Genomic DNA, 72,089 nt, shown 5'->3' on the forward strand with positions numbered 1-72,089 from the left:
GGCGCAGGACGCTCCAAGCTCTGTTCAGCTGAATGCAAATGCTGAACCTCGGGGACCGTCAACAAAGAGGTTGATTCTGGAGGAGCAGCAAAAAATGGGTGAGGCTCTGGCAGGATTTACAGCCGTGATATGCAAGCTTGCAGAGAGAATAGAGGAGTCTGTCTCAAGCAAGACTGGCATGATAATTTAGGCCTTAGCTATGTTGTGCTCGTCCATTGAAAAGGTGGCCACCTGCATGGAGCATCAAACGCGGCAGTCAAACAAGCGCATGCTGGCCCTCACCAATGGCTTGCACATTCTGGATGCCACCTTAACTAGGATGAATCAAAACCTAGCCTTGGCTGTTCATCGCCCCACTGATGTACAGCAAAGTACTCTCCAACTCATTGCTGACAGAGAAATATGGTTGGGCCACAAGAGGGATGACGGCGCAAGGCGGATATGGAAGTGGGGACTCTGCTCAAACCATTTCCACTTCTCCCCGTTGCCCACCCCCCCTGCCCAGTCAGTGTCCCACATGCTGTCCCGATATTTGAGTCTGCCCCTAGACTGTGGTTGGGAAAATGTTGGAGTCCATTATTAAAGAAGCAGTAGCAAAATTCGGTCAGGCAGAGTCAGCATGGATATATGAAGAACATAAGAACATAAGAACATAAGAATTAGGAACAGGAGTAGGCCATCTAGCCCCTCGAGCCTGCTCCGCCATTCAATAAGATCATGGCTGATCTGGCCGTGGACTCAGCTCCACTTACCCGTCCGCTCCCCATAACCCTTAATTCCCTTATTGGTTAAAAATCTAACTATCTGTGACTTGAATACATTCAATGAGCTAGCCTCAACTGCTTCCTTGGGCACAGAATTCCACAGATTCACAACCCTTTGAGAAAAGAAATTCCTTCTCAACTCGGTTTGAAATTGGCTCCCCCGTATTTTGAGGCTGTGCCACCTAGTTCTAGTCTCCCCGACCAGTGGAAACAACCTCTCTGCCTCTATCTTGTCTATCCCTTTCATTATTTTAAATGTTTCTATAAGATCACCCCTCATCCTTCTGAACTCCAACGAGTAAAGACCCAGTCTACTCAATCTATCATCATAAGGTAACCCCCTCATCTCCGGAATCAGCCTAGTGAATCGTCTCTGTACCCCCTCCAAAGCTAGTATATCCTTCCTTAAGTAAGGTGACCAAAACTGCACGCAGTACTCCAGGTGCGGCCTCACCAATACCCTGTACAGTTGCAGAAGGACCTCCCTGCTTTTGTACTCCATCCCTCTCGCAATGAAGGCCAACATTCCATTCGCCTTCCTGATTACCTGTTGCACCTGCAAATTAACTTTTTGGGATTCATGCACAAGGACCCCCAGGTCCCTCTGCACCACAGCATGTTGTAATGTCTCCCCATTCAAATAATATTCCCTTTTGCTGTTTTTTTTCCAGTCGTGTTTGACAAATTTGCTGGAGTTCTTTGAGTATGTAACGAACAAGGTGGATAAAGGGGAACCAGTGGATGTGGTGTATTTGGACCTACAGAAGGCATTTGACAAGATGCCACATAAAAAGTTACTGCACAAGATAAAAGTTCACGGGGTTGGGGGTAATATATTAGCATGGATAGAGGATTGGCTAACTAACAGAAAACAGAGAGTCGGAATAAATGGTTCATTCTCTGGTTGGCAACCAGTAACTAGTGGGGTGCCGCAGGGATCAGTGCTGGGATTTACAATCTATATTAATGTCTTGGAAGAAGGGACTGAGTGTAATGTAGCCAAGTTTGCTGACGATACAAAGATGGGAGGAAAAGCAATGTGTGAAGACACAATAAAATCTGCAAAAGGACATAGGCAGGCTAAGTGAGTGGGCAAAAATTTGACAGATGGAGTATAATGTTGGAAAGTGTGAGGTCATGCACATTGGCAGAAAAAAATCAACGAACAAGTTATTTAAATGGAGAAAGATTGCAAAGTGCTGCAGTACAACGGGACCTGGAGGTACTTGTGCATGAAACACAAAAGGATAGTATGCAATTACAGCAAGTGATCAGGAAGGCCAATGGTATCTTGGCTTTCATTGCAAAGGGGATGGAGTATAAAAGCAGGGAAGTCTTGCTACAGCTAGACAAGGTATTGGTGAGGTCACACCTGGAATACTGCGTGCAGTTTTGTTTTCCATATTTACGAAAGGATATACTTGCTTTGGAGGCAGTTCACTAGGTTGATTCCGGGGATGAGGGGGTTGACTTATGAGGAAAGGTTGAGTAGGTTGGGCCTCTACTCACTGGAGTTCTGAAGAATGAGAGGTGATCTTATCGAAACATATAAGATTATGAGGGGGCTTAACAGGGTGGATGCAGAAAGGATGTTTCCACTGATGGGGGAGACTAGGACTAGAGTGCATGATCTTAGAATAAGGGGCCGCCCATTTAAAACAGAGATGAGGAGGAATTTCTTCTCTCAGAGGGTTGTAAATCTGTGGAATTTGCTGCCTCAGAGAGCTGTGGAAACTGGGACATTGAATAAATTTAAGACAGAAATAGACAGTTTCTTGAGCGATAAGGGGATAAGAGGTTATGGGGAGTGGGCGGGGAAATGGAGCTGAGTCCATGATCAGATCAGCCATGATCTTATTGAATGGCGGAGCAGGCTCGAGGGGCCGTATGGCCTACTCCTGTTCCTATTTCTTATGTTCTTATGTTTTAGACAGGTGCAGCTGGAGCAGCCTTTGGCGGGTCCCTCATGTGCTCCAAAACCCAAAGGACGTCAGCCAAGAGCATTTGAGCAGTCAGAGCAGGAAAGTGAGCAGCCTGCCTCTAGTTCTGCTGAAGCCACAGAAAAGTGTCATCATGGGACTTTGTCACATGATTCTTCGTTATTTACATAAGTAGTTGCATTACCACAGTATTCCACTGGGTGAAGAAGCATTCCACTCGGGGGAGCTCTGTTGCACTTCTTCCTCCTTAATGAAGAATTAATCATTAAAAAAAATGATGATACAACTTGCATGGTTGTACACCACAAAACATATGGACTAATTTTGCAATATTTACAAATCAAACTTAACCACTGGTTTTCTGTTTTGAAGAGGGTACCTTTGCTCTCGAACAGAACTTTCCAAATATGGTGTTTAACTGAGACTCATTCTAGGCTGTGCCTGAGGAGAGTTTTTCTCCAAGGGCACCCTTCATCTACATTTTGACTCGCTACAACTTCAGACTGTTTGTCTGCCTGACTCAAACTCAGACTCAGATAGTCTCTTGGACTTGTTTCCAGTATATCTGATGTAGGATTTGTTACTGGTACTCTACTTGCAACAAGACTATCGGACTCATCAGAAATAATCAAATCATTCCAACTTTCAACTCCTTCCACATCTGTAGGTAAAATATGATCAATGTGAACAAATCTAACCTTTCCATGATCAAACATCTTGACCAAATATGTGCGAGGGCCACATATCTTCACTACTCTTCCTGGGACCATGTTAACCATTTATGGTGATGGTTCTTCACTCTCACCTTCTGATTCAACTTCATACTTCTCTCTCTTACTTTACCTCTATCATGATTCTCTTTCTGTTTTAATTATTTTTCTTCTACTGACTGTGCCAGGTTTGGCTTTAACAACAAGTACCTGGTTCGAAACAACTCTGCTGGTGTTCTATCAGTACTTGTATGAAGTGCATTACGATAAGTAATCAGAAAATTTGTTAGTTTGTGGTCCAACGACAACTGCAGTTTCCTTGGATTTGGATCCAGCATTTGCTTGATGAGGGCACGTTTTACAATTTGTACTGTGTGCTCTGCTGTACCATTTAAAGCAGGGTGGTATGGTGGAACTTTGGTATGTTTCACACCATTTCTGCTCGTGAACTGTGCAAATTCTTCTGAACAAATTTGTGGCCCAATGTCAGACATAATTTCTTCTGGCAGGCCATATGAAGAAACCAATCATCTCAAATTGTTAAGTGTTTTATTTGTTGATATTTTTGTAGAATTTACCAATATTTCGCAAAGATTCCTTGTACCTTTTCCCCTGCGGAGGAGAAGAATCCCTTTCTGGACTTTTAAAATGGAAGGAAAAACTTCGGGACACAAATGAGTTTAAAGGGGCAGACGAGGCCTGCAGGGGATAAAAGGGGATGCATTCATGGAGACCGCCCCCCCCCCCCCGGTGTTTGGACTCATAGGAAAGGGAATTTAATTTGGAACTTGATGAACATTTTGGTATCCGAGGAAAAACTCTGAGGAAGATACCTAAGAGCTTTACAAGTTTAAGATCTCTAAAGGAATATTTTGGAACAGACTGCCAGGACAGAGGATGGGGCTTCATTCAGGAATTGGGTATTGGAGCTAATTCGATCTGTCTGGGAGAATGAGTCGATTGATAACTAACAAGAACTGTGAGACATAAAAATTTGCTCCCTAGTGACAATAAACGCATCAAGAGCTATCAGGCTAATCACCGGAGACCATTAGTGGTATGCATGTGCAAATAGACCTATAGAAATCACGGGCCCAGCCCAATGGCCCAAGGGTTTAAACACTGTTCCAACAATGCCAACCGGTGATTTTCCACATTAACACATCATATTCAAATTACTGCTGAATGAGCCTGCCAAATTCTGACAAAGAAGAGAGCTCAAAACTAATGAGCAGCTCCCTTGAAACAAAGTGCTGGGCCAGATGTTGTGGGAGATAAAGAAACCTTTTTGGGGTATATCTATTCCCAGTTTTACAAGGAAAAGACACAAACAGCCGGAGGTGGGGAGTGAAGAAATGGAGTAGTGGAGAAAGCTACAAGAAATCATCAAGGACCGACCGAGCACGAGGCCCACGAAACGGAAGTTGTCAGCAACCAAATTGACAACCCGGGCCACCACAACCAGCGAAACAACCAACCAAAACCAACTCAGCAAAAACTGAAGAATCGCCATTTATTTCCACTCTACAATCTACTTCTGAATGACCAACAGGTGAGAAATGACCAAAAGGGACTAATTAAAACTATTCCTAACCAAAGAAAGTGGGTACTTACCCCATACATCCAAAACGCAACTTACTGCATCAACGGACTCACCCCAACTGAAGACTACACAGTCCGAAGTCCTCTCCTCCGTCCGGAGTACGGCTCGCTTGGAAGGCCAAGTGCAACGAACCCTGAAACCGCGATTCACTGGCAACTGTTAAAAGGGATTGGTGAGCATAGCCCCTGAACCCCCAGAGCTATAACTTAGTTGGTTAAGGGAATTGGGAGGGGGAGGCTGGGATAACTTGTGAAAATGTATCTGCATTCTCTTCTTTACACCATTTAGAGTTTAAGCTGTATTCTTTTCCCCACAGGCTGTGTGTTGACAATTTATTCAATGTGTTGTACCCCTCAGTGTGTATTGGTATTACTATTTTGTGTGTGTTATTAAAGGTGTGCCTTTTACTTCCTTTTAAACACAATAAAGCCATACCTGCTTCCTACCTTGAAATCAATTGTCTGTCCAAGTCTGTCACAGTCCCTTCATAATTCCAGAGTCTAGAACCAAGGGTGTGGGAGCGATTCGAAACCGCTCATATAAGGTCAGAAGGTAAAGCTGACGCCTCCCCCCCGCCCCCCCGAAGGACACCCCTTACATTTTCTGCATCGGAAACATCTCTACCCACTTTAAATGACTATGAATCACAATCAACAATTGCTGTCCTAGCTCAGCAAAATCTACATGTAACCTTTGCCACACCCAAGCAGACCATTTTCATGGCTGTAATGGTACTGATGGTAGTTTCTTGTTTACCGATTGAAATGTTGTACGCTGACTAACGATGTACTCTATATCTTTATCTAAACCTGCCACCATAAATAACTGCCAAACTCTTGGTCAAGCACATTCCCAGGTGCTGGTCATGAAGATCTCCTAATAATTTGGACCTGAACTTATTTGGGATAACTATTCTTGCACCCCACATGATACAATCTTTATCGACTGATAATTAATTCCAAGAATATCTTTCTCTGATATCTGGTTTGGCCAGTTATTTGCTATGTCAGCATACACCTGCAAGCGTTTTGCCCTTGGTGGATTCGAATCAACCCCCTTACAACAGTTCTAGACACTGGAATTATAGTAGTGAACAGAATACACAGTTATAGCCAGATCTTTCAGGCTCAACCGTCAGAACGCTTTTATTCAAGTTAAAGCACATACCTGCACCCAGTAAAACACACCTTGGTGGTGTAAAACATACAAACACAGTACAACACATAACCCTGGCCCATCTGAATAGGCCCCTATCGTGAAGTACCCACGACAAAAACACCCCTGCTTGGTTCAATAGGGCACCACTGAATCTGTCCAACAGAACATAGAAACATAGAAAATAGGTGCAGGAGTAGGCCATTCGGCCCTTCAAGCCTGCACCGCCATTCAATAAGATCATGGCTGATCATTCCCTCAGTACTCCTTTCCTGCTTTCTCTCCATACCCCTTGATCCCCTTAGCCGTAAAGGCCATATCTAACTCCCTCTTGAATATATCCAATGAACTGGCATCAACAACTCTCTGTGGCAGGGAATTCCATAGGTTAACAACTCTCTGAGTGAAGAAGTTTCTCCTCATTTCAGTCCTAAATAGCCTACCCATTATCCTTAGACTATGACCCCTGGTTCTGGACTTCCCCAACATCGGGAACATTCTTCCGGCATCTAACCTGTTCAGTCCCATCAGAATCTTATACGTTTCTATGAGAAATCCCCTCTCATCCTTCTAAACTCCAGTGAATAAAGGCCCAGTTGATCCATTCTCTCCTCATATGACAGTCCAGCCATCCCTGGAATTAGTCTGGTGAACCTTCGCTGCACTCCCTCAATAGCAAGATTAGGAGACCAAAACGGAACACAATATTCTAGCTGAGACCTCACTAAGGCCCTGTACAAATGCAGTAAAACCTCCCTGCTTCTATACTCAAATCCCCTAGCTATGAAGTCCAACATACCATTTGCCTTCCTCACCGCCTGTAGTACCTGCATGCCAACCTTTAATGACTGATGAACCACGACACCTAGGTCTCGTTGCACCTCCCCTTTTCCTAATCTGCCGCCATTAAGATAATATTCTGCTTTCGTGTTTTTGCCCCCAAAATGGATAACTTCACATTTATCCACATTATACTGCATCTGTCATGCATTTGCCCACTCACCTAACCTGTCCAAATAACTCTGCAGCCTCTTAGCGTCCCCCTCACAACTCATACCGTCACCCAGTTTAGTATCATCTGCAAACTTGGAGATATTACACTCAATTCCTTCATCCAAATCGTTAATGTATATTGTAAAGAGCTGGGGTCCCAGCACTGAGCCCTGCGGCACTCTGCCTGCCATTCTGAAAAGGACCCATTTATCCCCACTCTCTGCTTCCTGTCTGCAAACCAGTTCTCCAACCACATCAGTACATAACCCCCAATACCATGCGCTTTGACTTTGCACACCAATCTCTTGTGCGGGATCTTGTCAAAAGCCTTTTGAAAGTCCAAATACACCACATCCACTGGTTCTCCCTTATCCACTGTGCTAGTTACATCCTCAAAAAATTCCAGAAGATTCGTCAAGCCTGATTTCCCTTTCATAAATCCATGCTGACTTGGATCGATCCTGTCACTGCTTTCCAAATGCAATGCTATTTCATCTTTAATGATTGATTCCAACATTTTCCCCACTACTGATGTCAGGCTAATCGGTCTATAATTACCCATTTTCTCTCTCCCTCCTTTTTTAAAAAGTGGTGTTATATTAGCTACCCTCCAGTCCATAGGAACTGATCCAGAGTCGATAGACTGTTGGAAAATGATCATCAATGCAGCCACTATTTCTAGGTTCACTTCCTTAAGTACTCTGGGATGCAGACGATCAGGCCCCGGGGATTCATCAGACTTCGATCCCATCAATTTCCCTAACACAATTTCCCGCCTAATAAGGATATCCTTCAGTTCCTCCTTCTCACTAGACCCACTGTCCCCTAGTACATTCGGAAGGTTATTCGTGTTTTCCTTCGTGAAGACAGAACCGAAGTACTTGTTCAATTGGTCTTCCATTTCTTTGTTCACCATTATAAATTCACCTGAATCCAACTGCAAGGGATCGACATTTGTCTTCACTAATCTTTTTCTCTTCGCATATTTATAGAAGCTTTTGCAGTCAGTTTGTATGTTCCCTGCAAGCTTCCTCTCGTACTCTATTTTTCCCCTCTTAATTAAACCCTTAGTCCTCCTCTGTTGAATTCTAAATTTCTCCCAGTCCTCAGGTTTGTTACTTTTTCTAGGCAATTTATATGCCTCTTCCTTGGTTTTAACACTATCCTTAATTTCCCTTGTTAGCCACGGTTGAGCCACTTTCCCAGTTTTATTGCTTATCCACCATCAACCCTTTAAGTATCCTTTCCAGTCTATTCTAGCCAATTGACGCCTCATACCGTCGAAGTTACCTTTCCTTAAGTTCAGGACCCTAGTTTCCGAATTAATTGTGTCACTCTCCATCTTAATAAAGAATTCTACCATATTATGGTCACTCTTCCCCAAGGGGCCTCACACAAGAAGATTGCTAATTAGTCCCTTCTCATTACACATCACCCAGCCTAGGATGGCCAGCTCTCTAGTTGGTTCCTTGACTCACGACCAATACTTCATGGCCAACGAGCTGGAAGGAGAAGCAAACGCTGCCAAACGAAGGGTGATTCTCCTCACCGTTTGCCTCATGAAAAATCTGCTCGCTCCAGCGAAACCCACAGAGAAGTCATACGATGATTTGTGCACACTGGTCCGGGAGCAACTAAACCCAAAGGAAAGTGTTCTGATGACGAGGTACTGGTTCTACATGTAAAGGGGTCTGAAGGCCAGGAAGTGGCAAGCTACGTCGCCGAGCTAAGGCGCCTTGCAGGGCATTGCAAATTTGAAGGACACTTGTAGCACATGCTCAGGGACTTCTTTGTACTTGGCATTGGCCATGAAGTAATACTTCGCAAACTTTTGACTGCAGAGTCACCAACCTTGAGTAAAGCCATAGCGATAACCTAGGCGTTCATCGCCACCAGTGACAATGCCAAACAAATCTCTCAGCACACGAGTGCTGTTGCAAGTACTGTGAACAAAATAATGTTGTTTTCAAATTGCAACATACAAGGCAGGACTCACATACCTGCAGCTGCATGTCCGCAGATGTCTCAGAGTCCACCATCAAGGGTGGTGAATGCAAGGCCATTAACATCTTGTTGGCGCTGCGGAGGTGTTTATCGCTTCCATTCATGTCGCTTCAAAGGATATATTGCAAGAGATGTGGAACAAAGGGACTCCTTCAATGTATGTGTAGGCGAGCTGCAAATCCTGCTAATCCTGCAAACCACCATGTTGCAGAGGAGGACAGATCCAAGGTGGATCATGATGAACCAGAGCCTCAGACCGAGGAGGCAGAGGTATATGGGGTGCACACATTTACCACAAAGTGTCCCCCAATAATGCTGAAGGTTGAATTAAATGGACTCCCAGTGTCCATGGAGCTAGACATGGACGCAAGTCAGTCCATAATGAGTAAAAAGACTTTTGATAAGTTGTGGTGCAACAAGGTTTCAAGACCAGTCCTGACTCCTGTTCGTACCAAATTTATAATGTACACAAAGGAACTGATTTCCGTAATTGGCAGTACTACCATAAAAGTCTCCTACGATGGAGCGGTGCATGATTTATCACACTTGGTGGGACTGGGCGATGGCCCCACACTGTTTGACAGGAGCTGACTTAGAAAGATATGCTGGAACTGAGATGACATCCAAGCACTTTCGTCCGTCGACGACACCTCATGTGCCCAGGTCCTAAGCAAGATCCCCTCACTGTTCGAACCAGGCATCGGGAAGTTCCAAGGAGCAAAAGTGCAGATCCATTTGATTCCGGGGGCGCAATCCATCCATCACAAAGTGAGAGCGGTACCTTACATGATGAGAGAGAGAGTGGAGATCGAGCTGGACTGGCTGCAATGAGAGGAAATCATTTCGTCGATCGAATTCAATGAGTGGGCCAGTTCAATTGTTCCAGTCCTCAAGAGAGATGGCACCATCAGAATCTGTGGTGATTACAAAGTAACTATCAATCGTTTCTCACTGCAGGATCAATACCCGCTACCAAAGGCAGATGACCTATTTGTGAGATTGGCGGGAGAGAAAACGTTCACGAAGCTGGACTTGACCTCAGCATACATGATGCAGGAGTTAGAGGAATCTTCAAAAGGCTTCACCTGCATCAACACACACAAAGGCCTTTTCGTTTATAGCAGATTCCCGTTTGGGATTTGATCGGCCGCGGCGATATTCCAGAGGAACATGGAAAGCTTGCTGAAGTCGGGCCCGCACACCGTGGTCTTCCAGGGCGACATTTTGGTTACAGGTCGGGACACCGTCGAGCACCTGCAGAACCCGGAGGAGGTTCTTAGTCGGCTTAATCGTGTGGGGCTCAGGCTAAAATGCTCAAAGTGCGTTTTCCTGGCACCTGAAGTGGAGTTCCTGGGGAAAAGAATCACAGCGGATGGCATCAGGCCCACCGATTCAAAGACAGAGGCAATCAAAAATGCACCAACAGAATGTGACGGAGCTGCAGTCGTTTCTAGGACTCCTGAACTATTTTGGCAAGTTCTTACCTGATCTTAGCACATTGTTAAAACCCCTGCGATCTTTACTGCGTAAAGGAGATGAATGGGTATGGGGTAAAAGCCAAGAAAATGCCTTTGAGAAAGCTAGGAAACTGTTAAGTTCAAACAAATTGCTTGTGTTGTACGATCCATGTTAACATTTGGTACTAGCATTTGATGCGTCATCATATGGTGTCGGGTGTGTTTTGCAGCAAGCTAATGAATTTGGGAAATTGCAACTGGTTGCTTATGTATCCAGAAGTCTATCTAAGGCTGAGAGGGCCTACAGTATGATTGAAAAAGAAGCATTAGCGTGTGTTTACGGGGTAACAAAAATGCTTTAATATCTGTTCGGGCTCAAATTTGAATTGGAAATCAACCATAAACCGCTTATATCTCTCTTTTCTGAAAGTAAGGAGATAAATACGAATGCATCGATCCGCATCCAGAGATGGGCGCTCATGTTTTTTTTGTTTTTTTTTGGAAATTCGTAGCCAATCGTTCCAATTCTTTGTCAAATCACAAACGCCAGAGGTCACCTTGCACACGCCAAGGATCACTCTGCGCCAATGCTCTTAGCCAAAAGGCCTAGAGCCACTGCACCGTTCCTGGAAGTACTGCAATACCAGGTTCGTGCCATGGAGGTGGATGGGTCAGGTCCCCCACACACCTCCGTGGAGGTGGATGGGTCAAGCCACCCCACCCACCTCCTCAGATGGGCCTCATGTTGTCCGCATACAACTAAGCCATCTGCCACAGGCCAAGCACAGAAAACTGTGCCGATGCTCTCAGTAGGCTGCCATTGCACACCATCGGGGTGGAGATGGCACAGCCCGCAGATTTAGTTATGGTAATGGAAGCATTAGAGAGTGAGCAATCACCTGTTACCGCCCGACAGATTAGAGCCTGGACGAGCCAGGACACCTTACTGTCCTTTGTAAAAAACTGTGTGCTCCACGGGAGTTGGTCTAGTGTTCCATTCGAGATGCAGGAAAAAATAAAGGCATACCAGCGGCACATTGATGAAATGTCTATACAGGCAGACTGCCTCCTATGGGTTAATCAGGTAGTTGTGCCAAAAAAGGGCAGGGACACTTTCATTAGTGATCTCCACAGTACCCACCCAGGCATTGTAATGATGAAAGCGATAGCCGGATCCCACGTGTGGTGGCCCGATATCGATGTGCACAAATGTAATAGAAACATAGAAACATAGAAAATAGGTGCAGGAGTAGGCCATTCGGCTCTTCGAGCCTGCACACCATTCAATCATGGCTGATCATTCACCTCAGTACCCCTTTCCTGCTTTCTCTTCATACCCCTTGATCCCTTTAGCCGTAAGGGCCATATCTAACTCCCTCTTGAATATATCCAATGAACTGGCATCAACAACTCTCTGCGGTAGGGAATTCCACAGGTTAACAACTCTCTGAATGAAGAAGTTTCTCCTCATTTCAGTCCGAAATGACTTACCCCTTATCCTTAGATTGTGTCCCCTGGTTCTGGACTTTCCCAACATCGGGAACATTCTACCTGCATCTAACCTGTCCAGTCCCCTCAGAATGTTATATGTTTCTATGAGATCCCCTCTCATCCTTCTAAACTCCAGTGAATACAGCCCCAGTCGATCCAGTCTCTCCTCATATGTCAATCCAGCCATCCTGGGAATCAGTCTGGTGAACCTTCACTGCACTCCCTCAATAGCAAGAACGTCCTTCCTCAGATTAGGAGATCAAAACTGAACACAATATTCAAGGTAAGGCCTCACCAAGGCCCTGTACAGTTGCAGTGAGACCTCCCTGCTCCTATACCCAAATCCAACATACCATTTGCCTTCTTCACCGCCTGCTGTACCTGCATGCCAACTTTCAATGTCTGATGAACCATGACACCCAGGTCTCGTTGCACCTCCCCTTTTCCTAATCTGCCGCCATTCAGATAATATTCTGCCTTCGTGTTTTTGCCCCCAGAGTGGATAACCTCACATTTATCCACATTATACTGCATCTGCTTTGCATTTGCCCACTCCCCTAACCTGTCCAATCACCCTGCAGCCTTTTAGCGTCCTCCTCACAGCTCACACCGCCACCCAGTTTAGTATCATCTGCAAACTTGGAGATATTACACTCAATTCCTTCATCCAAATCATTATTGTTCCCAGTTAAGCAATGCACCCAGGGAGGCGCCACTAAGTTTATGGTCTTGGCCCTCCAAACCGTGGTCTAGTGTTCTTGTCAACTGTGCAGGCGCATTCTTGGTAAAAATGTTCTTAGTGGTTGTAGATGCGTACTCGAAGTGGATTGAATGTGTGATAATGTAGGCAAGCACGTCCGCTGCCACCATTGAAAGCCTACGGGCCATGTTTGCCAAGCCCGGCCTGCCTGATGTCCTTGTAAGTGACAATGGGCTGTGCTTTACCTGTGCTGAATTCAAGGAATTCATGACCCGCAATGGGGTCAAACATGTCACGTCTGCCCGTTTAAGCCAGCATCCAACGGTCAGGCAGAACAAGCAGTTCAAACAATCAAGCAGAGCTTGAAAGGGTAACTGAAGGCTCACTGCAGATTTGGTTATTCCAAGTCCTGCTTAGTTACCGCACGAGACCCCACTCGCTCACCGGGGTCCCTCCCGCTAAACTGTTCATGAAAAGGGCACTTAAGACAAGGCTCTCGTTAGTCAACCCTCATCTACACGAACGGGTAGAGGGCAGGTGGTTTCAACAGAATACATATCATGATCGCGCAAATGTGTCATGCAAAATTGAAGTAAATGATCCTGTATTTGTGTTGAACTATGGACAAGGTCCCAAATGGCTTCCTGGCACTGTTTTGGCCAAAGAGGGGAGTAGGGTGTTTGTGGTCAAATTCGCAAATTGACTCACCTACAGAAAACACTTGGACCAAATCAAACTCAGATTTATGGACTATCCAGAACAACACACAATGGACACTACGTTTTTCGACCCTCCAACACACACACGACGGTTGACCACGAAGCAGAACCCATCACCCGCAGCAGCCCAGCAAGGCTCACCACCCCCAGCAGTCCAGCCAGGCCAACTGCGCAGCAGCCCAGCGAAGGCCCAACAAATGACTCACCATAGAAACATAGAAACATAGAAACATAGAAAATAGGTGCAGGAGTCGGCCATTCGGCCCTTCTAGCCTGCACCGCCATTCAATGAGTTCATGGCTGAACATTCAACTTCAGTACCCCATTCCTGCTTTCTCGCCATACCCCTTGATCCCCCTAGTAGTAAGGACCTCATCTAACTCCTTTTTGAATATATTTAGTGAATTGGCCCCAACACCAGCATTTGCACTGAGATGATCAACCAGGGAAAGGAAGGCCCCAGATCGACTCACATTGTAAATAGTTACACTATTGACTTGGGGGTGAGTGTTGTTATGTATGTAAACCTGTAATTACCATATCTAACCACCAGAAGGCTTATCCCCTGGATTCTCAAGGGACCCCACAATCCCTTGGGAGCACTTGTATATAAGGAGGCCTCACAGGCTGGAGAGGCACTCTGAGATCTGTAATAAAGGAATCCGGTCGCACTTACTTTGAGCTTGCAGTATCTAGTCAAACTCTTTAGCCAAGATATAACATATAGTGTATATTTTCTATTTTATATTAGTGTTTTGGGTGTTTGGCGGGGGGTTTCTCATTCATATTAATAGGAGTTTCGGAATTACGAAACTCCTATTGCTATGAATGAGAATATACTATACCTGATTGGCTGCCCAGAGCCATGTGACTCCACTCCAGACCTGCATGTCCCGACGTGCACGCGCTACAATTCACAGGGAGAGGAGGCCTGTGGATCGGGAAGTCGAGCGGTCGCAGCAGCTTCAGGTCGGTGTGCATTTTTTCTTTAAAATCTAGTCGAACGCCCGCGGGAAGGAGAAAGCGGAATTTCTACACCAATGTTTCTGCGAGAGCTCGATGGCTTTTATGTGAGATGATCGGGCAGAAAAGGAATCTGATATCCAACTGTGTGATGTACTGCTGCAGATTATGGATTGTGTCGTTCACTGTGCTGTGCACCGTGGATGGCTCTGGGATTGGAAGGATGTGCTCTTGGGCCACTCGGTGTGGGGTTTGAAGCAGAAAGTCGTGTTGATGACCGGACACCAAGTGTTGCGGTGCACCCGGTACTGGTCCACGCTCATCGTGACACAGTACGTCCTGTTGCCCGCATATGCTGCCTGAGGTGGGACATAGCTTTGGGCCATCACCTCCATGGTGCAATTAATAGGCTCTGCACTCTCTGATTCAAACCCGCACTCTGGCTGATCGAACGCATTCAAGTGCTGGGGACACAATATGATGTGTGCGCCCCTGCTCTGGCACCCCTTGAGGTCAGTGCCGGTCATGGCGTGCTCCCACTTTATTGCAAACGGTGGGACCCCATGGTACCACACGTGCACCCCCTCCCGTAAGTCGCCATTGTTCTCCACTCTGTATATCGGCGCTGGCTGTGGTGTCCAGCCCATCACCAGCATACGCAACACAATCCCCATAACCGAGTGGTTGGACCGACCGCAATCCACTGGGACTGGGTAGGCTTCGGAAGCTAAACGGAGCTGACACGGACTCATCGAATTATGATATGGGCTGAGCGCTGCGAGGTGCCAGTTGCTGACATACGATGGGAAGCGACCTTGTCGGAGGTCCTCCAAATTATTGCATCCCTCACCTAGCAACCAGGCACCTTACAAAGTGCACACGTCATTCATGGTTGCCTGTGCCGAGGCATTCCTGTCCTCCCGTATTAATTCATTAACCGTTTTAGCATGTGTCTCCAGCTCTGCGATAACCTCTTTTAAATGAATAGTCATCACCTGGTCCTCCTTTAGCTCTGACCCTACCACTTCGTTCCCTTCCCCCAGGATCTTCCGCAGCTTGTCCTTTAAACTGCTAACCTCCATCTGCAGCTGCACGTCGTCCATACTATTGACAAGAGATATACCCGCGCTAAACACCGTAGTGACATCATTGAGCACTCCTCCCCGGACTAACGTTATTGTACGCTCCCATGTCGTATAACTTTTCCAGACTCACAATCCCGTAACTGAGTTCAAAGAACTGGTGGAACATTTCTTTAATGAGGGCCTCATACAGCTGCTCAGTTTCTTTTGAACACCACTTGGGCAGATGTACCCCGGTTAGGTTTGAAATGACCGACGCGACCGCGTAATGCAGCCCCTGGAATAGAACCTTCCCAGTCGGGACTAAAACTAAACCATTCCCTGGGCGTGGTGTGGTGGCGGGACACCTAACTTCTGTCGTCGGTACCGGTGGGGCTGTGGGCAGGGGCTTCCTCTTGGGTGCAACAAGCTCCGTGGAATTTATTGTGTTGGGAGGGTCTGGGATTACGCAGGAGTTCATACTCCGATCCCATCTGATCCCAGCCCTGGCATCCTGTCATTGTATCGAAAAGGCGATCAATACACCCGCTGGGCAGGTCCGCTCCGACCCCCACATACACACACAAATTCCTTGTTCCTCCTTCCACCACTTGTCCCAGCACACTTCCACTCCCCCTTGTGTCCCCGTAATCTGTCGGTACATATCGTTCCCTAGTCTCTCCCAGTCCGCTGTCTGGATACCCGTGTCCTGACTCAATTTTCTTGAGTCACCACCACCATCCCATGGGAATGTGTCCTATGCACTTCAAGCATACGTGCTTGCCCTTGGTCACCCCAACCCATGTGCTGTGACCTTCAGTCTGGGACATGGTATGGAAGCCTCCCCGTATATGAACCCGGCGTGGCTGGAGTATTTTGTCCAATTCAACCCCAGCCACCCTGGCCACCTTCCCTCGTGGAAGTAGGCTGCCATCCCGTCCGTGTCCCCTGTCCTACCCCCCTGTTTCATGGTGGGTCCGTTCCCCCCAGTACAGCCGTAGAGGAAGGATAACTCGGTGTCTCCTCCCCTGCTGTGCCCCGTTCCGGCCAACATCCAAATCATGCTCAGTCTCAGGGCTGTCTCCATTCCGTCCTCGGCTTCCTGCAAAACAAAACTAACAAGCACCTTGCTGTGAGAGGGTCTACCTCCACAGGTCTGGCTTCATTACAACTAACCAAAACACTTTAAAAGAGAACTATGTACAATATCACCCGTGCTGACGGGTGGCCCCGCTAGGGCACCTCTTGCCTGGGCCTTTTACGGCTCCTGGTCGGTGTGTAAGGAGGCGTCCACGATGCCCTTGGCCGTGAGATCCTGCTGCTCCATCTCATAGCCCCCACCATGGAGTCCTCACTGTCCTAAACTATGGGAGGAAGACCCGCGTCCACCATGTTGCTTACAGCGCCTTGGTGATTCTTTCCTTTCTCTACCCTTTCCCCCGGGTTAAACAACTTACACTGGTTCACGTGGAACTACTTTGTGCGCCTTGGAAGTTTAACTGCCATGGGGCTTGCCTTATCCACTCTACTGCAAGGTCCCATATACAGTGGCTCAAACGTCCCTACACGAGCGTAGTTTCGGACCATCACCTGGTCCCCTACCTTCCACTCATACGTTCTCTGGGGCTCGAGCAGCAACAAATTACTCCGGTGCTGCTTCCCCCATGTTACTGGCTGCCTGCCAATGAATCTGCTTCAACCTCTCGTGCAGATTCTTGACAAACTTATCCCGGTTTACTTCTCTCACTTGACCTTCTGTGAGAACCGGTGCCAGAACATGGGAGGACGTGCGTATCACCCTCCCGGTCATGAGCTCATGAGGGGAGCATCCTGTACTCGTGAAGAGGCTGGCTCGGACCCTCATCAAAACTAACGGCAGGACCTCATCCCACTTTTTTAGGGACAGCCATGTTTCCTTCCACAGCCTTTCTTTGATGGTCCGATTAAGTCGCTCCACAACCCCCGATGACTGTGGGTTGTGAGCCACATGCCATTTACCCTCTATCCCCAGAACCTTCAAGGTGGCCCGCATGACTTGCCCCATGAAGTGGCTCCCTTGGTCGGACTCCACGAGCTGTGGCAGTCCTGACCTGGAGAACACTTCCCTTACCAAAATCCTTGCTATCACCAACGCCGTGGCTGATAGGCAAGGGAAGGCTTCCACCCACTTGGCGAACACGTCTACTAGGACCAAACAGTACTTGTAACCCCCCTTTGTGGTGGGCAATGGGCCGACCTGTACCAACAGCCATGGTCCCTCTACCCTTCTCGTGTGCCCCATGGGAACCTTCCTATGTTGCGGATCAGAGTTATTCGCCGCACACACCAGACAGTTTCCACAAAAATTGCGGACATCCTCCCTCAGTTACGGCCACCACCCTGCCTATTCTACCCTTTGCCAGGTAGTCTCCAGCCTGGGTGTCCCACTCCTAGGCCCCCATGGGCCAACTGGAGGAATTCCCTCTGGTGCACCTCGGGAACTATCCATTGATCCCCCTTAACGAGCATCCCCTCCTTTACAATGTCCGCTACCCCGAACGGACCTTCTACCTTCTCGCCCTTAGCCAGCTGCTCCAGGATGACCTTGAGGACGGGATCCTGTGCCTGGACTTGCCTCAAGTCTGGGATCAATGCTACCCCTGCACTCCCTGGTGTCCCACTTTGTCCCGGATCACTGCTACTGGGCTGGACCTGTATGGGTCCCAAAAAACTCCTTCCCTGGTTCCCTCCTTTGCTAACTCGTCTGCTCTTTGGTTGCCTTCCTCTCTGGGCTCTGTCTTAGCTTGAGCCTTTACTTTGTGGATGTAATGACTTCCAGGGTTCCCATGGCCTCTAAGACCTTTCTCAGAAATGGTGCTGTTGCTAAGGGTGTCCCATCTGTGGATGTCAAACCGCGACGAGCTCAGATGGCCAAGTATTCGGTACACGAATTGTACGTCAACATGGGATCCGAGCAGATGGTGTATGGGGCCGGGAACTCGTCGGCGTGGGTAACAATGTACACCACTGCCTACAGTTCGGCGTGCTGGGTGCTCAGGGTGCTCGGGCGTTTAATAGCCCTTGCTATCCCAGTCATAGGGTCATAAATCCCGCATGAAACGCTTCCTGTTCACGACCGAACTAGACCCGTCGACATAGATCTCGTAGCCCGTTGGGTGTAACCCGGCCCAGAATCCTACGTCCAAGACCCATACCCCTACCCACATACACTTGTGGGCCGTCACTGGGTAGATCATGTTGGCAGCCAATTTGGGCTCACTGAGGCCTTGCACTCTCAGATGCATTTGTGAGAGCAATAAAGTCCAGCGGGCAATGCGAGCACTGCTCACCGTGCCGTCCTTTATCCTCCCATCTGATAACATCTGAGGGGGGGTATGGTGGGTTAGTAGAACGATCAGGGATGATCCCGTAAAGAGCTGTGAGCACTTTATGGCCCACTGCGTGGCAAGGAGATGCCTCTCACAATTGGAATATCCCTGTTCTACATCCGTGAGGACTCTCGATGAGTACACCACGGGCCTCAGTTTGCTGTGCCGCTCCTGGAGCAGCACCGTGCTCAAACTGTCCCTGCTGGCTGCTACTTCCAAAAAGAAGTCCTCCCCATCATTAATTGCCCCTAATTCGGGTGCCACCTGCAGGTCGCCCTTGAGGCGATTAAACGCTGCCGTGCAGTCCTCATCCCACTCCCATCCGACTTCCTTGCGGAGGAGCCGAAGCAGAGGTGCTGCCTTGGTGGCATAATCCTCAATAAAATCCCTGCAGTACCCCGTGAGCCCCAGGAAGGATCTCAGCCCCGTCACGGTCGTGGGGGCTTTACCGCCTTCCATTTGGCCTCGTCTATAGCCCTTTCCCCAGCCCTCACGGTCAGCCCGAGGAATTTTACTTCCCTCTGACTGATCTGAGCTTTCTTAGGATTGACCTTGAACCCTGTCTCTCTCAGCAGCTCCAGCAGCTCGGCCAGCAGCGGACCATGCTCCTCCCCATCATCGGAGAACAAAAGCAAATCGTCCACATACTGCACCAACTGCTGGTGTCTGCTGGAACACTTTAAGGCGTCTGCCATACACTGATGGAATATGGAGAGGGTGTTATGAAATCCCTGGGGAAGGCATGTCCATGTGTACTACTGTCCTTTAAAAGTGAAGGCAAACTTGTACTGGTCTTCCTGTTTCAGGGGAATCGACCAAAACCAGTTCGAAATGTCCAGCACTGTAAATATGGTTGTTGTAATGTATGTATACCTGGGTTTACCTGCCACCAGGGGGAGCAACTGTCGGAGGTCATTGTGCCACAGACACACACGTGCAGCCCTTGTATATAAAAAAAAGCCTCCATGTTTAATCCTCACTTTGAGAGCTACTAAAGTAGAGTCGGGTCGCACCTGATTGAGTTTATGGTACTAAGCCTGTTGAGTTATTGCATACGCAACATTTGATGACGAGGCACTATACAAACTTTCACACACACAAAGAAAATGAGCATCATTGGAATCCTGGAGCGATTCGTAGAGGGAGAACACTGGGAGGATTTTACAGATCACCTTGACCCGTACTTCGTGGCCGACAAGATGGATGAAGACGCTGATGAAGTTAGGCGCAGGGCGGTTTTCCTCATGGTTTGTGATCCAAAAATCTATGGCCACAGAAAGAATCTGCTCTCACCTGCACGTCCAATGGAAAAGACCTATGAGGAATTGAGTGCTCTGATTCGGGACCATCTCAACCCTAAAGAAGGCATAATTATCTCGAGATAACGCTTTTACAAGCATGTTCGTTCTGAGGGCCAGGACGTGGCGGAATTTGTTGCCGACCTGAGACGTCTCGCTGGGCCGTGTAAGTTTGGAACCGCGTTGGACGACATGCTGCACAACGTCTTTGTAATAGGCATAAACCACGAGGTGATCCTACAGAATCTTGCCTGACCACGGGTCAATAGTACAAAGCAGATATCCTCGCAGAGTCAGAACTCCACATCAAGTACTGTGCACCAGATTGTATCGTCAGTTGGCAGAGCTGCACCTGGCAGAGCCTACCCGACTGTGTTTGCGAAACCTGTAGCTGTTCGAAGTCTGCCATTGGGCACAAATCCAATTTCACCCTGTTGGCATTGTGGGGCAATCATTGGCCTCATCAGTGCCGTTTCAGACAGTATATTTGTAGAGGCTGTGCGAAAATGGGGCACCTTCAGCTGATGTGTCCGCAGCTCAGCAAGTGTGCTGCGACAAACCACGTGGATGATGATGACCGATTCGGAGCGGATCCGACAATGCAATCCGAGATACCCGAGGAGGAAGTGTATAGTGTACATTCATTCTTGACAAAGAGCCAACTGATAATGATTGAAGTCAAATTGAATGGTGTGCTGGTATCTATGGAGTCAGTCAATTATGAACCAGAGGACTTCGGAAAAGTTGTGGGACACCAAGGCCGTGAAACCCAAGCTGAGTACAGTAAATGCAAAATTGCGTACCTACACCAAAGAGCTCATACTAATGATTGGCAGTGCAGCAGTCAAGGTGTCGTACAATGGGGTGGTTCATGATCTATCGCTGTGGATCATTCCAGGCAATGGTCCAATGCTGTTCGGCAGGAGTTGGCTCGAAAAAATAAAGTGGAACTGGAATGATATTAAAGCTTTGTCATCGGTGGATGACGTTTCATGTGCTCAAGTGCTGATCAAATTTCCCTCACTGTTTGAATCGGGCATCAGCAACTTCACAGGAGCCAAGGTGCAGATCCACCTGGACTCGGATGCAAGGCCAGTCCATCACAAAGCCCAGGCAGTCATGTACATGATGAGGGAGAAGATCGAAATCAAACTGGGCAGACTCCAACGTGAAGGGGTCATTTCAACAGTCGAATTTAACGAATGGGCCAGGCCCATTGTTCCTGTGCTGAAGAGTGATAGCACTGTCAGAATTTGTGGAGACTACAAGGTTACGATTAACCGAGTTTTGAAACAGGATCAGTACCTGTTACCAAAGGCTGATGACCTGTTCGCAACGCTAGCCAGGGGAAAGTCATTCACCAAATTGGATCTGACGTCGGCCTATATGACACAGGAGCTTGTCAAATCATCGAAAAAACTTATGTGCATCAATACGCATAAAGGGCTATTCATTTACAACAGGTATCCTTTCGGAATTTGCTCGGCTGCAGCCATATTTCAGAGAAACATGGAGGGTTTACTGAAGTCCGTCCCTTGAACTGTGGTGTTACACAGGTCGTGACACTGCCGAACACCTGCACAACCTGGAAGAGCTTCTACATCATCTGGACAAAGTGGGGCTCAGGCTGAAACGTTCAAAGTGCGTCTTTATGGCACTGCAAGTCGAATTCCTGGGAAGGAAAATTTCTGCAGATGGCGTCAGGCCTACAGATTCGAAAACAGAGGCCATCAAAAATACACCCAGACCCAATAATGTGATGGAGCTGCGTTCGTTCCTTGGTCTTCTCAACTACTTCGGTAATTTCTTAGCTAAATTGAGCACATTATTAGAGTCACTGCACATGCTGCTCAGAAAAGGCGACAACTGGGTTTGGGGTGTATCTCAAGACAGGGCCTTTGAGAAGGCTAGAAATCCGCTTTGTTCCAACAAATTGCTGGTACATTATGATCCGTGCAAGCGTTTAGTATTGGCCTGTGACGCTTCATCACATGGGGTTGGTTGCGTGCTCCAACAATCCAATGAGTCGGGCAAACTACAACCCGTTGCGTATGCGTTGAGAAGCATGTCCAAAGCAGAAAGAGCCTACGGCATGGTAGAGAAAGAAGCTTTAGCCTGCGTATATGGGGTTAAAAAGATGCACCAGTATCTGTTTGGGCTTCGTTTCGAGCTTGAAACCGATCACAAGCTGCTCATATCTTTGTTTTCAGAGCATAGAGGTATCAATACCAACACGCCATCCCGCATCCAGAGGTGGGCGCTGACATTATCTGCCTATGATTATGTCATTCGCCATAAGCCTGGCACCGAGAATTGTGCCGATGCATTGAGCCGTTTACCGTTGCCCATGACAGAGGTGGGAACGCCACAGCCTGCGGACCTACTGTTGGTCATGGATGCCTTTGAGAGTGAGGGGTCGCCTGTCACTGCTCAACAAGTTAGGACCTGGACCAGCCAGGATCCGATTATATTGGTTGTAAAACGTTGCGACCTTAGTGGTGATTGGTCAGCCATTCCCAGGGAAGTGTGTGATGAGACCAAACCTTACAACCATCGCAAAGAGAACTATTCATTCAATCTGATTGTTTGCTATGGGGTAATCATGTTCTTATGCCAAAGAAAGACAGGGAAAGATTTGTACAGGATTTACACAGTACCCGTCCCGGTATTGTGATGATGAAGGCCAATGCCAGGTCTCACGTTTGGTGGCCTGGCATTGACTCTGATTTGGAGTCATGTGTGCATCAGTGCAACACTGCCATGCAGTTAAGCAATGCACCAGTGGAATCTCTGCTAAATCTGTGGTGGTGGCCATCCAAACCATGGTCGAGGATCCACATCGACTATGCGGGTCCTTTCCTGGGCAAAATGTTTTTGGTGGTGGTGGATGCGTATTCCAAATGGATAGAATATATAATCATGTCATCCAGCGCACCCACAGCCACCATTGAGAGCCTTCGTGCCATGTTCGCCACTCATGGTCTGCCCGACATTGTTGTGAGTGACAACAGATCATGCTTCACGAGTTTGGAGTTTCAAGAGGTATCAAGCACGTAAGGTCAGCACCATTCAAACCCGCATCCAATGGTCAAGCGGAGCAGGCCATCCAAACCATCAAGCAGAGCCTGAAACGCGTAATTCATGGTTTTTGCTGACTCGCTTGTCACGCATACTGCTTAGTTACAAGATGAGACCCCACACGCTTGCAGGGGTCTCCCCTGCTGACCTGTTAATGAAGAGTGGTCTCAAGACCAGGCTCTCGCTTGTCCAGCCTGATCTTAACGATCACGTCGAAAACAGACGTCAACATCAGCAGTGGTATCATGATTGCACTGCCATGTCACGCGACATCTCTATTAATGATCCTGTATATGTGCTAAATTATGGTCAAGGCCCCAAGTAGGTCACTGGCACTGTTACGGCCAAGGAAGGTAAGCTTATTGTCAGGCTCACTAATGGGCAAACATGCAGGAGGCACATTGATTAGACGAAATTGCGGCACACAGACGAACCAGAACAGCTTGAGGAAGACACCATCAATGACCAACCGATTCATATTCAACCATTAGAAGATTCTGCTGTTGTCAATGAATCTGGACCTTCAATGCCCGACATGGACACTGCCACTCCCATTAGATCGGTTACCCATCCTCAAGTCATGAATGACTCGGAGAGCTCACCCAGATCTGGAATTGAACTGAGATGATCAACTAGGGAGCGGAAAGCACCAGACCGTCTCAATTTGTAAATAGGACTTGTTGTGTTCCTAACACAGATGAGACTGCACACAGGGAGTTAAAAGTAACAGTGAACTCAGTCTTTATTAAGACACTCCAGAATGAGGAACAGGCCTTAGGGGCCGGCTTATATACAGTGCTCCCAAGGGATGCTGGAATCCCTTGGGACTTCAGGGAATGCGCTACCTGATGGCAGAACATGGGAGTGCATGCTTTACAGACACACAACATCACTCCCGCGCCAAAGTCAAAGTGAAAACTATTTACAAGGTGAGGCAGTCGGGAGTCTTTCTTTCCCTGGTGGACCGCCTTGGTACAAATGTCTATTCTGGTGTGTTGGCTGTGTCCTTGCTGGGCTGGCGTGTTGTTGGCCCTGCAGGGCTGCTGGGTGAGTCTGGCCTTGCTGGGCTGTTGGGCGTGAAGGGTTCGATTTCCTGGTCCGGTGTGGTGTCGTTGATCCTTATGGTGTGTGTTGTGGGCTCAAAAAAGGTGGTGTCTGCTGTGGGTTGTTCAGGGCAGTCTCTCAACCGCAGCCTCGTTTGGTCTAGGTGCTTTCTACAAATTTGTCCATTGTCTAGATTGACCATAAACACCCTACTCCCTTCTTTATCTATCATCGTGCCCGGGATCCACTTAGGACCATGTCCATAGTTTAGCGCATACACAGGGTCATTCAGATCAATTTCATAGAAACATAGAAACACAGAAAATAGGTGCAGGAGTAGGCCATTCAGCCCTTCGAGCCTGCATCGCCATTCAATAAAATCAAGGCTGATCATTCCTTCAGTACCCCTTTCCTGCTTTCTCTCCATAACTCTTGATCCCCTTAACCGTAAGGGTCATATCTAACTCCCTCTTGAATATATCCAATGAACTGGCATCAACAACTCTCTGCGGCAGGGAATTCCACAGGTTAACAACTCTCTGAGTGAAGACGTTTCTCCACATCTCAGTCCTAAATGGCCTACTCCTTATTCCTAAGACTATGTCCACTGGTTCTGGACTTCTCCAAACGTCGGGAACATTCTTCTTGCATCTATCCTGTCCAGTCCCGTCAGAATCTTATACGTTTCTATGAGATCCCCTCTCATCCTTCTAAACTCCAGTGAAGAAAGGCCAGTTGATCCAGTCTCTCCTCATATGACAGCCCAGCCATCCCTGAAATCAGTTTGGTGAACCTTCACTGCACTCCCTCAATAGCAAGAACATCCTTCCTCAGACTAGGAGACCAAAACTGAACACAATACTCCAGGTAAGCCTCACTAAGCCCCTGTACAGCTGCATTAAGGCCTCCCTGCTTCCATATTCAAAACCCCTAGCTATGAAGGCCAACATACCATTTGCCTTCTTTACCGCCTGCTGTACCTGTGTGCCCACTTTCAGTGACTGATGAACCATGACACCCAGGTCTCGTTGCACCGCCCCTTTTCCGAGTCTGCCGCCATTCAGATAATATTCTGCCTTCGTGTTTTTGCACCCAAAATGGATAACCTCACATTTATCTACATTATACTGCATCTGTCATGTATTTGTCCACTCATCTAACCTGTCCAAGTCACCCTGCAGCCTCTTAGCATCCTCCTCACAGCTCACACCGCCACCCAGCTTAGTGTCATCCGTAAACTTGGAGATGGTACACTCTAATCTTTCATCTAAATCGTTAATGTACATTGTAAAGAGCTGGCGTCCCAGCACTGAGCCCTGTGGCACTCCACTAGTCACTGACTGCCATTCTGAAAAGGACCCATTTATCCCCACTCTCTGCTTCCTGTCTGCCAACCAGTTCCCTATCTACGTCAGTATATTACCCCCAACTCCATGTGCTTTGATTTTGCACACCAATCTCTTGTGCGGGACCTTGTCAAAAGCCTTTTGAAAGTCCAAATACACCACATCCACTGGTTCACGCTTGTCCACTCTGCTAGTTACATCCTCAAAAAATTCTAGAAGATTCGTCAAGCATGATTTCCCTTTCATAAATCCATGCTGACTTGGACCGATCCTGTCACTGCTTTCCAAATGCGCTGCTATTTCATGCTTAATGATTGATTCCAACATTTTCCCCATTACAGATGTCAGGCTAACCGGTCTATAATTACCCGCTTTCTCTCTCCCTCCTTTTTTAAAAAGTGGTGTTACATTAGCTACCCTCCAGTCCATAGGAACTGATCCAGAGTCGATAGACTGTTGGGAAATTGTCACCAATGCATCCACTATTTCTAGGGCCACTTCCTTGAGTACTCTGGGATACAGACTATCAGTCGTTGGGGATTTATCAGACTTCAATCCCATTAATTTCCCGAACACAATTTCTCGCCTAATAAGGATATTCTTCAGTTCCTCATTCTCACGAGACCCACTGTCCCCTAATACCTTCGGAAGGTTATTTGTATCTTCCTTTGTGAAGACAGAACCAAAGTTTTGGTTCAATTGGTCTGCCATTTCTTTGTTCCCCATTATAAATTCACCTGAATCCGACTGCAAGGGACCTACATTTGTCTTTACTAATCTTTTTCTCCTCACATATTTATAGAAGCTTTTGCAGTCAATTTTTATATTCCCTGCAAGCTTCCTCTCATACTCTATTTTCCCCCTCCTAATTAAACCATTAGTTGTTCCTCTGTTGAATTCTAAATTTCTCCCAGTCCTCAGGTTTGTTGCTTTTTCTCACCAATTTATATGCCTCTTCCTTGGCTTTAACACTACCCTTAATTTCCTTTGTTAGCCATGGTTGAGCCACCTTCCCAGTTTTATTTTTACTCCAGATAGGGATGAACAATTGCTGAAGTTCATCCATGTGATCGTTAAATGTTTGCCACTGCTTATCCACCGTCAACCCTTTAAGTATCCTTTGCCAATCTATTCGAGCCAATCCACACCTCATACCGTTGAAGTTACCTTTCCTTAAGTTCAGGACCCTAGTTTCCAAATTAACTTTGTCACTCTCCACCTTAATAAGGAATTCTACCATATTATGGTTACTTTTCCCCAAGGGGCCTCGCACAACAAGATTGCTAATTAGTCCCTTCTCATTACACATCATCCAGTCTAGAATGGCCAGCTCCCTGGTTGGTTCCTCGACATATTGGTCTAGAAAACCATCCCTAATACACTCCAGGAAATCCTCCTCCACCGCATTGCTCCCAGATAGGTTAGCCCAATCAATATGTAGATTAAAGTCGCCCATGATTACTGCTGTACCTTTATTGCACACATCCCTTATTTCTTGTTTGATGCTGTCCCCAACCTCACGACTACTATTTGGTGGTCTATACACAACTCCCACTAGTGTTTTCTGCCCTTTGGAATTCCGCAGCTCCACCCATACCGATTCCACATCATCCAGGCTAATGTCCTTCCTTACAATTGCATTGATTTCTTTTTTAACCAGCAACGCCACCCCGCCTCCTTTTCCTTTCTGTCTATCTTTCCTAAATGCTGAATACCCTTGGATGTTGAGTTCCCAACCTTGGTCACCCTGGAGCCATGTCTCCGTGATGCCAATCACATCGTATCCGTTACCTGCTATCTGCACAGTTAATTCATCCACCTTATTCCGAATACTCCTCGCATTGAGGCACAGAGCCTTCAGGCTTGTTTTTGTAACACACTTTGCCCCTTTAGAATTTTGCTGTAATGTGGCCCTTTTTGTTTTTTGCCTTGGGTTTCTCTGCCCTCCACTTTTACTATTCTCCTTTCTATATTTTGCTTCTGACTCCATTTTGTTTCCCTCTGTCTCCCTGCATAGGTTCCTATCCCCCTGCCATATTAGTTCAACTCCTCCCCAACAGCACAAGCAAACACTCCCCCTAGGAAATTGATTCCGGTCCTGCCCAGGTGCAGACCTTCCGGTTTGTACTGGTTCCACCTCCCCGAGAACCGGTTCCAATGTCCCAAGAATTTGAATCCCTTCCTTCTGCACCACTCCCGAAGCCACGTATTCATCTGAGCTATCCTGCGATTTCTACTGTGACTAGCACAAGGCACTGGTAGCAATCAGTAGATTACTAATTTTGAGGTCCTACTTTTTAATTTAACTTCTAGCTCCCTAAATCCGTCTTGTAGGACCTCATCCCGTTTTTTACCTATGTCATTGGTACCTATATGCACCACGACAACTGGCTGTTCACCCTCGCTTTTCAGAATGTCCTGCACCCGCTACGAGTCATCCTTGACCCTTGCACCAGGGAGACAACATACCATCCTGGAGTCTCGGTTGCAGCCGCAGAAATGCCTATCTATTCATCGTACAATTGAATTCCCTATCACTATCGCTCTCCTACTCTTTTTCCTGCCCTCCTGTGCAGCAGAGCCAGCCATGGTGCCATGAACCTGGCTGCTGCTGCCCTCCCCTGATGAGTCATCCCCCTCAACAGTACCCAAAGCGGTGTATCTGTTTTGCAGGGGGATGACTGCAGGGGACCCCTGCACTACCTTCCTTGCACTGCTCTTCCTGTTGGTCACCCATTTACTATCTGGCTGTGTACCCTTTACCTGCGGTAAGAGCAACTCACTAAACGTGCTATTCACGTCATTCTCAGCATCGTGGATGCTCCAGAGTTCATCCACCCGCAGCTCCAGCGCCGCAATGCAATCTGTCAGGAGCTGGAGGCGGATGCACTTCCTGCACACGTTGTCGTCAGGGACACTTGAAGCATCCCTGACTTCCCACATAGTACAGGTTGAGCATAACACGTGTCCGAGCTGTCCTGCCATGACTTAACCCTTTGATACACTTAAATTGGCAACAACAATGTTAAAAGGTTACTTACTGCTATAAAAGAAAAAGAACATCTATTTACCAATCACAAGCCAATCACTTACCCCCTTGGCTGTGACATCACCTTTCGTTTTCTTTCTACTTCTTTTTTGACTTCTCCCTGTAGCTGCACAAGCACACCTTTATAGGCCTCTGCCGATCCCCGGACTCACGCCTCAGCGACCAGGAACTCCCGCTGCCTCTCACGGCCTTTATAGACCTCTGCCGATCCCCGGACTCACGCCTCAGCGACCAGGAACTCCCGCTGCCTCTCACGGCCTTTATAGACCTCTGCCGATCCCCGGACTTACGCCTCACCAACACAGTGGCACGACCATCATTTACATGTTGTTGCTGCTGCCTGCTCTCTACCTGATCATGCAGGTTGGGGTGAACCAGTGAGAGTCTGGTTTTAAATGTCCTTTTCATGAGTAGCTCAGCCGGGGGCACCCCTGTGAGCGAGTGGAGTCTCATGCGGCAGCTGAGCAGTACTCGGGACAGGCAGGTTTGGAGTGAGCCTTCTGTGACTCATTTAAAGCTCTGTTTGATTGTTGTACTGCCTGCTCTGCCTGCCCATTGGAGGCTGCTTTAAACGGGCCGAGGTGACATGTTTGATCCCATTGCGGGTCATGAATTCTTTAAATTCGGCACTAGTGAAACATGGCCCATTGTCACTGACCAGTATGTCAAGCAGGCCGTGGGTGGCAAACATGGCCCTCAGGCTTTCAATGGTGGTGGTGGCGGTGCTTCCCGACATTATTTCACATTCAATCCATTTTGAAAAAGCATCCACCACCACCAGGAACATTCTACTGAGAAACGGGCCCGCATAGTCGACATGGATCCTCGACCATGGTCTGGAGGGCCAGGACCACAAACTTAGTGGTGCCTCTCTGGGCATGTTGCTCAACTGAGCACACACACTGCATTGCCGTAGACAGGACTCTAAGTCAGAGTAAATACCGGGCCACCATACGTAGGATCTGGCTATCGCTTTCATCAATACTATACCCGGGTGTGTGTTGTGGAGATCCGAGATGAACGTCTCCCTGCCCTTTTTGGGTAGCACTATGCGGTTACCCCACAACAGGCAGTCTGCCTAAATGGACATCTCGTCCTTTCGCTGCTGCAACAGCTTGATTAGCTCTTGCATTTCAACGGGGATGCTGGCCCAGCTCCCTTGTAGTACACGTTTTTTTTACAAGGGACAGCAGAGGATCTTGGCTGGTCCAAGTCTTAATCTGGCGGGCCGTAACAGGTGATTTATCATTTTCAAATGCTTCCATGACCATCAACAAGTTTCCAGGTTGCGCCATTTCCATCCCCGTGGTGGGCAATGGTAGCCGACTGAGAGCATCCGCACAGTTCTTGGTGCCTGGCTGTGGCGGATGGTATATTTATACGCTGATGGCGCGAGTGCCCACCTTTGTATGCGGGCTGAGGCATTCGTAGTTATCCCCTTGTTTTCAGCGAACAGGGATATGAGGGGCTTGTGATCGGTTTCCAGCTCAAAATTGAGGCCAAACAGGTACTGATGCATTTTCTTTACCCCGAACACACACGCTAATGCCTCTTTCTCAATCATGCTGTCGACCCTCTCAGCCTTAGACAAGCTCCTGCAAGCATAGGCGACAGGATGCAACTTCCCCGCAATGATAGCTTGTTGTAATACACACCCGACTCCGTACGACGACGCATCACATGCTAGCACGAGTCTTTTACACAGGTTATACAATACAAGCAGCTTATTGGAGCATAAAATGTTTCTGGCTTTCTCAAAAGCAATTACTTGGTTTTTTTCCCCATACCCAGTTCTCACCTTTACGCAACAACACATGTAGGGGCTCAAAGAGGGTGCTTAACCCCGGTAGGAAGTTACCAAAATAGTTGAGGAGTCCCAGGAATGACCGCAGCTCCGTGATGTTCTGTGGCCTGGGCGCATTCCTGATAGCCTCTGTCTTGGCGTCTGTGGGCCGAGTGCCATCTGCCGTGATCTTTCTCCCCAAAAACTCCACTTCTGTTGCCATGAAGACGCATTTTGACCTCTTCAGCCGCAGCCCTACGCGATCCAGTCACTGGAGGACCTCCTCCAGGTTTTGTAGGTGATCGACGGTGTCCCTACCCGTGATCAATATATCATCCTGAAAAATTACCGTGCATGGTTACCGACTTGAGTAGGCTCTCCATGTTTCTCTGGAAGATCGCTGCAGCCGACCGAATTCCAAGCGGGCATTTATTGTAGATGAACAGTCCCTTGTGCGTGTTGATGCAGGTGAGACCCTTCGAAGACTCCTCTAGCTCCTGTGTCATGTAGGCCGAAGTCAGGTCGAGCTTGGTGAACATCTTGCCTCCTGCCAGTGTCGCAAATAGGTCGTCTGCCTTAGGTAGCAGGTGTTGGTCCTGTCGCGAGAAACGATTAATAGTTACTTTATAATCGCCTCAAATCCTGACCGTGCCATCACTTTTGAGTACTGGAATAATTGGGCTGGCCCACTCGCTGAATTCCACTGGGGAGATGATGCCCTCGCGTTGCAGCCTGTCCAGCTCGATTTCCACTCTCTCCCTCATCATGTGAGGTACCGCTCGTGCATTGTGGTGAATGGGTCATGCCTCTGGGACCAAGTGGATCCGCACCTTCACCCCGGAAAAGTTTCCAATGCCTGGCCCAAAAAGGGAAGGAAATTTGTTAAGAACCTGGGTACATGAGGCCTCATCGACATGTGATAGCGCACGGATGTCATCCCAGTTCCGGCGGATTTTGCCCAGCCAGCTCCTTCCAAGCAGTGTGGGGCCATCGCCCGGGACAATCCAGAGTGGCAGTTCGTGCACTCTGTCCTCATAGGTGACCTTGACCATGGCGCTGCCCAGGACAGTGATAAGCTCTTTGGTGTTAGTTCTCAGTTTCGTGTGGATGGGGCTCAGGGCTGGTCTGAGTGCCTTGTTGCACCACAGCCTCTCAAACATCTTTTTACTCATGATGGATTGGCTAGCGCCAGTGTCCAGTTCCATGGCTACGGGTAAGCCATTCGATTTTACGTTTAGCATTATAGGTGGACATTTCATCGAAAATGTGTGCACCCCGTTTACTTCAGCATCTGCCTCCTCTCTCTGAGGCTCGAAATTGCTTTGGTCCACCATGGACCGATCTTCCTCTGCCACGTGGTGGTTAGCAGGTTTTGTAGAGCTTGCAGCTCATCAAACTCACATTGTCCTGCAAGTTGCCTGAGCTCGGCGACGTAGCTCGCCACTTCCTGACCTTCAGATCGCTGGTACATATAGAACCGATACCTTACCATCAGCACGCTCTCCCTCGGGTTAAGATGCTCCCGAACCAGTGTACACAGCTCCTCATACAACTTATCGGTGGGTTTCACTGGAGTCAGAAGATTCTTCATGAGGCTGTAGGTCGGTGCCCCGCAGACCGTGAGGAGAACCGCTCTCCTTTTTGCAGCGCTTCCTTCTCCGTCCAGCTCGTTGGCTACAAAGTACTGGTCTAGCCATTCGACATAGGCTTCCCAGTCCTCACCCTCCAAGAACTTCTCCAGGATGCCACAGTTTACTGCATCTTTACGTTGGATTTGTATACTCGTCGGCAGTTGTTGTGTTCTTAACACAGATGAGACTGCACACAGGGAGTTTAAAGTAACAGTGACCTCAGTCTTTATTAAGACACTCCAGAGTGAGTAACAGATCTTAAGGGCCGGCTTATATACAGTGCTCCCAAGGGATGCTGGGATCCCTTGGGACTTCAGGGGATGCGCTCCCTGGTGGCGGAACGTGGGAGTGCATGCTTTACATATACACAACAAGACTGATACCAAGATTTTGGGGGGGAATGATGTAATGTATGTATGCCTGGGTTCACCAGGGGGAGCGATCGTCGGAGGTCATTGGGCCACAGACACACACGTGCAGACCTTGTATATAAAGAAAGCCTTCAAGTTTAATCCCTCACTTTGAGAACTAATAAAGTAGAGTCAGGTCGCACCTGATTGAGTTCACGGTACTAAGCCTATTGAGTTATTGCATACACAAGAGTTGCGGTTGCTGGAATACTTCCTATCAAATCAGTTACGGTCGCGACTGTGGACACGCAGGCTGGGAAGTTTTTGTTGAGCACCCGATAGTCCACGGTGGCTCTCCACGACTGGTCCGATTTCCTAACCGACCAAAATGGTGAGTTCACGTGTGTGGCTCTGGGCCTCAACACTTCCTGTGCTACCAGGGATACCAGTGCTGTCTCCAAGTCAGCCTCTGCCTATCTGGAGAAACTGTACTGCTTCTGTCGCCGTGACATGGGGTCCATCTGTACTCAAACTTTCACCCCCGTCACCCTACCGCAGTCGTGCTTGTGTATGGCGAATGATGCGAGGTTGTCCCGCACGTACGCCTTGTACTTGGCCGGGGTAGTATTGACCAATTGCTCTCGGTCACAACTACCCTTCGGCTTCATGGTACACATATTGCTTTTTCCTTCCCCTTTCCTTGGGATCACTACTACTTCTCTCTCCTTATCGGAACCCACTGCTCCCCAAAGGCAGTGAGTCCTCAAATCCACTATAATCCTGTGGGCTAACATAAAGTCAGCCCCTCGGACTCCTGACCCTGGCTGTTCCCACTTTATTAGGATGCATTCCCACCTGGTGTGGAGCGATCCTAAATCTATGGCTAATGTCCTGGACATTGCCCCCACCTGCTCGTTCCCAGTGAACCCCACGAGACTGAATGGAACCTTGCTGGACCAGGGTGAATTGGTCGGGTTACTCCCATGGATCACCGAGCTCGAAGCCCCGGTGTCCACCAAGTACTTCCCCTCTACCTTCTCCACCCCCATCCTCACGCATGGTCTACTCCACTCATCGTACGTGAGTGAACACAGGTACTCAGGCTGGGTGCATGCTAGTCAGGGTGGTGGGATTACTGGAGTGGTCGGGATTTCCCTGCTCACTGCAGCGTCTACCCTTCCCTGCTCTGGCACAAAAACTGTCCGAAGGGCGGCCACCAGAACATCCAATTGTTCCGCGGTCCGTCCTTTCACCTCGACAGGTTTTGTCCCAGGCACTGGAGGATCCCCTTTGCCTTGCTCCCTCCTAGGGGCCAGGAAGTCTCTCCTCCAGTGTCCCATTTTCCCACACCCGAAAGATGTCCTAGCCTTCTCTGCGCTAACCCCTTCCTGATGCCATTCCTTTTTACTAGCCTCACTGGCCTTTATTTCATGTACCCTGCCCTTACTTTGTTTGACCTCCTTCTCTGAGCCGCTTTTAAAGACCAAGCTCATGAGATGGAGCACTCTGGCCTCCGTACTCGCGAGGTCCTCGGAGTCAAACCAGGCCTCCGCTTTTACCCTTATTCGTGGCAAACAGAGAAACACAGAAAATAGGTGCAGGAGTAGGCCATTCAGCCCTTCAAGCCTGCACCACCATTCAATATGATCATGCTGATCATTCACCTCAGTATCCCTATCCTGCTTTCTCTCCATGCTCCTTGATCCCTTTAGCCGTAAGGGCCATATCTATCTCCCTCTTGAACATAGCCAATGAACTTGCATCAACAACTCTCTGCGGTAGAGAATTCCACAAGTTAACAACTCGCTGAGTGAAGAAGTTTTTCCTCATCTCATTCCTAAATGGCTTACCCCTTATCCTTAGACTGTGTCCCCTGGTTCTGGACTTCCCCAACATCGGAAACATTCTTCCTGCATCTAACCTGTCCAATCCCGTCAGAATTTTATATATTTCTATGAGATCCCCACTTATTCTTCTAAATTCCAGTGAATATAAGCCTAGTCGATCCAATCTTTCTTCATATGTTAGTCCTGCCATCCCGGGAATCAGTCTGGTGAAAGTCCAAATACTCCACATCTACTGGTTCTCCCTTGTCCACTCTGCTAGTTACATCCTCATAAAATTCTAGAAGATTTGTCAAGCATGATTTCCCTTTCATTAATCCATGCTGACTTGGACCGATCCTGTCACTGCTTTCCAAATGCGCTGTTATTTCATCTTTAATAATTGATTCCAACATTTTCCCCACCACTGATGTCGGGCTAACCGGTCTATAATTCCCCGTTTTCTCTCTCCTCCTTTTTTAAAAAGTGGTGTTACATTAGCTACCCTCCAGTCCATAGGAACTGATCCAGAGTCGATAGACTGTTGGAAAATGATCACCAATGCATCCACTATTTCTCAGGCCACTTCCTTAAATACTCTGGGATGCAGACTATCAGGCCCCGGGGATTTATCGGCCTTCAATCCCATCAACTTCCCTAAAACACTTTCCCGCCACGAGGGTCCTGAGCCAATGGTTCCTCGGCCCCCCCGCAACTGTGCTCTGTCGAGCACCCCGCCCGTGGCAATTGCATGGATGGGCCAGAGCCTGTCCGCGAATGCCTGTGGTGCTTCCCCTGCCACTTGCAGTATCATCTCTACCCTAGAGAACGGACTTCCTTGGGTGTGACCATGGCTCTCAGGATTTCCTCCTTTAAGCCGGCCGTGGTCCCCTGTCCCCATTTGGTCTCGGCGGACAGGGCCTGATACAGTTTCCCATCCAGGGAAAACAGCAACAGTTTGTCAGCCTCGGCCTCACTACACTCGTTAATCCCCCTCCAATCTGGTCCAACTCGGCGAAGTGAACTGAGGGGTCTCCTTTCTTTAACTTGGGCACACCGAGATCATGTTCTGCAGCTGCGAGGTGGTGAATGGACCCACAAAAATTGTTTGCAGCGCGCCCTGACCCGCGCCGTCGACAGGCGGGCCGAACTTCTGCTGCCGTATGGGCCACATCGGTCCCTGTGGCACTTCAGGCGGTGGTCAGACGTCCGTACACTGCCCACCATCCTCGCTATCGTCTCCTTCCTCTTCCCAGTCCACCCGAGCTTCCCCCGGGGCCATCAAGCAAACCGTGCCTTTGGCTTTGGCTAGAGTCAAAGCTTTGTATTTTTTCTTGGCAATGCCTGTGATTCCCACTCTCAAACCTCCTACTGCTAGCTACCCTGTAAGCTGTCTTAATACCTCTCAGTTGCCCCTCCAGCCCATCAACTTTACCCATTAAGTGGGCGTTCTCCTCCCGTACAACCTGCTCGTTGAGCTTGGTCTCGGTGACCTGGCATTGCAGGTACTCTCCTGTGTTACGGGAGGTTTACTCTGAGTATTCCTTTCCTGCCTCTCCTCGCGTAACTCATCCACTAATCTGTTCCCCACTATGGCCCTTGCGGCTGACTGCTCCTCGGACACCTGGAGCTCTGCCTTAAGCTTACCAACCTGCTCTCTGAGAAGCTGGACTTGGTTATGCAAACACAGGAGCCAAATGGCTTTTTCATTTGCCTTTTTGTGCTCCTTACTCCCCATCTCCTCAGCAGCTTTGTCCTCAGGACATTGGCCCACAACAGGTCTAACACCCACTGCTGTGTTACATTAACTTTTCCGAATACGTACGAGGAAATCCCATCCCCCATTGCCGATCTCTTGACCTTGAGATCTTCCACAACTGTCTGTTCACTCAAAGGATCGTCCCTTTGTGGTTGCCAAGTTCTGTAAGTGGTTTTGCCCTTTGTGGTTTTCAATCTACTAGTTACATCCTCAAAAAATTCTCGAAGATTTGTCAGGCATGATTTCCCTTTCATAAATCCACGCTGACTTGGACCGATCCTGTCACTGCTTTCTAACTGCGCTGCTATTACATCTTTAATAATTGATTCCAACATTTTCCTCATTACTGATGTCAGGTCTATAATTCCCTGTTTTCTCTCTCCCTCCTTTTTAAAAAGTGGGGTTACATTAGCTACCCTCCAATCCATGGGAACTGATCCAGAGTCTATAGAATGTTGGAAAATGACCATCAATGCATCCACTATTTCTAGGGCCACTTCCTTAAGTACTCTGGGATGCAGGTCCCTGGGGATTTATTGGCCTTCAGTCCCATCAATTTCCCTAACACAATTTCCTGACTAATAAGGATTTCCTTCAGTTCCTCCTTCTCGGTAGACACTCGGTCCCCGAGTATTTCCGGAAGGTTATTTGTGTCTTCTTTAGTGAAGACAGAACTAAAGTATTTGATCAATTGGTCTGCCATTTCTTTGTTCCCCATTATAAATTCACCTGATTCTGATTGCAAGGGAGCTACATTTGTCTTCACTAATCTTTTTCTCTTCACATATCTATAGAAGCTTTTGCAGTCAGTTTTTATGTTCCCAGCAAGCTTCCTCTCATACTCTATTTTCCCCCTCTTAATTAAACTCTTTGTCCTCCTCTGCTGAATTCTAAATTTCTCCCAGTCCTCAGGTTTGCTGCTTTTTCTGGCCAATTTATATGCCTCTTCCTTGGATTTAACACTATCTCTAATTTCCCTTGTTAGGCACAGTTGAGCCACCTTCCCCGTTTTATTTTTACACCAGACTGGGATGTACAATTGTTGTAGTTCATCCATGTGATCTTTAAATGTCTGCCTTTGCCTATCCACCACCAACCCTTTAAGTATCATTCGCCAGTTCTATTCTAGCCAATTCACGCCTCATACTGTCGAAGTTACCTTTCCTTAAGTTCAGGACTCTAGTTTCTGAATTAACTGTGACACTCTCCAACTTAATGAAGAATTCTACCATATTATGGTCACTCATCCCCAAGGGGCCTCGCACAACAAGATTGCTAATTAATCCTCTCTCATTACACAACACCCAGTCTAGGATGGCCAGCTCTCCAGTTGGTTCCTCGACATATTGGTCTAGAATACCATCCCTTATACTCTCCATGAAATCCTCCTCCACCGCATTGCTAACAGTTTGGTTAGCCCAATCTATATGCAGATTAAAGTCACCCATGATAACTGCTGTACCTTTATTGAACGCAGCCTTAATTTCCTGTTTGATGCCATCCTTAACCTCACTGCTACTGTTTGGTGGTCTGTACACAACTCCCACTAGCATTTTCTGCCCTTTGGTGTTCCGCAGCTCCACCCATACAGATTCCACATCATCCAAGCTAATGTCCTTCCTTACTATTGCGTTAATCTCCTCTTTAACCAGCAACGCTACCCCACCTCCTTTTCTTTTCTGTCTATCCTTCCTGAATATTGAATACCCTTGGATGTTGAGTTCCCAGCCTTGGTCACCCTGGAGCCATGTCTCCTTAAACGCAATTACATCATATCTGTTAACAGCTATCTGCGCAGTTAATTTTTCCACCTTATTACGAATGCTCTTCACATTGAGACACAGAGCCTTCAGGCTTGTTTTTTTAACACTCTTTGTTCTTTTAGAATTATGTTGTAATGTGGCCCATTTTTATTTTTGCCTTTGATTTCTCTGCCCTCCACTTTTCCTTATCTCCTTTCTACCTTTTGTTTCTGCCCCCACGTTATTTCCCTCTGTCACCCTGCATAGATTCCCACCCCCCTGACATATTAGTTTAACCCCTCCCCAACAACATTAGCAAACACTCTCCCTAGGACATTGGTCCTGGTCCTGCCCAGGTGCAAACTGTCCAGTTTGTACTGGTCCCACCTCCCCCAAAACCGGTTCCAATGTCCCAGGAATTTGAATCCCTCCTTCTTGCACCATTCCTCAAGACACGTATTCCTCTTAACTATCCTGCTAATTCTATTCTGACTAGCACGTGGCACTGGTAGAAATCTTGAGATTATTAACTTTGAGGTCCTACTTTTTCATTATACTCCTAACTCCCTAAATTCAGCTTGTAGGTCCTCATCCCATTTTTTACCTATATCGTTGGTACCTATATGCACAACGACAACTGGCTGTTCACCCTCCCCCTTCAGAATTCCCAGCAGCCGCTCCAAGACATCCTTGACACTTGCACCAGGGAGGCAACATACCATCCTGGAATCTTGATTGCGGCCGCAGAAACGTCTATCTATTCCCCTTACAATAGAATCCCCTACCACTATAGCTCACAAACTTGGCCCATCTGAACAGGCCCCTATTGTGAAGTACCCATGACTAAAACACCCCTGCTTGGTTCAATAGGGCACCACTGAATCTGTCCAACAGAATGTACGCACGCCTATGATCCATACAGAAACCTCCCCACTAAAGCTCTAAGGCTTGGTTAGGTCACACGACACTATGCAGTGGTCTTAAAGATGAATGGGCTGGGATAATGCTCACCGGTTACCCTTCTGGCTTACTCGCTGCTTCTCCCGATGAGCGAGGCTCTCTTTACTCATCGTTGATGTTTCTTCTCTCCATCCCAGACGGAGTGCTCGGCCTTTGAGTGCGTTGAATGAAGCAAGCAAGCATTCAAGAGGAGAGAGGGAGCAAGAAGTATGGCAGCCAACACTGCCTCTCTTATACCTGAAAAAAATGCTTCTTCTCCTGCCAAAAGTTAGTCCTTCGCCTGAGGCAGTACAACTAAAAAGCAAATGAAACAGCTTTTCGGCCGGTGTCTTTGTCAACTGGCTGTTCCTGGGGTTAAGGCTCCAACAAGTCTGGATGGCCGAAAAGCTTCCTTTGCATCTTGAGCACCGACCAGTCTTCCTGATGGGATTCCATTACATGACAAAGGGTCCTCCATTAGGTTCCTTCCTGCAATGATTTCCTGCATTCAGCCGTCGACCCATCCCTACCAACCTGATGTGTATTCCTGTGGAACATGTTTGGACCTGTCCCAAGTCATGCTGTCTGCTTCTCTGCAGTAACAGAAAATGTGTCCAAAAGCAAAGTCCAAAACTTAAAGTACAAAAGTTTATGCTTTTGCTGTCAATGTTTTTGCTGAATCCTTGCAGACTTTTGTCATAACTGGATCGGGTTTGGTTGCTCTACCATTCTCTTCAGTTTTGACTGGCGCTCATCAAGGTGTGAAAAATAGAACACTTCTTCCCTATTGGATGTAACTTGTGATGGGGATGGCAACCTGGACATAGCATCAGCATTACTGTGATCAGCTGATCATCTGTACTCAATGTTATATGTCTATGCTGACAGAATCAAAGCCCGTTTTTGCATTCGGGCTGCGGCTAAGATTGGAAGTGGAGACTTTGGATGGAGGATTGCTGTCAGGGGCTTCTGGTCAGTGACAATGGTAAACTTATGACCAAACAAGTATTTGTGGAACTTATTGACCCCAAAAATCAATGCCAAAACTTACCTTTCGATCTGTACATAATTACGCTTACTTTCACTGATAGTGCATGAAGCAAAAGCAATTGATCTCTTCTCCCCACTAACTAGTACCTGAGAGATCACTGCCCCAACTCCATATGGAGAGGCACCACATGCTGGCTTGATCCCCTTAGATACATCATAGTGAACTAACATGGTACTCTCTACCAATTAGCTTTTACACTCATTGAATGCAGTTTTGCTTTCTTCTGACCACTTGCAATGGACTTGTTTTTTCAAAAGCTCATTCAGTGGATGTAATACTGTAGCCAAATTTGATAAGAACTTGCCATAATATTTCAAACGACCCAAAAATGATCGAAGTTCAGTGACATTCTTGGGAGTGCGTGCATTTCTGATTGCAGCTTTCCCTTAATTGGATGTGAACCATCTTTGTCCAGTCTGTACCTTAAGTATACCTATGGGCTAGACTTTCCATTATTTTTGCATGCATACCGCCCACTTAACGTCCATTTTAACGCTGAAATGAGATATAATGCCGACATATTGCCCATTTAGCCACAAAATGGAAACTAACGCCCATTTCTCGGTCACTTATCGGTGAGCGTTACTTTCAGCATGAACTTAACGGCGATAAATAATCATACCGCCCGCCCACTTTTTTTGGGCGGAAAGATCAGAATGGGCGAAACCAACGCCCATAACATCGCCTAGCGTTACTTTCGGCATGTAATTAACGCTGAGATTCAATAATACCGCCTGCCCACTTTTTTTGTCGTAAAGATCACATTTGCCGAAACTACCGCCCAGATAATCGCCGAGCGTTACTGTCGGCAGCTCGCACACATATCACCGACAATATCGCTCGCCGAAAAAAACGCTGTAAAAAGGTTGCTCTCACCTGAACTAATCACAGCAGTATGGATGCCATTTTCTAAATCGCAGGTCGCTTCAACTTCGGAGAAATTTGGATGTATTCTGGAGTTCTTTTAAGATGATGTGAACATATGAACAAACATCTTCTCATACTGTGGACGATTGGTGTCAGGTATCCTACATGGCTACTGTTGGCACTATCACAAAGTGTGCCACCAGAGGGCACAACAGTGGGAGACTTTTGGTTACCTGTACAGGTGTGCCTGGCCTAGTATAAAAGACAGGCCACCAGGTGTGATCCTCATTCTGGAGTTAACAAATAAAGCACTAAAGTCACTACAGTTCAAGTAGAACACATTGCCTTGTGGAATCATTACTAGAGCATCTGAGGAGCTGTGAGGAGGATGCTAAGAGGCTGTAGGGTGACTTGGACAGGTTAGGTGAGTGAGCAAATACATGGCAGATGCGGTATAATGTAGATAAATGTGAGGTTATCCACTTTGGTGGTAAAAACTGGAAGGCAGAATATTATCTGAATGGTGACAGATTAGTAAAAGGGGAGGAGCAACGAGACCTGGGTGTCATGGTACATCAGTCATTGAAAGTTAGTATACAGGTACAGCAGGCGGTTAAGAAAGCAAATGGCATGTTGGCCTTCATAGCGAGGGGATTTGAGTATAGGAGCAGGGAGGTCTTATTACAGTTGTACATGGCCTTGGTGAGGCCACATCTTGAATATTTTGTACAGTTTTGGTCTCCTAATCTGAGGAAGGACATTCTTGCTATTAAGAGAGTGCAGCAAAGGTTCACCAGGCTGATTCCTAGGATGGCAGGACTGACAGATGAAGAAAGACTGAATCGACTAGGCTTATATTCAATGGAATTTAGAAGAATGAGAGGGGATCTCATAGAAACATTTAAAATTCTGACGGAATTGGACAAGTTAGAGGCAGGAAGAATGTTTCCGATGTTGGGGAACTCCAGAACCAGGGGTCACAGTCTAAGGATAAGGGGTAAGCCATTTAGGACCGAGATGAGGAGAAACTTCTTCACTCAGAGAGTTGTGAGCATGTGGAATTCTCTACCACAGAAAGTTGTTGAGGACAGTTCGTTAGATATATTCAAAAGAGAGTTAGATGTGGCCCTTACGGCTAATGGGATCAAGGGGTATGGAGAGAAAGCAGGAATGGGGTACTGAAGTACATGATCAGCCATGATCATATTGAATGGTGGTGCAGTTTCGAAGGGCCGAATGGCCTACTCCTGCATCTACTTTTTATGTTTCTATGTTTCTATGTTTACTTTAGGTTCTTAGTGGGGACATTTATTGTTTGTGAACAATAGGTGTAATACTGATAGTTATTGGAATGGGGTCTGTCATTTCTCAGCCTGTCTTGATGAGTACGCACATGGTGCAGACTAGAGATGGCAGAAGGTATATTCAACAGCATTATGTGCCCAATCTAAGATGTGCCAGACAGATGAGGAGGATGAGACCTAACATGCCCGGCACTTACAGGGTGAAGCGGTCTTACCTCAACTTGTCTGATAAAACCTACCTTAGGAGACTGTGCTTCCACAAAGAGGTTATCCTGAGATATGCCAGCTCAACAGGGGAGATCTTCAGCCTGCTAGCACCATCAGGACCGTACTGTCTGTTGAGGTCAAGGTCACCGCGGCACTTTCATTGTATGTGTCGGGTTCCTTTCAGGCCTCAGCTGATGACATTTGCCCTATATCTCAGCAAGCGAAACATTGCTGCTTTCAATAGGTCACTGAAGCCCTTTACGCATGCAGGATGGACTTTATCAGCTTCCCTTTGACCAGGGAGGCTCAAACTGAGAGGGCTTTAGGATTCTACCAAATAGCTAACTTCCCCAAGGTGCAGGGAACAATAGACTGCACGCACATTGCCATGCGGGCACCTTTTCAGGATGCAGAGGTTTTTCGGAACCGCAAGGGATTCCAGTCCTTGAATGTGCAACTCGTTGTCGACCACCAGTAAAAAATTATAGCAGTGAATGCCAAATTTCCGGGCAGCATCCATGATGCCCACATCCTGCGTGAGAGCACTGTATCTGACATGTTTACCAGTCAGCCACAAGGTCAATGCTGGATGCTTGGTGACAAAGGAGATGGCCTCGCCACCTGGCTAATGACCCCCCTGCGTGACACCCACACCGAAGCCAAGAAGCGATACAACAAAAGCCACAGAGTCACTCGCAATATCATGGAGAAAAGCATTGGAGTGCTTATGCAGCACTTTAGATGACTGGACCATTCAGGAGGTGAGCTCCAATACCATCCTGAGCAGGTAGCACAATTCGTGGTGGTGCGCTCCATGCAGCACAATTTGACTATCAGGAGAGGGCAAGACTTGCTAGAAGGGACTGCCAGTCCACCTCAGGAGAGAGAGGAAGAGGAGGATGAGGAGGTGGACGCTGACCTGGGGCCAGACAATCAGGCTGAAGCTGAAACCATGCCCCCGCCCCACTCTAGACCACAGGAAAGGGCCCACGGTGGCGACATAGCTGCAAGACTCTTACATCAGCAGCTTTGCTTGAAACAACGTTGTTGTTATTTACAAAGCTGCAACACTGCTGGGTCTGCAGCTCATGCATCAATGGTGTGCATCACCTTGGTGACAGTTAAAGTTTAAGTTGATTCAGGTTAAGTTTAATTATAACCTTTCATGTTAAGGAATCACCAGTGAATAACGGTGCAGCTATCTGAGACAATGCGCAAAAAGGTTATGTTAAATAAAAAACATTTAATCCGGGGGTGCCCTGTGGCAAGGTGCTTGGGCCCGGTACCTCCACGGTGGAGGTAGGAATGGCCGCAGGAGCACTAGATGTCATCGGTGTCGAATTGATTATGGAGCTTAGCGATGCAGGCTCCTCAAAGTCGGCACTGTCATCCGTTGAGAAGGGACCCAGCAGATCCACGGGCGAGAATTGGGGCTCTTCAGCACCAGACGGACGATCATCCAGCAAGTCTGTCCCCATGCCCCCACCTTCTGGGCTCGGTGGTCTTGCATGGGGCCGCGCTGCTGGCTGAACTGCAAAACATAAATTAGGTTATTAGAGGGGAAGGGGCTGCTTGGGTCACAAGGTGATTCCAGCGCTACACACAACATATGCATGACAAAAGCACCACCACTATCAAGCTCATCCACAGACATCACATTTTATGACCATCACCAAATTCTGCATTGCAATGATTCTCATGAGACCATCATTATTTAGAGAACACTTTTATGATTCATCTATCATATATTATTGGTCGGATATGAGTTGGTGTGGCATCTATTGACTTTACATCACGCAATAGTGTATACTTTACTCACGTGGCATCACTGCATGCATGGACGACTGGGGGTGACTCCCCACTAGTTCCAGCACCTGCTCCTTGATGTCGGTGAGCTCGATGATGACTGGTGGCCCGCCACCCATTCGCCTTTGCGCGGTCCTATTCTTGGAAACCCTCTTCTGTAAAAGGTAACAAGATGACATGGCATGAGATCATTGCTAGGTACTGTCACAGAGGCTGATACAGCACATAGCCGACAGATGTAATCATGATTATTATGAAACTTATCATTCTTTACCTAAAGACGTACACCATGAACGCAGGCTTTGAGTACAACATTCCCGGTATAAGTGCAATTCATCACATCTGATTTTAATCACTCATTACACTTACAATTCAAATTATATAAATATATCAGTACATGTAAATAAATGTAATACTTACTCTGGCGGATCCAACAAGATCGATCCAGTGCTTGCGGCACTGATTGCCCTCAAACACCTTGTTGGTCGCCGATGAGACCACCTCGGCTATGTCGGCCCATATCTTCTGGTAGGCCTTTGGGGTGGGCTTCCCACGCCCTCCCTGGGTCAGTGACCCCAGCGTGACTCGACTTCCTGCATGAGGGAGGCATTTGCCTCATCCGGGAACCTCCTCCCTCTTTTTCGTCCTCCCAATTGTTCCTCTCCCCGCTCACTGCTTTTGCCAGCATCAGTCTCCACAGCGTGCTGTGTCGCCTACTCCATCCCTTCCATTTTAAATATTATTTTTTTGACAAAAACTCGGTGCCAACTACGTTCTTTGTGCTCAGTAGGCTTTTTGCTGCTGGTGAATCTCCCTCCTGCCTCCCACAACAGCCAAACACCCACACAGCACACCCTTTCAGTTCCTCTCTGCTCCCTCTCTCTCTGGCTCCTCTTATGCGCATGTAATGATGACCCCTGACCTCCTGAAACGAGCATTGCCATGCCATTGCTATTGGCACTATATGGCAGAAGGTCAAAATAATTTAATGGTAACGCCCATTTCAGATCGCTCGCGGTATCGCCCATTTTAAAATATAGAAAGTTAGGGTTTTGAAAATGGCCGATAATCCGGCGATCTCAAAGCTCGATCTGCACAAAAGTGGAAAGTCTAGCCCATTGAGTTTTGAAATAACTCACACTTGCGAGCAGTCAATCGTACTCTGTGCTTCTCTTGTTGATTGAGCACTTCATTCAACATGTTATTATGGATTTTCCTGTTTCCTGCTGAAATGAGTATGTCATCTAAATAACATAATACCCCTTCAATGCCTTACGAAATCTGGTTCATCACCCCTTGGAATATGGCAGGGGCGGAAGACATTCCAAATGGTAGCCTATTAAATTGATATAGGCCTAGATGAGTATTTATAGCCAAGCATGGCTTGGACTCCATATCTAGCTCAAATTGTAAGGAGACATTTTTCATATCTAACTTTGAGAAGATCTGGCCACCTGTCAGGGTGATGAACAAATCTTCTAAATTTGGCAATGTATTGGGTAGATTGTCCTCCAGAACCTGATTTATGGTTACTTTATAATCACCACACAATCTTACCTTATCATCTGACTTAGGTACAATAACAATGGGTGTAGCCCAATTTCTTAGATCTATCTTAGAGATAACGTTCTCAGTTTCTCGTCTTTTGAGTTCTTCCTCAACTTTCTCTTTGAGTGCGTATGGTACAGAACATGGCTTGCAGTAAACTGGTCTTGCATCCTTCTGAACTCTGACACTCACCTTGAAGTTTTGGATCAGACTGCCTGTTTCGCGAAACACCTTTGGATACTGCTTGATGACATCATCTTCGATGCAAATTTCATTTCCACACAAAAAATCTAATTCCAATCCAGCTGAAGCGATCCCAACCAATTTCTACCTATCAAGGCAGGCTTGTTTCCTGCCACTACTATGAGAGGTAAGCTCTGAAACTGATGCTTGTATTTCACTTGTATGGTGATATGTCCGACAACAGGGATTTGCTCTCCTGAGTAGCCTTGCAGCTCTGTCTTCGATTTCTCCAGTGGAAAATCACGCAACTTGTCGAGATATAGCAATTCTGGTACTATGCTCACGGATGCACCAGTGTTGATTTCCATGGTTATCTTGGTTCCTACAATGTCTACTTGGATGACAAAGGTTGCAAATTAGCACTTCATGTCCAAGGGTACGTAACATAGAATGAAAGGTTAGATAGGTGCTCTGGAGCTCTGCTTGATTTACCTTTAGGGGAGGGAGGGAGTACCTATCCAAATCTTTCCTTTGGAGACTAAATGGGTTGGGTAGAGTCCATGATGGTCTGTGGAAGGAACAAACTTGATGGGCTTATTCCATGTTTTCTTATGTGGTAATACTACTAGCAGAGTGGATCTGAAAATAACTACTTGGAGAAATAGTAAAAGGAAGAGAAAGCCCGGTTTCACTGAAGAGCCGCATCTGATGGCGAAGGATGCCATAAACTAAGAGCGTCATTATATTTCACATTGGGTTTCAATCTTTTTAACCTGCACACTAGGAGACAAATCTGGGAGATGGTTGCTGAGTAGTTCAATGCAATGCAAGAACTATCAGAATTCAGCATGGAATAAGGGAATGCTTTAATAATTTTAAGATGACCAAGAAATTGTTCTATGCGGCAGAACCCCAGTATTTGGAGAAGTTGATAGAAGTGTGTAATGTATGTAGGCACCTTTAGTAATAACTCCATGAGGCAGGGTATGATACTTAAACTGTGTAGAACTGTAGTCCTTTATTTGCAGCTCCTGAGTGAGGACAACAAGCTGTGAGTTCATTTTTATACTGGGTTACCTGCAGTGTGCAGGCAACCCTTAGGTCTCCAGCAGCAGCACCCTCTGGTGTGTACAGTATAAGGGTACCTTCAGTGTGGCATAACAGTGTTACAGACATCACACAGTAAACAGGCATGCATACACAACAAAATGAAAGTAGCAGAACTATTTATCTTTTAAAGCGGTGAGTAAGCAGATACTGAGATAAGATGGGTCCACAGTGAGTCTCAGAAATCTTGTTCAAATCTTGTATGTGTATAGTATGGAACAGATCATGGTGAAAATCATTCACTTGAGTCAAAATCATCTCAGTGATTTACTCGCCTGTCAAGCAGGAATCAGGGAATGAGGCAGGCATGGATTATTATCCCCAATTAATAAGAGAAGGATTAGTTAATAATTTCCTGCATTAATGACTACCTCTACAGATGTTAATTCTGCTCCCTTGCCCGCGTCAGCCTCAAACTCCTTCCAGCTATTTTGAACCTCAGAATGCATGAGGAGCTGTGAAGCAAGAGCTTTTCCTGGAGTGCATAAGGGATGGTTTTCTAGACCAATATGTCGAGGAACCAACTAGGGGGGAGGCCATCTTAGACTGGGTGTTGTGTAATGAGAGAGGATTAATTAGCAATCTCGTTGTGCGAGGCCCCTTGGGGAAGAGTGACCATAATATGGTGGAATTCTGCATTAGGATGGAGAATGAAACAGTTAATTCAGAGACCATGGTCCAGAACTTAAAGAAGGGTAACTTTGAAGGTATGAGGCGTGAATTGGCTGGGATAGATTGGCGAATTATACTTAAGGGGTTGACTGTGGATGGGCAATGGCAGATATTTAGAGACTGCATGGATGAACTACAACAATTGTACATTTCTGTCTGGCGTAAAAATAAAAAAGGGAAGGTGGCTCAACCATGGCTATCAAGGGAAATCTGGGATAGTATTAAAGCCAAGGAAGTGGCATACAAATTGGCCAGAAATAGCAGCGAACCCGGGGACTGGGAGAAATTTAGAACTCAGCAGAGGAGGACAAAGGGTTTGATTAGGGCAGGGAATATGGAGTACGAGAAGAAGCTTGCAGGGAACATTAAGACGGATTGCAAAAGTTTCGATAGATATGTAAAGAGAAAAAGGTTAGTAAAGACAAACGTAGGTCCCCTGCAGTCAGAATCAGGGGAAGTCATAACGGGGAACAAAGAAATGGCGGACCAATTGAACAAGTACTTTGGTTCGGTATTCACTAAGGAGGACACAAACAACCTTCCGGATATAAAAGGGGTCAGAGGGTTTGGTAAGGAGGAGGAACTGAAGGAAATCCTTATTAGTCGGGAAATTGTGTTGGGGAAATTGATGGGATTGAAGGCTGATAAATCCCCAGGGTCTGATGGACTGCATCCTAGAGTACTTAAGGAGGTGGCTTTGGAAATAGCAGATGCATTGACAGTCATTTTCCAACATTCCATTGACTCTGGATCAGTTCCTATCGAGTGGAGGGTAGTCAATGTAACCCCACTTTTTAAAAAAGGAGGGAGAGAGAAAACAGGGAATTGTAGACCGGTCAGCCTGACATCGGTAGTGGGTAAAATGATGGAATCAATTATTAAGGATGTCATAGCAGCGCATTTGGAAAGAGGTGACATGATAGGTTCAAGTCAGCATGGATTTGTGAAAGGGAAATCATGCTTGACAAATCTTCTGGAATTTTTTGAGGATGTTTCCAGTAAAGTGAACAAGGGAGAACCAGTTGATGTGGTATATTTTGACTTTCAGAAGGCTTTCGACAAGGTCCCACACAAGGATTAATGTGCAAAGTTAAAGCACATGGGATTGGGGGTAGTGTGCTGACATGGATTGAGAACTGGTTGGCAGACAGGAAGCAAAGAGTAGGAGTAAATGGGTACTTTTCAGAATGGCAGGCAGTGACTAGTTGGGTACCGCAAGGTTCTGTGCTGGGGCCCCAGCTGTTTACACTGTACATTAATGATTTACACGAGGGGATTAAATGTAGTATATCCAAATTTGCGGATGACACTAAGTTGGGTGGCAGTGTGAACTGTGAGGAGGATGCTATGAGGCTGCAGAGCGACTTGGATAGGTTAGGTGAGTGGGAAAATGCATGGCAGATGAAGTATAATGTGGATAAATGTGAGGTTATCCACTTTGGTGGTAAAAACAGAGAGACAGACTATTATCTGAATGGTGACAGATTAGGAAAAGGGAAGGTGCAACGAGACCTGGGTGTCATGGTACATCAGTCATTGAAGGTTGGCATGCAGGTACAGCAGGCGGTTAAGAAAGCAAATGGCATGTTGGCCTTCATAGTGAGGGGATTTGAGTACAGGGGCAGGGAGGTTTTGCTACAGTTGTACAGGGCCTTGGTGAGGCCACACCTGGAGTATTGTGTACAGTTTTGGTCTCCTAACCTGAGGAAGGACATTCTTGCTATTGAGGGAGTGCAGCGAAGGTTCATCAGACTGATTCCCGGGCTGGCGGGACTGACCTATCAAGAAAGACTGGATCAACTGGGCTTGTATTCACTGGAGTTCAGAATAATGAGAGGGGACCTCATAGAAACGTTTAAAATTCTGATGGGTTTAGACAGGTTAGATGCAGGAAGAATGTTCCCAATGTTGGGGAAGTCCAGAACCAGGGGACACAGTCTAAGGATAAGGGGTAAGCCATTTAGGACCGAGATGAGGAGAAACTTCTTCACCCAGAGAATGTTGAACCTGTGGAATTCTCTACCACAGAAAGTTGTTGAGGCCAATTCACTAAATATATTCAAAAAGGAGTTAGATGTAGTCCTTACTACTCGGGGGATCAAGGGGTATGACGAGAAAGCAGGAATGGGATACTGAAGTTGCATGTTCAGCCATGAACTCATTGAATGGCGGTGCAGGCTAGAAGGGCCGAATGGCCTACTCCTGCACCTATTTTCTATGTTTCTATGTTTCACTCTCCATCTAACCCATGACCTGGAAATACTTAATCAGACAGAGTAGAGAACGCTAATGTGGACCTCAGAATGTTGTCGTAGATCCCTAATATGCTTTTCCTTCTCTCCGAGGTGAAGTTGATCTTCTACCGTTCAAATACATTCCTGACACCTGGTCTTAACTTATTAGTGGGTATTAATTGTATTAATTCACAGTCCCATTAAGGCTCTCCACATTTTGATTTCAACTCAGGTGCCTGCTTGAGCAGCACAAATACTTAAATTGGGAAATCTGTAAACTGGTTTGTGTTCTATTTGGTCAGCCTCATGTCCTTTACAGTTCATGGAACCTTGTTCTGGCTATTTGATGTTCCAGGTCCTTGTCCCTTAGCTTTTCCAGCTAAGTTCTTGTCATATATGTAAACCTGTAATTACCATGTCTAACCATCAGAGGGCTTATCCCCTGGAGTCCCAAGGGATCCCACAATCCCTTGGGAGCACGTATATATTGAGGCCTCACAGGCTGGAGAGGCGCTCTGAGATCTGTAATAAAGGACTCCGGTCACACTTACTTTGAGCTTGCAGTATCTAGTCTGACTCTTTATTCAAGACATAACAACTGGTGACAAGATACAGATGACGAACCCCACCGCAACAATGCAGAGAACTGTGGGCATCCTGGAGAAATTTTCAGAGGGAGATGATTGGGAAACCTTCGTGGAGCGACTTGACCAATACTTCATGGCCAATGAGCTGCAAGGAGAAGGGAACGCTGCCAAACGAAGGCCGATGCTCCTCACCGTTTGCGAGGCACCAATGTATAGCCTCAGGAAAAACCTGCTATCTGCAGCAAAACCCACAGACAAGTCATACGATGAGCTGTGCACACTGCTGCAGGAGCATCTAAACCCAAAGGAAAGCGTTCTGATGGCAAGTTATCGGTTCTCCATGTACAAGAGGTCTGAAGGCCAGGAAGTGGCGAGCTACGTCGCCGAGTTAAGGCGCCTTGCAGGACATTGCAAATTTGAAGGACACTTGGAGCATATGCTCAGGGACTCCTTTGTATTGGCATTGGCCATGAAGTAATACTTCGCAAACTTTTGACTAGAGATCCCAACCTTGAGTAAAGCCATAGCGATAGCCCAGGCATTTATCTCCACCAGTGACAATACCAAACAAATTTCCCAGCACACTAGTGCCACTGTAAGTACTGTGAACAAAGTAACGTTGTTTTCGAATCAAAATGTACATGGCCTGTAGCTGCATGTCCACAGATGACTCAGACTCACGCCATCAAGGGTGGTCAATACAAGGCAATTAACACCTTGTTGGCGCTGCGGGGGTGATCATCGATTCCATTCATGCCACTTCAAAAGATACGTTTGCAAGGGCTGTGGAAAATGGGGCACCTCCAACGTATGTGCAGGCGAGCTGAAAATCCTGTTAAACGTGCAAACCACCACGTTGCAGAGCAGGACAGATCCACGGTGGATCATGATAAACCAGAGCCTCAGACCAAGGAGGCAGAGGTATATGGGGTGCACACATTTAACACAAAGTGTCCCCCAATAATGCTGAAGGTTGAATTAAATGGACTCCCAATGTCCATGGAGCTGGACATGGGCACAAGCCAATCCATGATGAGTAAAAAGACTTTTGATAAGTTGTGGTGCAACAAGGCTTCAAGGCCAGTCCTGACTCCCATTCGTACCAAATTTAGAACGTACACAAAGGAACTGATTCCCGTAATTGGCAGTGCTATCGTAAAGGTCTCCTACAATGGAGCGGTGCACGATTTACCACTTTGGGTGGTACCGAGCATTGGCCTCACGCTGTTCGGCAGGAGCTGGTTGGGAAAGATACACTGGAACTGGGATGACATCCAAGCGCTTTCATCCGTTGACGACACCTCATGTGCCCAGGTCCTAAGCAAGTTCCCCTCGCTGTTCGAACCAGTCATCGGGAAGTTCCAAGGAACAAAAGTGCAGATCCATTTGATTCCAGGGGCGTGACCCATCCATCACAAGGTGAGAGCAGTACCTTACATGATGAGAGAGAGGTTGGAGATCGAGCTGGACAGGCTGCAACGAGAGTGCATCATTTCGCCGATTGAATTCAATGAGTGGGCCAGTCCAATTGTTCCAGTCCTCAAGGTTCGATGGCACCGTCAGAATCTGTGGTGATTACAAATTAACTATCAATCGTTTCTCACTGCAGGATCAATACCCGCTACCAAAGGCAGACGACCTATTTGCGACGCTGGCAGGAGGGAAAGCATTCACGAAGCTGGAGCTGGAGGAACCTTTGAAAGGCCTTACCTGCATCAACACGCACAAAGGTCTTTTCGCTTACAACAGATGCCCGTTTGATCGAAAAAGAAGCATTAACGTTTGTTTACGGGGTAAAGAAAATGCATCAATATCTGTTCGAGCTCAAATTTGAATTGGAAACTGACCATAAGCCGCTTATATCTGTCTTTTCTGAAAATAAGGGGATAAATACGAATGCATCGGCCCGCATCCAGAGATGGGCGCTCACGTTTTCCGCATACAACTACGTCATCCGCCACGGGCCAGGCATAGAAAACTGTGCCGATGCTCTCAGTAGGCTACCATTGCCCACCACTGGGGTGGAGATAGCACAGCCTGCAGATTTAGTTATGGTAATGGAAGCATTCGAAAGTGAGCAATTACCTATTACTGCCCGACAAATTAGAACCTGGTTGAGCCAGCACCCCTTACTGCCTTTAGTAAAAAAACTGTGTGCTCCACCGGAGATGGTCTGGTGTCCCGTTAGAGATGCAGGAAGAAATAAATCTGTACCAGCAGTGCAAAGTTGAAATGTCTATACAGGCAGACTGCCTCCTATGGGGTAATCGGGTAGTTGTGCCAAAAAAGGACAGGGACACTTTCATCAGTGATCTCCATAGTACCCAGCCAGGCATTGTAATGATGAAAGCAATAGACAGATCCCACGTGTGCTGGTCTGGTATCGATGCAGACTTAGAGTTCTGTGTGCACAAATGTAATACATGTTCCCAGTTAAGCAATGCACCCAGGGGGGTACCACTAAGTTTATGGTCTTGGCCCTCCAAACCGTGGTCCAGGGTTCATGTCGACTATGCAGGCCCATTTTTGGGTAAATTGTTTATAGTGGTTGTAGATGCGTACTCCAAGTGGATTGAATATGTGATAATGTTGGCAAGCACGTCCGCTGCCACCATTGAAAGCCTACGGGCCATGTTTGCCATGCACGGCCTGCCTGATGTCCTTGTAAGTGAAAATGGGCCGTGCTTAACCAGTGCCGAATTCAAAGAATTCATAACCCGCAATGGGGTCAAACATGTCACGCCTGCCTCGTTTAAGCCAGCGTCCAACGGTCAGGCAGAATGAGCAGTTCAAACAATCATGCAGAGCTTGAAAAGGGTAACTGAAGGCTCACTGCAGGCTCGCTTATCCCAAGTCCTGCTTAGTTACCGCACAAGACCCCACTCACTCACCGGGATCTGTCCCGCTGAACTGCTCATGAAAAGGGCACTTAAGACAAGGATCTCGATAGTCCACCCTAAACAGGTAGAGAGCAGGCGGCTGCAACAGAATACATATCATGATCGCGTAAATGTGTCACGTGAAATTGAAGTAAATGATCCTGTATTTGTGTTGAACTATGGACAAGGTCCAAAGTGGATTGCTGGCACTGTTTTGGCCAAAGAGGGGAGTAGGGTGTTTGTGGTCAAACTCGCACATGGACTCACCTGCAGAAAACACTTGGACCAAACCAAACTCAAATTCATGGACTATCCAGAACAACCCACAATAAACTCTATCTTTTTCGACCCTCCAACACACATACAAGTGGCAACCGACCCAACGGTTGAACATGAAGCAGAACCCATCACCCGCAGCAGCCCAACAAATGCCCAACAAATGACTCACCAACACCAGCATTTGCACCGAGACGATCAACCAGGGAAAGGAAGGCCCCAGATCGACTCACATTGTAAATAGTTGCACTATTGACTTTGGGAGGGGAGTGTTGTTATGTATGTAAACCTGTAATTACCATGTCTAACCACCAGAGGGTTTATCCCCTGGAGTCCCAAGGGATCCCACAATCCCTTGGGAGCACCTGTATATAAGGTGGCCTCACAGGCTGGAGAGGCACTCTGAGATCTGTAATAAAGGGCGACGGTCACACTTACTTTGAACTTGCAGTATCTAGTCTGACTCCTTAGCCAAGACTTAACAGTTCTCGTCTCCGTAACTAAGGAAGGACACTAGATTGATTCCTGGAATTGAGGGGATCAATCTACGAGGAGAGATTAGTAGATGAGGCCTATATTCCCTGGAGGTTAGAAGAATGAGAGGTGATCTCATTGAAACATATAAAATTCTTACAGAGTAGATGCAGGGAGGATGTTTTCCCAGGCTGGGAAGTCTAGAACCAGGGGTCACAGTCTCAGAATAAGGGGTCGGCCATTTAGAACTGATATGAGGAGAAATTTCTTCACTAAGAGGGTTGTGAATCTTTGAAATTCTCAACCCCAGAGGGCTGTGGAGGTTCAGCCATTGAGTATATGCAAGACAGAGGTTAATACATTTTTGGATACTAGGGAAATCAAGGGACATGGGGATAGTGCGGGAAGGTAGATTTAAGGTAGATCAGCCATAATCTTATTGAATGATGGAGCAGGCTCGAGGGGCTGAATGGCCTACTACTATTTCTTTTGTTCTTAAAGCGGGGGGGGGGGGGGAGGTGGGAGAGACAGAGACAGGCATAATGAGAGCCAGAGGTTGTGTTCCTATTGCTTTGGACACTGCTGCAAGGTCATAAGGAACAGATGTCTTTTTTTAGGTTGCCACGTATGCGCAATGCATGGCCCTGACACTGGAATAAATGTAAAAGTTTGTTTTGGCCCGGATCTAGGAAGTTCCTCCCCCACACATGCTCTCTAAATCCTCTTTTTCAGAGGCCCACATATATTTAGAGCACTTCTGAGTCAGGGAGTTGGCTACAAAAGATCAAATTCTGTTCACTGAAAGCAAGACCAATATGGACTCCAACATTAAGGAAAGGAAGCAGACAACATTTGACAGAAGCACTCTGGCACAGAACACTTCATGAGGGTAGCCAGTATTTTACATGTTAACAGTGTTCATCTTTCCAGTTATACCTGAAGCTGGGATCTGAAGAGATGAGGAGAAAGATAAGCATTTCTGTCTCTATTTCTTTTCAGCATCATATTCTCTAATTTGCCGATTCCCACTCATCAGCTGGGAGTTTACAAAATGGTAGCATTTCTGATCATCTATAGCAGCTCCCTCTTACTAGATCATTTTATTACAATTTGTTGCATAATGCAGTATTAAATACTAGACGCTACACTCGATCTCCCTATCCTTGAAGGGTTAGGCACTGCCAGCAAGCTGAAGGCCAGAATCATTGTAGTTGTCAGTGCTAGGACCAGGGCTGTGAATTCAGGCACTCAAGGGAAGCAGAAAATTGAGACTAGACCAGGGATTTTGGTCCCAGTTGATGAGTGAATGTGCTGGGCCTGTAGCCCATTACAGAACTGATCTCCCTCTCCTGGCGCGACCAGAGGAAAGTGTGCACCAGGGGTGGAAACAGTGCATGATCCCTCTGCGAGGGCTAAGTACCATGGTGGACTTCAGGCACTGCTGGAAGCACTCAATTGGACGCAATGAAGCAACTGAGAGCAAGTCCCTGTACAGCCTTGGCCTTAAAGGCAGCAGCACTAAAAAGGGCATGTCAAACTGAAGCCGCACGAAAGACCCAGAACTTTGTTTTAAATGATAATGGTGCGGTGTATTTTATTTTATATAGGGCCAGTTTTTGATGAATTGTGTTGAGTTTGCAATGCAATGTGTGCCTGAAACTGTAATTTGCAGGTTAGTGGTCCTCATGTGTATTTAGAGGTTCCATCCCCTTTGAATGAATCTGTGCTACTGTTACCAAGCAACAGACTGGGCACCTCTGGTCTGTCTTGGAGGCAGCTAGTAAGAGGGCGACTCCATGGTGTAGGGAGAAGATGCAGCAACAGAGACAACCGTATGAATATGAAGAATGAAGGTGGAGGAACAGGATGAGGGGGTTGCTCTAACTGTGAGGCTTCTCTTTTTAGTCCATGTGGAGTGAAGCAGATGGTTGGAAGAGTTAACACTGTGTTAAGGAAACATTGCCCAGTGGCTGACAAGGTGGCTTGTTGTTGTTTCCCCTTTTGTGCCCCTTTTAAGCCAAATCACCAAAAGAGGGGCCTGATGCAGTAATGAACATGTCCACCATTATTAAGTAAAAAGGATCAACAGCTTTCTGCAACAAGTACATAAGCAATAAAACCATTGTTTATGCAAAATGCCAAAAACAAAGATATTTTCTTACAATAGCAACTTAAGATGGAAAGCAGCAAAACAACAGCTCAGGCATCAGTGGCACCAGCTCTTTATAGAGAACTTCACATGGTGCTATTAGAGGAAATTTGAGTGCAGAGGTCTCTGACATTCATTTGCATGAAATGTACATTGGGCCAGAAGAGGGGGCAGCAGCCAGGTATAGACAAAAGAACAGCCACAGAGGAAGTTTGGATGCAGTGCTGTTCAGGTGTAGAAAGGGCGCAAAAGATTATTGCCCATTTTTCCATGAACTATTTGGGAATGAGCAGAGAACAAAATTAGCCTTTACCTCGATTATAAATACCATTGTTCTTTGAGCGTTGCAGACACATGCACTGCACACAGCTGACCTTCAAACAAGAATGATCTGCATTAATATAGCGCTTTTCATAATGTCGGGACATCCCAAACCATTTTATAACAAATGAAGTATTTTTGAAGTGTAGTCACTGTTGTAATGTAGGAAACACGACAGAAAATTTGCACTCGGCAAGCTTTCACAAACTGCAATGAAATATTTTTGGTGTTGGTTGAGAGATAAATGCTGGCATAACACAGAAGAACTCCCCTGCTCTTCTTTGAATGGTGCCGTGGGATCTTAAACATCCATTTGAGAGGGCAGATGAGGCTTTGGTTTAACGTCTCATCTAAAAATCGGCACCTTCGACATTGCAGCACTCCCTCAATATGGTATTATAATGAAAATTATTCTAATTAACATAGAATGACAATGCAAAGAAATCTGACCCTTTCTGGAGATGAGGGCCAGCTTCTGGTGAAGAGCAGGTCATTCCTGATTGCCTGAGGTGCAAAGTCACCTAACTTGTATGCCTTCTCTGATCATCCTCCTTTTCAGAACCTGTAAATAGATACCAAGAATTCCTATATATAGGCAACATAAAATGACAACTCTCTGTGAAAAAGCAAATAGTGGGCGGGGGACCAGCTTTAAGGAGCTCCAGGTAACAGATAGGGGTGCAGTTTTGAGGAGTGTTCAATGGTAGCTGGAGTGTAAGGAGCCCCAAGTATGTTCAGTGCAGTAGTAGTGTAAGGTTCACAAAGATATTTGGCTCAGGGTACAGGAAGATGCCAGGTCTGGAGACTGAAACTTAAAGCACAGGAAAAGGAGACAACCAATTACAGTTTTGAATCGATGAAGGACATTGATACTGGACATTGGAATGTTTTAAAGCTTTTCTGATTGACTATGAAAAAGAGCATTCATGGAAATATGTAGCCTGGAATTTTGAGCAAGCCTCAATTGATTTTGATGGGAGAAATGAGCATCTGGACAATGCTCTAGGTTTCACTCAGATTAACTTCATGGCCTGAATCAGTAAAATGTTTACCTGCGAGCCGACGACCAGACACACCAATCAACAGTAAGAGGAAACCATATTAAATGTGTATTTCAGGGAGCGGGAAACTTCAATCTCGCAGACTCTGCATATCTCGTGTGGTTGAATTACCGGTTGATGATGTGTTGAATCGCCGCGTCAATGTCTGCCTTTGCTGATAAGAGGCTTCCAAGATATGGGAAATGGTCCACGTTGTCGAGGGCAGCGCTGTGAATGTTGATGGTTGGAGGGCAGTGCTGTGCGGCGGGGACAGGCTGGTGGAGGACCTTTGTCTTACGGATGTTAAGCGTAACGCCCATGCTTTCATATGCCTCAGTGAATACATTGACTATATCCTGGCATTCAGCCCAGCAACTGAAACTACGGTTGGGGGAGGGCTTTGTGACAAGAAGACTTTAAGACGGAAGGCCATCCACAGGGAAACACACAGGAAGATACTCTCTTGCTCTCGAGGACTGCAGCAGTCAGGTGAAGATGGATGGGGACCAGTCATTCCCAGCTTCAGGGCCGACAATTGACATCGGTGACAACCAGCCGGATTGGGGGATTGTATGTTTCAACCAAATCTGAAAGGGATTTTGTCCATGTGTTGTTGGTTTAAATAAACTAATAATTTTGAGTTGAGCCTAAACCTTTATGCGTATTTTGTTCCTGTAAATCCCAGATTCAAAGTACTGCAGTAAGGACAAGGAAAGCAAAAACCTTATGGTCGGGACCTCACTTGCAGAGCTCGTTTTACGCGACTGATAAGCAACCCTAGAGCAATGTTCAGTAATTCCGACCACACGATGGTGTTCTGACCTCATTAATATTTCACCTGGGGTCTTAATGAGTCTAGTGCATGACAGGTAAACAGGCTCTCTGTGCCAATGGCACTTCAGTGCAATGTACTCCAGGCACTGAGCACCCAATAATACAGGCTGCCAACTACCATGTCATCCACCTCACGAACACTTTCTAATTACTTTACAAAGAGCTCAAGATGTCCATTGCATTTTTTCAATGATGTGTTCCATATGCGTGAAAACCATATAGAAAGAATTCAAACTTAAAACTCTCACAGGTATGTTGGGCAGTACTCCTGCCAATATAACTACCCTACTTTCCCATATCCAAAGCCTCTAAACTGACTCTTCAAACCAAAGAAAACACTGAAAACAATAAAAAATTCAAATTCTATGGGAAGGATACAGACCACATCAGGCAGAAATACTTGCGGACAGAAATGCAAGTTTCTGACTGATCCCCAGACAAAGCAGAGCAAATTCAGCCCGATGTGCTATAGTGTCAGGGCTCAAAAATTACAAAATCCAATGCAACATAATTTGACTTAATCAGCCATCTTAAATCAATGGCCCTGATTAAATGTATGACAGTCGAAAGTTGCCTAGTTATATATATAAAGATATATATATTTATATTTATATTATGGCAGGATCATCATTGCTGTATACCACCCAGCATCCAGTTTCAGAGCAGCAGTAGCAGAGCCTAGGAGCAAGACACTCACTGATTTTTGCCCTGACACCGGGAGGTCCAACTAGGGGAGACAATAATTAAAGAAAAGCCTGAAGAAAGAAAGGCTCTCATCCTCGTCAAGAAAACACAGCAATATAAATTTAAGGGGGAAAAAAAGCACAATAGTTGGCTTGAAGTGGAAGCCTTCGGGATTATAATGTTCACCAAGCCACTTAACTGGGTTTTCTCTGCCAACTTTCCCATTTTTTAGTTCACTGTGCAACACTTCAGAGTGTGAAACATCTGTTTAAATTGAGCTGAGTCATGGTATGTTCTAACATGGCACATACTTTTCACAGAATCAAGCTTTGAGATAATTGTAGCTTAAAGCAGAATCTGAGTTCCAAACTCTTCTGGAAGCCAGAGCATGGAATAACATGTGTGTTTAATCTCTTCTTGATTTCAGAAAGAATAACAACTGGCACATAAACATTTTACAGAAGTTAAACATGGGTCTTAAATGGGAAAATAAATGGATTGTATATACCATAAAATTAAATTTCATTTTAACGATGGATTTTGAAGATTATATGAAGAACAGTCTGAGAATACTTCTTATCCTTGAATACAGGTTCGGCCAAGGATCTGCTTTTATTTTTCCGATTAGCAAAATGAGATTTCCCGATTCTTTAAAAAAAAATCTGCCCTCTTTCCTCTAAATGTATCCTTCGCGCATCGTTCACTGATCCCACCTGAGAGCGAAGACTATTCCGAGGATTCCACGAATGCAATTCTGAAACTAGCCTAAATGGTGCTTCCCACATTTACGTCTGCCAACTTGGTTTTTCTTTGAAAAAAAAATGTAACCCATTGGCAGCCTCATTCGAACAAAAAAATGGAAACAACTATTTTCTTATAGGGGTGCAAAGTCCACATTTATATCTTTTAATACAAGACCCATCAGAACTTAAGGCTGGATAAATAAATATTCTGTTTGAACTATATGCCGTGCAACAATCTCATTTTTTGGTGGCAATGTTACTAACTTTTTGCTTGACCACAATCCAAAGTAACGACCTGTTTGAAGGTTACTCAGAAATGTTCCAACATTTTGCTTCATAGTTCAGGGACATTGTTTTATGCCCATATTTCCTTACAGTTGTGGATAGAAATCCAGATGTGGGGGGAATGGGGGGCTGCTGAACGTAACATCATTGTGAGAGAACGTGGCATCATCGATTTCTATTCCAGCGATGCCCCGGCAACAGGGTAGTCCCTCAGCATTTCCAATGATCTGCCTGGGAGTTATTCTCTTGTGTCAGCCATGGCTTAGTTCGTAGAACTCTCACCTCTGAGTCAGAAGGTTGTGGATTCAAGTCCCACTCCAGAGACTTGAAAACAAAAATCTAGACTGACACTCCAGTGCAGTACCAAGAGACTGCTGCACTGTCGGAGGAACCATCTTTCGGATAAAACGTTAACTCGAGGCTCCATCTGCCCTCTCAAGTGGCCGCAAAAGATACCATGGCACTATTTGAAGAAGAGCAGGGGAATTCTCCCTGGTATCCTGACCAATATTTATCCCTCAAGCAGCATCACTGAAAAACAGATGATCTGATTTTTATCTCATTTCTGTTTGTGGGAGCTTGCTATGTGCAAACTGTCTGCTGCATATCCTATATTGCAACAGTGACTACACTTCAAATGTACTTAATTGGTTGTAAAGCACATTGGGATATCCTAAGGTCATGAAAGGTGCTCTATAAATGCTGTTCTTTCTTTCCAGGCAGCAATGAGGATTGAAAAGCATTAATTATGATTCTTTCCAGCTGATCCTACATCATGTTAAAGTTGGACAAGAGAGCATGTTGTAGTTTAGGGTGCAGGGCTTCTATGGCAACCATGTTCACAAGATACTCTGACTCTATTTAGGGTCCATATTCCCCTGGAGTTACCTCATGCTCTAGGATAGACTACACAGCCAAGAACCTTGCTGTATGGCTGAACAGATGCAGGTAGTGGTCTCCTTCATACCATCAGGGTGCTTTGTATAGTCTCAAATGATTTCACCAAAATTCTCATGCTCAGACAGTGATCTTGTTCTATCAGCAGCCCTAGGCCTTGTAGCTGAAGAAGGAAGTGACCTGGATCTCCAGCCAACTGGCTCCCAATCCTCCAGTGTTACATCCATCTGCTCCTACTCATACCTGCACTGTGACTAACATGGTACTCCATTTCCAAACTCAGCATCTAAATCCCTGTGGTTACATATAGCCATGCTGGTATTTGTGACAAGTAGAGTGAGTGATGCGGGTAGCTGTGAGGTGCAGCTGCATTCTGAGGTGCTGGGACTGCTGATTGGCTCCTGCAAAGAGCAGCTCAAGCCGTGAGTTTACAGATTTACAAAAAGTACCAATTGCTACAATTCTGGCTGCAAGACACCCTTCAATAGAACAACATATTGCCGGCCAATGTTGCACTCAAGCACATGCACATGAGCATGAGTGAATGACAAAGGGAATAAGATATAAGGGAAGGATGGTACTAGCTCTCAAATTTGAGTAGAACTCCAGGTTTCCATGACCCCTACTCCCTCTATGCTCTCATTCCCAATAATATCCAGCACAGTCTCCACAAAAGCTATCATAGGGTGGAAAGTTGAGGGAGTTTTGTTTTTCACCTCCAAATGGCCACTTCTTTTTAAATGGTTGTTGCAGTCCTTTAAGTAGTTGCACGCAATGCAGAAAATCCTATCTCCCTGCATGTGAGCTCCAAGAGTCAGCCTGAGGCCATTGCGATAAATAATATATAATTTGACCAGAAACACAGGCAGGAACAGTCATTCACAGTTATGCATATGGCCAGCTGTGCAGGGCTTTCAATCATAGAAAATTGCTATATATCCTGGGCGAGATACCCCCTTCTCTCTCAATGCAATTCTGGCTGATTTCCTTTATCCATTTTCTTACTCAGAGACACTCAGGCCAATTCTAGCTAAGATTCAGCACGGATTCCTTATCCGTAGTTTCAGCTGTGGTCACAATTGACTTCGCTGACCCTTGACTTAAAAAGAATTAGATCCCGATCATATCCATTGACCCATGCTGGAAAATGTGTACCTGTGTGTGCATGTCAAATGAGGACTTGACTGGGCGCAGCTTTGATGCTCTCTTTTCCCCCTCCCAAAGACAGGCCAATAGCCTGCCAGCACTTACTGTACAGGCTCACACAAATGAAGAGTGCCTACTTTAGTGAGGCATTGGCCCATGGAACCAAATTCCAGCGAGAGTTAATACCTTCAGAAAAGAAAATAGAAAACATGTCAAAGATGGAGACTCACCCTCAAAAAATAAATCAAACCGTTATTTTCTTTAATTGGGGAAAAGTTTTATAACCAGCAAAAATACTGTAGAAATAAATATTAAATATATCTTTCGAGTTTTCTAATACGTTCTTTTTAATATCTGTTAGAGACAGGCTTCTTGTAGCAGATCCAAACATATTTACTGAAGTAAGCCATTTAAGCATTTGCTCACTCCACAACCATTGCCATCATTCAACCACAGTCACTTCCTGAAAGTATTTTGCTAAAAGATGGAAAAATAAAATGTACAACTGACTGATTAATGTAATGTCACATGTTGCTTTGGAAACAGAATGGATCCACTTCCAATAGCATGACATCTTTCCTCTGCATTTAGGATCACACATGTGAGAAGACCATACCAGTGGACGGCAACACCTGGATTCACTCATTAAACTTGATCATACTGAACGCTAGTAAGCCCATTTATCATGAATGAGCTTGTTGATAGAAGATGGGCTGTGAGGCTGTAACACAATTTATCCTGCAGTGAAAGCAATGGAATTCAAATGTAATTGGGCTATGTTTAAACCTCTCACCAATTACAGTAGGGGTTCTCCTCAGTACTGTACTCCTCAGGTACAATTGCCTATTGATCCAGTAAATCACACTCTTCAGTAGTCTCCATTTTGTTTTCAATCGACATAAAATGTGTCTAACAGCTCACCAGCTGAGTGGAAGATATGGGTCAGACAGTCTGAAAAAAGCAGACAGTCTTTAGAGCTGTTTTGATTAATTGGCCATCCATCATATTGGTCTGCGCAATATGGCTGGCAGGTTTACCTACATAACAGATACTCTGCTTCAAAAAGAAAAATAATTCATTTTGGAGGAAGTATTTTGGAAGATTTCTGAGAGGCGTGATAAGTCTTCGCAGGCAGCAATCTGATATGAGAAATGTCACAAGTGAAGTTATCATGCTTCATGCTTCACTCAAGCAACAAAGTCGCAATTAAGGTACAAGCGGTCAGGCAAAGTTCTCCCAAAAGGTAAGTGCATTGCTTGGTGTAATACGCAACCATCCAGAGAAGGAAGGTTTCAGGGTCAATCGATTGAACTAATTGATTTCTGTCAGAGTGGCACCGGAGTAACTAGAATTGGCCTCAGTGTCTCTGGGTGAGGCAAGGGAAAAAGTCAATCAGCCAGAGTTTCCAATGCTATTCAGTGGGGTTGTGGAAGGAGGAGGAGAAGGTTGAATAACTTGTCTGAGCTCGCATATGAAGAATGCTAATTCAGGTGACAAACTGAAGGGCTGCTGGTGCTACTGCAACTGTACAACAGCATAAAGTCCACATGAAAGACAGGAAGCAAATGCTTCTTTCTTTGGAAGATTTTATTTTTGGATTAACAAATTTAGAGGAAAATGTTTAGCCACCTCACCTTTTCCATTTACATAGTAATGGAAAATGGGGCCTTATTTTCTGACCAGCTCTGTAATCTGTAAGCTCAGTAATTGTGACAATAATGATTAAATTCATTTTGTTGGTTTTACGCTGCAAATAAAACAATTTTTAGCCTACGGATTCAATCCATTTTTAGTGCGTTTATTATTTTCCATTTTTGTTCTCATTAAGGTGAAGGGTGGGGTGGAACATTTCCTACTTGGGATACTTGGGGGTAATTTTCTGAACACACACTGGCAGCAGGGAACCTCGACCTATCACCAACGCAGATTGGAAAATTGGGCCACAAGTGTCAGCAGTAAGCAATCTCTGGGCAGGCACTGCACAGGTAGATGTGGAATAAAGCTTCCATTCTGCCCTATTAAGCCCTAACCTTATAAGAGTATCTCCTATTGCAGCAGTATAACATTACACGGTAGATTTTCACCTGAACACGTTTCCCCCCCCCCCCCCGGCCCCGCTACACCCCTACACCAACACCACCTGAGGTATGCTGTACTGGTGAAAGGTGAACATAAGTCTCCCATACTGGGCCATGTGCAATCATGGTGAAGGCTCACTCCCTGGTTGGGCCTATTGCTTGAAGGCAGAGCAGGAAGTAGGAGCTCAGCTGCAGACTCTAGAGGCCTATAGGCGGTGCTCCTAGCCACCCAGCTTTGGGACCTTCTGGCTGTTACTGTCAAAACTGTGGGTGGGATGGGGGCGGAAAAACGCAGATGAGCAGGAAGGTCATGGGCTCCGAGCCCCAAGACACCCACCCCACCCCACCTCCTGCTGAGACCCTACAGTATGGTACAAACCACAATCTGTCCACCTCCATCTCACCCCAACAGCTAGTGCCAAACAACTGTAACCCCCTGTTCAGAAATCAAGTAAAGCTCTCTGTTTATAACCTTAGTGGACACATGCAAACTTGAATCTATCATTCGAATGTTGGGCCTGCACCCACTCCAAGCCCAGGCCCACTGCCATCAGACTATGGATGCTGGGGATGTTATCTCATGGCACAGTTGAGGCAGAGAACTGACATAACAGGTCTCCGGCCCTTTTCCCCCTTCAAATGCCAGGGCACTAAACAATGAAGACAGTCTACTGTTCCATTTCACATGCATGTCATTCCATGGTTCGTCTGAGCGAGGTTGCTAATTTAGTGCCATCTAATGCTGAATTGGAGGTAAGTTTCTGCCATGGTTCCATGCCCACTAGTAACATAGTCGAGATTTCCTAAACTCATTTCCCACAAGAGCCAATGGATGGAAACCACCAAATTGACTGAACGACAACACAAGTCGCAGAGGTGTAGATCCAGTGTTTAACCCACTCATCTCCACAAGGTGCAATTACTCAAGCTGGTGCCGTGCTGGGTAGTTGCTGGGTTGGGACAGATCTGCATGGTCTACAAATTGTACCTCTATTTTCTTACTTGCACATAAAATACATTTTTCTTTCCAAATCCGAGAAGACGTTTGCGATTGTGGCCAAGTGAACTACGATTGGACCAAACTCACTTTGTGATGAATATTGCAACCGTGCATTCTCAGAATGTACCTGAAAGCAATTGGGCAAAGGGATTTCTACAATGCTCTCAATGGTGGTTGTGTAACTTCTGGTAAAAAATATTTTACTTCCAAGCATTATTTCAAGCTCCAAAACATTGGTGCACTGAGTAAAATACCCTTTATATTTAGATAGGCTGAAACAGCAGCCTTAATATGCAAATTTAACACCCCACATGATCATGTACACTTGCACCTGTCAGCTCCCATCAAATGTACATTAAAGCAAAACAATTCATAGAATCATAGAAATTTACAGCACGGAAGGAGGCCATTTCAGCCCATCGTGTTCTGGCCGGCCAACAAAGAGCTATCCAGCCTAATCCCACTTTCCAGCTCTTGGTCTGTAGCCCTGTAGGTTACAGCACTTTAAGTGCACATCCAAGTACTTTTTAAATGTGGTGAGGGTTTCTACCTCCACCACCCTTTCAGGCGGTGAGTTACAGACCCCCACCCTCTGAGTGAAGAAATTTCCCCTCAAATCACCTCTAAACTTCCTACCAATTACTTTAAATCTATGCCATCTGGTTCTTGACCCCTCTGCTAAAGGAACTAGATACATTCTATCCACTCTATCTAAGCCCCTCATAATTTTATATCCCTCAGTAAGGTCTCCCCTCAGCCTCCTCTGTTCCAAAGAAAACAAACCCAGCCTATCCAATCTGTCCTCATAGCTAAAATTCTCCAGTCCAGGCAACATCCTCGTATATCTCCTCTGTACCCTCTCCAGTGCAATCACATCCTTCCTGTAATGTGGTGACCAGAACTGCCGCAGTACTCTAGCTGTGGCCTAACTAGTATTTTATAGAGTTCAAGCATAACCTCCCTGCTCTTGTATTCTATGCCTTGGCTAATAAAGGCAAGTATTCCGTATGCCTTCTTAACCACCTTATCTACCTTTCCTGCTACCTTCAAGGATCTGTGGACATGTACTCCAAGGTCCCTTTGTTCCTCTATACTTCTCAGTGTCCTACCATTTAATGTGTATTCCCTTGCCTTATTAGCCCTCCCCAAATGCATTACCTCACACTTCTTCGGATTGAATTTAACTTGCCATTGTTCTGCCCACCTGACCAGTTGATTGATATCTTCCTGTAGTCTGCAGGTTTTTTCTTCATTATCAGTCACACAGCCAATTTTAGTATCATCTGCAAACTTCTTAATCATACCCCCTAAAGTCTAAATCATTGATATATGCCACAGAAAGCAAGGGACCGAGTACCAAGCCCTGCGGAGCCCCACTGGATACAGCCTTCCAATCACAAAAACACCCATCAACCCTTACCTTCTGCTTCCTGCCTCTGAGCCAATTTTGGATCCAAATTGTCACTTTGTACTGGATCCAATGGACTTTTACTTTTGTGACCAGTCTGCCATGTGGGACCTTATCAAAAGCCTTCTTAAATCTATATACACTACATCAAACGCACTACCCTCATCGACCCTCCATGTTCCCGCCTCAAAAAATTCAATCAATCCATGCTGATAGTCCTTGATTAATCCATATCTTTCTAAATGAAGATTTATCCTGTTCTTCAGAATTAGAAAGTTGTGTGGGAAAAGTATAAAATAACAGCAGGAAAAATACAGTACAGCTTTAGGATAAATGGAGATATAATGGGCAATTGATATCTAATTGTTGAGATGGTTCATAGCGTAATAAGATTTATTTTCTTTATTTTTGTCAATGAACTGCTGAAAACACATTATTTATACTTCAGCTCTCCTGTGTGTTGAATTAATATATAAAGATTAATATCTTTAACGATTAACAGGAAGTGTATAAATATTAACATTTTCTGGCAAAGGCAACCATGGTCCATTTTGATAGACTCAAGTTTGACTGTATAAACAGAGAGCTTTACTCGCTTTCTGAACATGGCGACACAGCTGTTTGGCATGGGCTGTTGGGGTGAGATGAAGGCAGTCAGCACGTCACAGTTCTTCTCGAGAAGGAGACACAGTCCAGCTCTGCTATTCGATAAGAGAGTTGTTAGCTATTCACACACACAAACACACACACACACACACACACAAAGAAAGTCTATTTCCCATCAGCATTGTCTTGTCGAAGTTCATGATTTTTTTGATGAGGCCCATTTCCTGTCTGAGTATATTCATCCGCTGAATGGAAGTACAGAAGGAATGAATGCGACCAATCTGGGACGAAATTTCCTTCAGACATGACCCCAGAGGGTAAGTTGGAGGCTGTTTCCATCAGTACTCAGCAATGCTGTCCCTCCCAGACTTTGTGGAGGGTCAGACAAAGGGCTCCTAATTGGCAGAGGGTGGGGGGAGGGCAAGCACCACTCTGGATATATCTGCAGCACCCGCTCACTCCATGCAGCCAGAAACTTCAGCAGCTGCCCGCCATGGTTGGGCCCTGAGACTGATGATTTGTTAGGGAGTCAATCTCCTTTTTTTAAAAAATAAAAAGACTTCAGAGTATTTTAATTTATTTCCCTACCATCGGACCCACATTGCCCCCTTCTGGAAGCCAGAATGCCTCACCTCACCAGGTGTACTTGCTTCTGACTGGATTGGATATCACCAAGGTCCAGGTCGCTGACTGGAGCATAGGTAGGTACAGCAGGAGCGGCGAGGTCAGGACGCAGGAGCAGCGAGCGATCGTGGAGCGACGTGATTGGGGTCCAGGAGAGGCATGAGTTCAGGGCCCAGAAGAGACAAAGGCTCAGGGGCAGCACGGGTCAGCCCACACTGCGATATGTGTGTGCACTCGGTCCATGCAGCAGAGCTGGACTCCAGTCGTCTTGGTTAATCCTTGCCACTGGACCAAGACCTAGCTCTGTCAAGCCCGTGTGGTGGCTGGTGTGCAATGGCCACCACACATTAAAAAAATCCACACACGGGTATCTTCCACCTTAGATCGGGACCTGGAATATTAGGTCCTTCATTGAAACACCTGTGAACTTATCCCTTTTTGGCGCGGAAGCAAGTCATCCTCGATAAAAGGGACTGTCTATGGTGATATACTGGCTTCCACAGATTTGCTGGGTCCCAACTAAGGCATGAGAGTGGGAACTACGAAGATAGGAGTTCCTGCCACTGTCTTCAACACCCCCTACCCCCAAAGAAAGCTCCCAGAATCACAACCCTGAGCAATCAGCTCTCAGCCAGTTATTTGACTGAAGTGGAGTAGTGGGGAACTGCCAATCTCCCACTGCCATTACCACAGGAGACCAGGTGGAACCCCGAGGAATTTTGGCTACACTATATCCATCTATTAGGGTGTGCCTTTATTTGGAAATTCATTACAAGTAACTGCAGTACCTATTACGCTTTTAGATGGTGCTGTGACAGGCCTCTACAATTTTAAGGCTGTCACACTGTGTGATGAGCAATAGCTGCAATTTTATAGGGAGAGTATATCAACCTGCGATTATGAGAACCTGGTGCCAGATTGCAAAATTGCTCAAAATACTTCTTGTTGAAATGTTTCATGTGCACTTTTTCCTCAGTAACTGCAATTTGTAATGTCCAAAATAAGAACTCAAACAGAGTAAGATATTAAAACAATTACATGGATTTCATTAATGATTACATTTATCCACTGAATTACCTTTGGTGTCTTTTAATGCCTTCAATAAATTTTTTAGATGTAGGCCTCAGCCTTTCCCAAAAGTTTGGACTTGATATTTTTATTCAGAGCTGTGACTCATCCATGAGACCAACCTCCACTCCCTCAACCTCATTTCCAAACTCGCTTTCCTCTCCATGGTCCTCAGATGTGTTGTCACATCCCAGATCCATGTCCATCTCGCCTGCAAATTCCATTTAAAATCTTTCCAAAATCAGGCATCCACCCTTTCCACTGTACTGAAATAACACTAAACATTTTCTGTGACTATAAACATGATGCAGTATCCCTCATTTCCCTTTAGACCTCTCTGCAGCCTTTGACATGGTTGAATATACTATGTTCCTCCAATGTTTCTCCTCCATTATCCAGCTTAATGGGACTGCTTATTTAATGCCACTCTTACTTAATCAATCGTAGCCAGAGCATCTCGAACTATAGTTTCTCTTTCCACCCCCGCATCATTAATTTTGGAGTTCCCCAAGGATCTATCCTCCTTCTCATCCTCATCGACATGTTTCTCTTTGGCGACATCATTCACAGACACAAAGTCAGCTTTCATATGTATGCTGATAACACCCAGCTCTACCTCTCCACTACATTCTCAACCCCACCACTGCCTCTGCACAGTCAGACATCCAGTTCCAGCTAAATATTGGGAAGATCAAAGTCACTGTTTTCAGCTCATGCTACAAACTCCTTATTCTTGATCCCCTTTCCTGAATCACACTGTTTGCAACCTCAACACATGTTTGACCCTGAGCTGAGTTCCCTTCACAATGACTACCTACACAAACCTGCAAATCTGACAACAAACCTGAGGACTGGGAGAAATTTAGAATTCAACAGAGGAGGACGAAGGATTTAATTAAGAGGGGGAAAATAGAGTACAAGAGGAAGCTTGCAGGGAACATAAAAAAGGACCGCAAAAGCTTCTAGAAATATGTGAAGAGAAAAAGTTTAGTGAAGACAAACGTAGGTCCCTTGCAGTTGGATTCAGGTGAATTTATAATGGGGAACAAAGGAATGGCAGACCAGTTGAACCACTACGTCGGTTCGGTCTTCACGAAGGAAGACACAAATAACCTTCAAAATGTACTAGAGGACAGAGGTCTAGTGAGAAGGAAGAATTGAAGGATATCCTTATTAGGCAGGAAATTGATGGGATTGAAGGCCGATAAATCCCTGGGGCCTGATAGTCTGCATCTCAGAGTACTTAAGGAAGTGGCCCTAGAAATAGTGGATGCATTGGTGATCATTTTCCAACAGTCTATCGACTCTGGATCAGTTCCTATGGACTGGAGGGTAGCTAATGTAATACCACTTTTTAAAAAAGGAGGGAGAGAAAATGGGTAATTAGCCTGGCATCAGTGGTGGGGAAAATGTTGGAATCAATCATTAAGGATGAAATAGCAGTGCATTTGGAAAGCAGTGACAGGATCGGACCAAGTCAGCATGGATTTATGAAAGGGAAATCATGCTTGACGAAACTTCTGAAATTTTTTGAGGATGTAACTAGCAGAGTGGACAAGGGAGAACCAGTAGATGTGGTAAATTTGGACTTTCAAAAGGCTTTTGACAAGGTCCCGCACAAGAGATTGGTGTGCAAAATCAAAGCGCGTGGTATTGGGGGTAATATACTGACGTGGATAGAGAAGTGGTTGGCAGATAGGAAGCAGAGAGTTGGGATAAACGGGTCCTTTTCAGAATGGCAGGCAGTGACTAATGGAGTGCCGCAGGGCTCAGTGCTGGGACCCCAGCAATTTACAATATACATTAATGATTTAGCTGAAGGAATTGAGTGTAATATCTCCAAATTTGCAGATGACACGATACTGGGTGGCAGTGTGAGCTGTGAGGAGGACGCTGAGAGGCTGCAGGGTGACTTAGACAGGTTAGGTAAGTGGGCAAATGCATGGCAGATGCAGTATAATGTAGATAAATGTGAGGTTATCCACTTTGGGAGCAAAAACACGAAGGCAGAATATTATCTGAATGGCGGCAGATTAGGAAAAGGAGAGGTGCAACGAGACCTGGGTGTCATGGTTCATCAGTCACTGAAAGTGGGCATGCAGGTACAGCAGGGGATGAAGGCGGCAAATGGTATGTTGGCCTTCATAGCTGGGGGATTTGTGTATAGGAACAGGGAGGTCTTACTGCAGTTGTACAGGGCCTTAGTGAGGCCTCACCTTGAATATCGTGTTCAGTTTTGATCTCCTAATCTGAGGAAGGATGTTCTTGCTATTGAGGGAGTGCAGCGAAAGTTCACCAGACTGATTCCAGGGATGGCTGGGCTGTCATATGAGGAGAGACTGGATCAACTGGGCCTTTATTCACTGGAGTTTAGAAGGAGGAGAGGGGATCTCATAGAAACATAAAAGATTCTGACGGGACTGGACAGGTTAGATGCAGGAAGAATGTTCCCGATGTTAGAGAAGTTCACAACCAGGGGACATAGTCTTAGGATAAGGGGTAGGCCATTTAGGACTGAGATGAGGAGAAACTTCTTCACTCAGAGTTGTTAACTTATGGAATTCCTTGCCGCAGAGAGTTGTTGATGCCAGTTCATTGGATATATTCAAGAGGGAGTTAGATATGGCCCTTATGGCTAAAGGAATCAAGGGGTATGGAGAGAAAGCAGGAAAAGGGTACTGAGGGAATGATCAGCCTTGATCTTATTGAATGGCGGTGCAGGCTCGAAGGGCCTACTCCTGCATTTCTATGTTTCAATGTTACTACCACCTGTTAAATCAACCTATCTGTCACTAAGACCCTCATTCATGACTTTTTCATTTCCAGACTTGACTATTCCAATGCTTTCCTGGTTGGCTTCCTATCTCCACCTTCCATAAACTTCAGCTCATCCAAAACTCTGCAGACCCTCTCCTGTCCCGCGCAAACTCCCACTCAACCATCACCATGTTCTTACTGATCTAACATGCTCGTTCATATTGAGATCCAGATCCACAGGTTCCAGATAACCTCGAGCACATGATCAATATTCTTCCGGCAGTCTGGACAGTGAATTTCAGCTGGTCCTGTTCTCACTCAACATGCACGTGTATTTTTTGGTACAATTGTTAGATGGTGATCAGGAAGAGGAACCAGAACTGTGGTGGATTTTATTTTCCCTCCTTGGGCCAGTGTTGCTGATACTAATTGTAGCACCCCAAATGGAGACCTGCAAACTTGTCGCAGACTTGGGACCACCCCG

The sequence above is a fragment of the Pristiophorus japonicus genome, chromosome 3 (genome assembly GCF_044704955.1).
Source record: "Pristiophorus japonicus isolate sPriJap1 chromosome 3, sPriJap1.hap1, whole genome shotgun sequence".
NCBI lineage: Eukaryota > Metazoa > Chordata > Chondrichthyes > Pristiophoridae > Pristiophorus > Pristiophorus japonicus.